Below are 72,089 nucleotides of genomic sequence, written 5' to 3' on the forward strand. Positions count from 1 at the left end.
TAATGGGGACAAACATAAACATTCCCACAGGCCTCCTTTTTTTTTCCCCTTTCTGAAACTAGAGATATTGAGCCCAAGATTAATTCCGTTTGCCATTAACTATAAATTCCTAGGTTGCATTCCTGCCTCATAACCAGTTTTCCCAGGATCCACTGCAACCATGACCAGGATAAAGCAGTCACTGGAAATAAATTACTAAATGATAAATCCTAAAATTACATAAAACAGATTTCCTAATTGTATCCTTGCCCTCTAATTGCTTGTTTAACTTTTTTTTTTTATACATAGAAAATCTCAGACCTATTTGGAACAGTTTATAGATACTCAATCTGTGTTAGTGATCTTATTTGGAATCTTGTATTTTGCCATTGCAGTGCATATTTCAGGGAGATATGATTAAAAGATGGGAGCTGTTACAGGAGAAAACGTCAAATTGCATCAACCGAGAGGCTCCTCTGGGAATCTGGCTGTATTTACTGCATGTCTAATAGATCCATGGAGTAAGTCTGGTCTAGTTTCAGAGTTACACTGAATTGTTATTAGTTAAGATTTCAATTACTAGGGCACTTATTTACAGTATGTTTATAATATACAGGAGTGGCCAAATCATTCATTAGCAAGCTCATTACTCAAAACCTACACCTATTAGAAGCTTTATTTGGGTCAATTTGGTTTAAATTAGTTATTTGTTTTTTTTAAACAATAAGTTCATTAGAAAATAACTGCAGTACAACAGAAGTGTAGAACACCTCTGCTCAAGTGATAATGTTCCATTAAAGCAACAAAATAAAAATAAAAATAAAGTACAGTTAACTGTAGACTGTGGTAGTAGTCTACAGTGGTGACTACAGAAGGTTCTAGTTGAATAGAAGAATAAATGTATATATTTATTTATTTTATTCTTGTATACATTCATTTACTCAGTAAACAGGCGGGTAATTTAGGATGACACGATTAATTAAAGTCAATTAGTGAACCAGATGGTCGATTCGTTGGTAGGGAGTGAGGGAGTTTATCATTAATTGTTGTGATGCTTAGTCAGTAATTACAGCAGCCTGTGGAGGCACAAAGGGGACCAGATAGGGAGGAACATCGCAGAGAACTTTTTAAAAACAGCTTGATCGGTTTGAATCTATGCTGTTACATCGCTTTGCTAAATCAAGTTAATTAGCAAGCAGTATTTTTTTTCTTTACTGGGTGTGTGTGTGTGTTAGATAAAGTTAATTACCAGACATTTTCTTTTAGAGTGTGTATACATGTTTGCGTTTCTATGTGTTTGTTTATTCTCAAAAATGTATATGGTGAAAATGAACTCCCAAACTTAAAGCAATCTTATGAAAACTTTATCAGTTGGAAATTTAGTTGGCGTTGTTCAAACTGCGCATAATTGTATATAGGAATACATTGCAGATAGCTTTGTTAAAATCTATATGCTACGCCTTAATCTAGTTATTGAATCACGGTGATATGATTTCCCTCCTGCCTCACAGTCCTTTCTGTCAGAGATGAGATGTTATTCTCCTGCAAATGCTTTTTTTTTTTTTCATTTCCTCACATGTTTAATTTCAATTCTGGCTTGTGCAGGCCTGTTTGTGACAAAGCCCTGGGTTTGCAATAACGGTGAAATACTGGCATATCCAAATTTGAAGTTTATTAGCAAGACATCAGTGTCATTATAGATACTTCATCCTGTCAGAAATGAGAAGACTGACTCTCACAAGGAGGGCAGGCTTTGAGGTATATTCATCCACTGCAAAACACAGTCATTTCCAAGATAAGAACATTTCTGAACATAAGTTCAGAGAAAATTCACGGACAGAAGCATATAGAACTATTCACATTTTAGTATAGTAGTAACATTGGAGGAATTCTTGCATTTTCTCTGTAGCTAGAAACAATGATTTGTGATCATCAAAGAATCTATACTTTCACTAGCATAACTGAAACATACAAGGTTAACACCATAAAGAAACATGTTCTCTTTGTTCTGCCCTTAATCTTCTATATTTAAAGATAAAATGCAGGTATTATAAGCTGGGAAAGACAAAATGCTGTTTCTAAGCGCTGTAATTTTTTTAATATTTTGGTTAAATTCATATTTTAAATAGCAAATAGGTGTGCTTAGTGCTTAGCATGATTACCTCGCACTTCCACGGTTGGAGGTTCGATTTCTGCCTCCACTCTGTGTGCATTGCATTTGCATGTTCTCCCCATGCTTTGGGGGTTCCCTCTAGGTACTCCGGTTTCCTCCCCCAATCAAAAGAGATGCATTGTATGCATCTCTAAATTGTCCATAGTGTGTGAATGTGTGTTAGTGTGTGTGCGATTGTGCCCTGTGATGGGTTGGCACTCCATCCAGGGTGACCCACACCTTGTGTCCCAAGTCCCCTGGGATAGATTCCAGGCTCCCCCATGACCCTGTGTGGGATAAGTGGTAAATGGATGGAAATGGATGAATGGAAATAGCAAACAGGTTGTTGTGAAGAGCCTTTACTTTACAGAGATACAATATTTATAAATGTAATATTAGTGGGACATAAACAGCATGCCAATCATGGAACTCTCCAATAAGACACTGATTCTCTGTACATCCTGCAACACTGTTTAAATAAATAATTATAGATATTATTTTTGCATTTTCACAGTGGCTGTCCAATCTGTTTATGAAACATAATTAAAAATTAATCACACACAACTGTACTTTTATGCCTTTCCTCCATGGTCTTTTCCCTTCCAAGCTAACCCTAACTGTAATATTAATGTATCTATTGTTTCAAATATATTCAAAAAGAATGAAACTTAGCGGCATTACTGATTTTTTATTTCTCTGCAGAGTGGAGCGAGAAAAGTTGTTTGCGCAAATCCATAACCGTCAGACCTGCAGGACTGTTCTTTGATGCAGCCATATATTACGGTGACTTGCCTTGCTATCCTGCTGAAAGTAGGTCATATTAAGCCTGTGGTCTCTCTCTCTCTCTCTCTCTCTCTCTCTCTCTTTCTCTCTCTCTCTCTCTCTCTCTCAAACACACACACACACACACACACACCGAATACTGTTTCATACAGGTTTCTTTTCTCCATTATGCAAAAGAATATTACAAGACTGTTGGACATAAATCAGTAGTGTGGAAATTTTGAAAAATGTAACTGCAGGGCTGACTTTTCGTCTCCTCATCTTGTTTGAGTTGCACAGTCATTTCTATATGGCCCATAAGTGCAAAACACATTAACAAACAAAAAGTGCAACAGCAAAGCCAAATACAGAGCAGCAAATTAAAAATCACATCAAGGTTAACTCTAAACATAAAGGGTAGGACCTTATTGAACGTGCTTGTTGCTGATTGGACACAGCATATGACTATCACATGGGAAAAGAATTGCACTTGTTCATTCTGTTATCTAATTAGTCTAGAGAAAGAGATTTAATGTGAAGCCTCTTATTTATGTTATTATGCTTAGGAGTAATTCTTTCTTCCTTTCCTTTCCTTCCTAATCCTCCAGGATTTTAGTGTTTGTATGATGGTGGGCAAAGTTGACAGCATATCTAAAATAATATCATATGAATGTATTTGATGAACATAACCACAAATAATGCATTTAGGCTCATATTTCATTTAGCCTCATATTTCCTCCAACTGTAAACGTCCTCCAGCTCTCTGCATTCTTCTGCCGCTATTTTTTCTGTTGTTTATTTTCTGTTGTTCTGTTATTTTTTTGCTGTTGTGTTTTTAGTTTTACTGTTTTGATGTTTTTAGAAGAAGAAAGAAGAGCCGGCTACTATATTGCATGTATGGGTGCTGAGGATGGTGGTGTTTGTAGCTTGTCCTTGCAACAGTTTCTTAGAATTGTATACTTGTCATCTAGATGGCTGCTTTTAATCTGGATTGTTGTGAACATTCACATCTGGGGAATCAGCTGTTGTCAAAACCAAGAAACCTTGAATTGCATGGAGCCTGCAGTCAAAAAGGGAAAGCAATAGAGCCTTTGCTAAAACAAGAATAAATACCGGCATGGCTTTTGAGAGGTGGCGAAAACTCCGATATCTGAAATGATTGAATACTGACGCAGAGATGGCCTTTTTTCTGCTAAAAAGGAAAGACATTTCAGTGGCTCAATAGGTAGGTAGGTAACATTATAACACGTGTTTACTTCGTTCAGCTAGGTATCGATTTACCTACGTTGTTGTTTTGTTTGTTTGTTTTGCTATAGTCAGGGTGGTAAACTGCATTTATTTTCTGTTAGCTATGAGCAAACAATTCACCTCTACTCCAAGAAATCCCTATCCGCCACCACCTCTGTTGTCAAGTATCGGAGTTAATATACAACCCATACGAATGCCTCAAAGGATCACATTCATCCGTGCAGGGGAGCAGTGCTGAAGCACAACCCACATAAAAATAAAAATAAAAATTAAAAAATTAAAAAAAAAAACTCTGCAAGAAGCTTGCAATTTTATGTTTCAAGCAGAGATGGCGATAGAGAGGCAAAAGTTCAGTACTGCAGCTTTAAATATCAGGAATATTAGGTTCATGCCATCTTGCCATCTATTTAAGGATGCCTCAGATCACTCTCTTGTGAAAAAAAAAGAAAGAAAAAAAAGAAAGTATTGTTATAATGTAGTATTACTGCTTACTAAGGATTTTTTTTCAAATACAATAAGTGCTGCCATATTGCAAAATAAGATATTAAAGGGGTAAACTAATGTTTAACAATGAAACACCAATTGCAGTTTTAAATTGTTTATGGCCATGTTTTGTTTTGGTCTACTGCTCAGAACAGTTTCTCCTTGGATGGGCAGGCATAGGTTTTGTTTTGTTCAGCGCAAATGACATCCCCTGAGCAAATTAGATGAAAATTACATTTCTCTAAGGGGGAATACCATCTGTGCCAGTGTTGTTTTTCATGAGAAATATCTGCATTGATTGTCATGTGTACTGTATCTCCATTGCCTTTAGACACCAGGACAATGTTTTAACGAAAACAATCATGAAAAGAATCATGAAAGTTTCTGCATCCGGAGTTTATCCCAACAACAAATGGCCACATCCTGATTGGGAATCCAATCCATCACAGGATTTAAACAAATAAAATAAAATAAGAAAAATATATATTTACAGTAAAAATTAGTCCACAAACAAATTGTTTGGAAATTTGGAAATTGTTTTTGCCATTGATCCACATTTGTGTATAAGTGGGTATGAGTGTGTTTATTCCCTTGTTAACTCCACAAGAAAATAAGCACCCACATATAAACTGGGAAAGATATCCAAGATACTCGGATATCTTTCTCAATTTACATGTGGGTACTTATTTTCTTGTGGATATACAATTTTAGCACTTTTCCGAAGTGTAACTTCTCCATAGCAGCCCTACTCAATACAAGTTAGCTAACAACTAGCTAATGCACTTAATTTAAAGTCACCTACCTAACATAAATAAAGTGCCTAGTGTGTACAGTATACTGGCTGCTATTTAAATAGGGGAAACATAAACAGAGAGTTTATGTTCAATGACAACCCCCTCCCTTTTTTTATTACTCATTCTGGTATCAGAATCATTATCTGTACTGATGAGTACCAAAGAAAAATGTACGCATACTTGGTCTTAAATCTGCAGCAGTGAACTTTTGCCTCTCTATTGCCATCTCTGTTTGAAACATAAAACTGCAAGTTGCTTGCTGAGGTATTTTTTTCTTTTATGAGGGTTGTACTTCAGCACTGCTCCTCTGTGCAGATGAATCTGATGGTTTGAGGTATTCGTATGGGATATATATTATTATTTCAAGGGCTGTCTTAATCGTTGTCTCAAATCCTTCCAGTGCACTGGGACGTCCACTCCATAAAAAAATCCCATAATGCATAACAAAAGCCAGGAAGCATCGATGCTCTCTTACTGGAAATTATATCATGTTTTATGAAGCTTCTCAGGTAAAAAAACATGGTGGATGAACTCTCAACCAGCTTCCGTCTACACATGTAAGTAGCTTGTTTTCATTGGTGTAGCTCTTTATTTGATGTTCTACAATATATACAGTTTGTTTAAGTCTAACAACTTTTATTTATTTTATTTTCTATAAATCCACTAGCTAGCCTATGATCCTATTTGATGTACCATGACAGATATAAAACATATAAAACTTTTATGGTGATGTTTAACAACACGAGTAATGAATGCGGACATTTTGCCAGAAATTGAGATGTCAGTGTCTGATTGCGTAGTGAGCCACGGTCCTTACCAGTGCCCGAACTCGTTTACATAATATACTGATTCATGACCTACTGAACTAAGGAGCTGATCAAGACATATCCTCAGTGTCTTTATTTGGAGTCTGTTAGAAGAAAGAGAAAGTAAAACATGCGATCCTGCACGTTTTAACTGCCCATTATAATGAACTACAGCAAGTATCTTTTATACAATAATCTGATCGCATCACCGTGTGTGAAGCCAACATGAAACAATGGGGGGAAAAACAATTCACTCATGTTGTTTATTAATACTAGCTGTTCAGTGAGAGAGTTTTATAACAGAGAAGAAATCTTATTAAAGACACCCTTCTGAGAAACTAACAGTGTGATTATGTCTAAACTGAGATTTACAAAGCATTTGTCATCTGTTTCTGTTGCAAGCTGTTTTGTATAAGATTTTTTTTTTTTTTATGGACTACACTTTAAGAAAGCAGTTGGAGCATGAGCACATCTATAGAAGATGGAAAGTACTGGATGCAATGTAAGAAAATGTAATCATTTATTTTTTTGGCATTTTACTGTTTATATATCATTTTAAACAATATTAATTTAATTCAAATTTGATTGATTAAACCCACAGAAGAAATGACAAAACTTCTCAACAAAGTGTTTCCAGGTATGCAAACGGACACACCTTTCCACCAATCAATCAGTGCCGCAGATGTGTACAATGCATAGTTAGCTCATAGGAGGACTGAGCCCTAGCATGTCTCTGCATCTCTGGGTGACATGTCCCCACTTGTTGTTTTTTTTACCCATTGCCCCTCTCTCTGCATGCCCATGCAATTAGACAGTAACACAGAAGTATAAGGCATACTCGACCCTGCGTGGGTAGCCTATAAAAGGTCACCACTGCATCAGATTTTATAATTATATTGCAATCCGGATCCCTGCTTTGCACCTAACTCTGCTGCTTTTCCTCTGAATTATTCAGTGACATACATGGTTTCTTACACAGTAGTTGCTTGTACAGTAGCTTATACACTATGTTGAATATCCACTCATAAATGAAGGTCAATTGAACTGTACATAAGCCAGAGTTGGCTTTGTTGAACTGTAGAAAATGGAGGGTCTTGATTTCTGATTTCTTTTTTTTCTTTCTCTCTCTGAGCTATTTTTACTGTAGTCCATGTAGAAGCATTAGCATTCGAGTGTTTTGATTTGATTTGATTTTGTTTCTCTACCAGGTCAGAAGCGTCACAGAAAATTTCACATCAAACATCAGAATGGGGGAAGAAAATCTGATCTCAGTGACTTGGCATGGTTGTTAGTGCCAGAAGAGCTAGTTAGAGTATTTCATAAACTGCTGATCTCCTGGGATTTTCATGCACAGCAGTCTTTAGAGTTTAAAGAAAACATATCCAATGAGCAAAAGTTTTGTGGATGGAAATGCCTTGTTGATGGAAGTGGTCAGAGGTGAATGGATAGATTGGTTCAAACTGACAGGAAGGATATGGTAACTCAAATAACCACTCTTTACAACCATGGTGAGCAGAAAAGCCTCTCAGAAGAGACAACACACTGAACCGTGAGACGGATGAGCTTCAACAACAAAAGACTTTCAGGTTCCACTCTAGTCAGACAAGAACAGAAATCTGAGTACAATGAACATGGGTCACCATAACTGGACAGTTGAAGATCGGAAAAAGACCAGGTGATTTTATTTTTCCCCCAATGTGAACAGTAACTGAAGCTCTTGATCTGCTATATATCTGAATAATGTTATGCATTACTCTTCTCCCACATGATTGGTTGATGGGATATTTTCATGATAAGCACAGGCATATAGTTGTTCCTAAGAAAAGTGGACAATGAGTGTGTACCTTGCTTTATGATGAAACACAGCTCATAGAAAAAATGGAGTACCATAGATGGCTCCCAAAGGACTCCTTCAACTGCACCTTTGCCTTTTGGTGCATTTAATTTAACTAAATGACCTACAAAGGACATCAAGCACGTATCCATTAGTTAGATTTTACTAATGTACTGTCCAAAACCACTCTAGATTTTCCTCCTCATCCTTACGGGTAGTTTTAAGGCATAAATTGTAAAGTAATGTTAGCATGCTTTATTGCTTCTGTTACTGATATAGTGTTGATATTTATCAAATGTGGTTATTTAGTAATATAAGGAAGTCAATTGAGAGGAGGAAATTGAGAAATAGAGAAAAGGTAATATTTTGAATGTTATGAAAAATGCATGAGAACAGGGTTAACCCAGATGGCCAAGGCCTCATCCAATTTATTGTGTCTGCTGCACTCTCACTTTTTTTTCTACCAAAGTTCCCTTATGAAACGAGAACGGAATTTAAGGGTTTCAAATTGGGAAGTCTAAAAAGACTTCTTGATTGAACTTTTTCAGTCCTCAATCATAAACCCTGCCAACCTGAGAATACTGATCAAGACTGCAGAAGCATTCTGTCTGAATTCATTTGGCTGAGGTGAGGTTTTCATAATAATAAATTAATGCATATAGTAATCCTTAGCGCATCAGGAAATAATGATGCATATACATTAACAGCCAACCGAGCAATATATGAATAGGCATTAATAATGATAATAGGCATAATGATGATCTTGCAGGAGGTTGAAAACTTTTCAATTTAAACTCACACTAAGTGCTGTGGCACATGTTAATAATAATTAAAAATAAAAGAGTTCATCAAAAATTCATCAAAAATAGCTTTTTGTCCTTGTCCCTGCTATGGAGATCAATGTGATTAAAGAAATAAATAATACAGTTTCAGAAATATTCTTGTTTTAATTGTATAGGTCAAATATAGATCAAAATTATTTTATGATTCATCACTCATCACAACTTGTAATCATGCAGGGATCTCTTTAGAACCATATACTGTGTACTCCACCCCAGAAGTGAATGTTGCTCTACAGTAGTAGCTCATTTGCAGTAAACATGGTTTGTCAATTTAGATTTGGCTATGCATATTCACTATTCACTTTCATATCCATTGTACAAGGTTGTGGTTATAGGACAGGCACCTCAGGAGGAGTGTTTAACCAGTGTCAGGCTCTTCAGTGCTGGAATACAGTGTGTTAATTTCTCAGACTGAGGGAGAACATGATTGTGTCTTTTGGTTGTTCTCCATATTTTGCTAGCTCTCTAAGCTACTGATAGATAAGCTACTGTAGGGATGTGGTGCATCACAAACACTTCTGGCTGTTGTATACAGTAAATGGGTCAAACAGTTCAACAGGATGCCATTCTGATTTCATGTTTCAGAAGGAAATATGTCAACATATGGGATCCAATCACAGCTAAGAAGCCATTTCATGGGGACTTTAAGGAGAGTTGGGTGTGAGGTGATTTTATTTACTGTATTATAGACTGTATGATTCATAGCACAGATGAAGATTTTAACAATACAGTTAATAACAATAATGTATATTTATGTTTATTTGTAATATATCATGTGTTAAGATTTGGTTTACAATTGGCACTGCTGGAAAAAAAAAAAAAAAAAAAAAACATTCCAAAGTTCTCAAACTTTGAGAAAATCATGGGTTGTGGGTTGCAGTTTTTTTGGGCTTGCTTGTTAGGAAAATCTGACAAGCGACTTAGTCATTTATTATTATTATTATTATTATTATTATTATTATTATTATTATTATTATTATTTTTGTACACTATTTTCCTGTCTGCTCACAGCCTCACAATAATATCAGTGTTATTACAGGTTATAACAGAAAAATCAAGCATAACATATTCATATATACTAATAGTAGTTATGGTTCTAATGTAATCTCCTTTTCCATCTCTCCAATTATATTCTGCTCACATGTGATCAGAGATGAGTGGATATTGCCTGTCCTCCCTATAATCTGTTTTTGCTTTTCAAACTGCGCGTGGTTTCAGTTTAATATGTTGCAGGTTCAACATATAATATGTTGAGTCTGTTTACATTTCGGCCATAACAGGCTATAATAATATTGGGCTTGTTTTTGAATCTGAGGTATTTGTATGAGTTGTATATTAGCTCCAATTCTTGACTATGGAGGTGGCAGTGGATACGGTTTTCTTGGAGTAGAGCTGAGTTTCTCTCTGTCATAGCTAGCAGAAAATAAGTGGAATTTACCATACTGACCATAACAAACAAAAGAAAAACATAGGAAACTCAACAAGTGCACTCATGTTAGCTAGCTACATACTGAGCCACTGAAATGTCTTACCTTTTCAGCAGAAAAAAAAAAAAACATCTCTGTGTCACTCTTCAATCTCTTCAGATTTCAGAGTTTTTGCCACTATACAGGCCTCTCTTGCATCAATAAGGGTCACTGTTCATGGCTATACTATCAGAAAGACACTGGGAAAAAATGGCACCCATGGAAGAGGGCGAGGTGAATACCACTGCTAACCCAGAAGAACATTAAGGCTCATCTGAATTTTGCCAAAAACACACCATGATGATCCTCAAACATTTTGGGAGAATGTTCTGTGGACTGATGAGTTGAAAGTGGAACTGTTTGGAAGACAGGGGTGCGGTTACATCTGGCGTAAACCAAACTCCAAATTCACCAAAAAGAACATCACACCTATGGTCAAGCATGGTGGTGGGAATGTGATGGTGTGGGGATGCTTTGCTGCTGGATTATGCAGCAAGACATTGATCCAAAGCATAGTAGTAAGTCCTAGTCCTAGAACAAAGTGAAAGACTGATATCCAGTTATCGGAAGCGTTCGGTTGAAGTTATTGCTGCTAAAGGTGGCACGACCAGATTTTAAGTTTAAACAGTTCGTTTTTTACATGGGTGATAGATGTTGGATAACTTTTTTTTTGCTTCAATAATAATAATAAAAAATAATATAAAAAAAATAAAAACTGTATTGTGTGTTTACTCAGGCTGCCTTTGTTTTTTGTTGTATTTCGTTTGAAGATCTAAAACTATTTAGTATGCACAAAAACAAAATAAATCAGGTTTAAAATAGTTTTCACAGCACTGTAAAACTAAAGTTTATGTTGCTGCTGGAACTACTTTCAGATCTGTACCGTTACAGAAAATAAATAAAAAAAACACCTTCTGATATGAGAATTCAACTTATATTTGGACCTTATAGTAAAGTGTTTAATTTAGCTGTAAGTGCTAACATTATTATTAGTCTTGACATGTCATTTCAATACATAAAACTACATGGGTCATTTTACTTAAACACTCTGTTTGAGTTTTTAGTTCCTCAGCATATTGCCTATAAAAGCCCTGCTGGCTTTATGTCATTTTAATGTTTCATACTAAATCTGACATGTCAGATCCCCTGGTCATTTCAACCTGACATGAAATGTTGATCAAATTCACAAGTTATGCTGCTGCAGTAAGCACAGCTGACACATTGCCATGCTTAAATCAAACACAGGTTTGACTAAGGGAAAGAAAAGTAATTCCTATTAAGTATGGAGGCCCTAGCGGCGATGATACGTTCCACACTGACGTGAGTCGAGGGGACGGCAACATCTCGCCTCTGAAACAAGGGACCTGATGAGAGAGCAGAGGGAAATGAAAACACGCCACAAATTGCTGTGAGCGTCAGTTTTTAGCCGTGCTCATTTGTGCCCTTACACACTTCAGTTCCTACTTTTCCCAGCACTTGTTAATTATGCCAAGCCTAATGTGTTCTGCTGCATGCCTCATTTGCTATGCAGTGCAGCATACTGCTTCATCCAGGCAGAAACAGAAGCGCCCTTTTGCGATACCACCACACATTCACAGAGACAGTAACTGGCCCAAAATGAATGCTTTCAGCAAAAGTAATGGTGGCGGATGGGTGGGAAAAGTGAAGTATCCTCTCCAAAGCCATGTTCAATAAAATAATAAAATCTCTTCGATAGAGAACTTGGATTGTGGAAGAGATGAGGACAGAGTCCTTGTCAAGAACAGAATTCTGGGCCATTTCAGCTGACCCATTTCTCTGGGGAAGAGAGACCTTCAACTGTCAAGTGTCACTGCTGCACCATGATATATTGGTCATTCTGGGCTATCGAACCTCAAAAGGAGATTTTCATCTCATCTCGTAGAGAAGAAAAACTGCTAGAAAACAGAGATATCCAAGAAGTCTGACAAGCAGGGAAGCTTAATACGGTCAAGTAACAGCAATGGACTTCTCTAAGTGGCTGAATTAATAGTCAAACAATTCATTTTTCATCAACTTTTATTTGGATACTAATGAATCATTGTTATGCCAAGTGAGCCCTCAAGATTAATCACAGCATGTCAAATACACTGTTGGAAACTGATTGTATGTTAGTTGACTGAATTAAAACACACTCATGCCTCATGCTTAAAGCAAAAGAAAAAAAAAAGGTTTCCAGCTCAGCCTTGCAAGATGAATGTGGTGTGTAACAGCTTGTGATCAGCTGGTGTATTGGTTTTTGGTATAGCCAAAGGCCATTTGTGTCGAAAATTGTCTGTCTGGTGATACAGAAAAACGACCATTCCATTCTTCATTCCTTCCTTGCATAGAGAAAACAGATAAATGAAACATGTAATGAAATAACCCATGGAGTCCTTCTACTTCTCGAGGAATGCTGCATGGGCTTTTAGACCGAGAGCTCAGTTTAAGCGGATTAATTACAAGGTGGCACCTGAGGGTTGTGTAACAGGTGTGCTGGTGTATCAAATAAAATAGTAAATGAAAAATCCACACTGAATGACTTGCATATTAATAATTATAATCAATTATTTATTTTATTATTAACTTCTGAGCTGGCTTTTTTATGATTTTAAACATCTTTATTCACAAGTTGGTTGATTTTCACTTAGGTTAATGGCTTCCTACATTACCCAAAATCTCATTTAACTACCTCCTGATAATGAAACCTGATAATGGATAATGTTTAGATTTAACTGGGACTTTAAACCTAAAGTTTGCACCAACACCACCAGTACATCTATGGTGAACGTCTCATTAATATGACTAGCTGGAAAATGGTGGGTGAGATAATAAGCTATTTTTTTCTTTTGTTTCTAGGAGCTAACCGAAAAACCTGTTTCATGCTAAAAGCAATATAAAATATTAAAAATATCGGCACATAAAAAGTTTCGTTATGTGTCACTTTCTCTGGGGCGCAACTGTATTAAGTATTTCAGAAAATAAGTGTGGGTGCTCTAAATTCAGGCAGGTTTATCATAAATCATTATTCATAAAGTGTCGGCCAGGAAACCATGGCTCCAACCCCCCCAACAACAAAAAAAAGACAGCAACTTTTCTCACCCGCTTGCTGTTGTCCAAAAGGCTTGGGAGGCTGGCTGCCTTCCAAGCCTCAGTGGAAAGAAACTATTGATGGGGAGAGAACTCCCACAGTTCCCTGCTTCCTGTGCGCACAATACCCACTGAGACACTCGCCCCCATCTTCAGGAACGTTTGAAAAGACTAAAAGAAACTTTCCTATTCCTCTCCCCATTTTTTGTTGTTATTTCAAAAGAGACGCACAGAGCTGCATGGCGTTTTTGTGGCCCTTTGACCATCCATAAGCCCAGCTCAGGTTAGATTCTGAAAGAGACCAGTGGCAGAATGTCTGGTCTTGGATTCAATCCAGACATGTAGGAGATAAGAAGCAGGAATATCAGCAGCAGACTGTGTAGAGCTTTATAAATTGTACCATCTGTTAAAGCACCAAATGTGGGCAGGTGAACATCTCCTCACCCCTGCCCGCCCTCCCGCCCCCCTCTGTCATAGAGTATATAATAGAGAAATATGCTTTAGCCAGGAGATCACTACAGAATATAAACACATACAAAATGAGTGTTTATTGCCAGCAAATGTGCAGTGTACACCATTTTTAAATTGGACTTGTGCATGACAAGAAATATGATGTGAATGTATATTTAATGTTTTTGCCCATTGCATTATTATATTCAGAATAATGTGCAGGAAATGTATATTAAATTCATTCTATGAAGTAACTCTTTCTTTGAAACCTATATTCATAAATTTGAGAACTCATTCGTGCAGTTCTCCAATCAGCCAATTATGTGGCAGCAGGACCACATATAAAATCATGCAGATGCAGGTCACGAGCTTTAGTTAATGCTCACATCAAACATTAGGAGCAGTTTGGGCAGTGCACTGCAAAGAGTGAATGGTAGTACCTCTTGTGCATAAGTGAATTTAATACAATTTAAGGTTCTGCACTATTTACATGTATGCAGTGTGTGAATGCCATATGAGGAATGGGCAAACACATGCAAATGCAGGTTTATTAACAATCGGTGCAGACAAATCCAAAGCTTAGGCAAAATTCAGAATCAGTACACAGGTAAAAGTTCTGGCGATCAACAAACAGGATATCAGAAGCAGGACAAGATCAGTAAACACTAGGCAAAACAAGGTCAGTAACAGAAATACAAGCAGGCTTGGTATCGTCACAAACGCAAGGAACGAAGCATATACTTCGCCCTGAGTGAGTGCAAAGAGAGTCCCTTTATAGAGTCCCTGTGGCTGTGATGGTGCTGTGAATTGGATGCAGGTGTGCATGATTTGGAAATTGCAGTCCATGCAGGCCATGTTTATAGGCCACAGTACAGGATGGAAAATGGAGTTCGTGGCGTGAGTAGACCTAACAGTGAATAGCCTCTTTCGATCCAAATTTGATAAGACTTGTGTAAGATGTGATGCAGATGTAGGAGATTGAACCCGTGTGTTTTGGTTTGTTGATTGTTTCTAGGTGTACTGTATTTGACACACTGTAAATTTTGTGGCGTACAACTGAAGCTATGTGCTCAAATTGGTATATTCAGTGTGGAGAATTGAACTTGCAACCTTATTGGTTCGCAGGCAGGTTTTATTGCATTGGAAATCTGCAAACCCACCTAAAACAGCACATTGGTCTCATTGAATTGAATTCATCTGGTTCATTCCTGTGCTTGGGTTACTGTCTATATGGAGTTTTGCATGTACTCCTGTGTTCCCGTAGGTTTCCTCCAGGTCCTCTAGTTTCCTCCCAGCTCCTAAAAGTGCCATTTGTTGGACTGGCAACAATAAATTGCCCCTAGATGTGAATGACTGTTTGAATGTGTGTGACCTGTAATCCCATTACAGGCTTGAATAAATGAATGTTGAATGAATGAATATTAGAGCATGTTTGTCTGAATTGATCAAGTTTTTACTATTATACAATTACAATAAACAAAATATAAGATCATTAAACCTATTTCTCTACATTTTTACTAATTTCTGTTCTATTGGCAGATACTATAATTTTGCTTCTTTCTAGAAATAAATACAAATGCAAATAGAACAAGGATATTTCAAACTTAAAATTGGTTAAAAAAATAATTTAGAAAGAAGTTCAATAATCTTACATTTATTTTATCGTAATCAAATAATAGGAAATGCTAGCTAAATCTGACTATATTCAAGATATTTCCACTTGCTAAGATCCAACATAATTATATTTTAAAGTTGCCAAATCAGTGATAGGTTTTGCCATTTCAGCTCATTAGCATGCTAAAAATGCACATTCAGCACTAAATTTAAACATGACAAAGGCACATCTGAAGTCAACATCTAATAGAGCTCATTCTTTCTTCACAACGAACATTACTCTCCCTCTACAGCACTGATTTGACACTGATCCATGGTGTATAATTACGGGTGAAGCCATGCAATGTGCAAGTGAGACAGTGCCAGGCTGAGGCTGAGCTGCTTTGTCCCTGTCCTTATGCTCCACTCCAGGCCTATCGTTCAATTCCAGTTCTCCAACAGACAGGGCTGGATAAAGACAGGAGCTGTGATAAGTTGTCCATGGAAAATGGAGCCAGCTTCAGAGCTCATGTGTCCTGCCATGACAGCAGAAGGTCCACTGGCATCACGGGTCAGTCAGATGGTCTGGTGAAAAGAGAAAATGGAGGGTAGAGAGGAGTGCTGTTGGTAGATTGGAGAAGCAGAAGAGCAGAGCTGTCAATTTGTAACAAAGGTCCAATTTAAGCTTTTAACAGGCTACAAAAATGTGTCTACAGTGCTACAGTCAAAAGATGAATAATCTTTTCAAGTAAACTTTTTGAAGATTTGATGCTGATCCTATGGAATCTCACATCATGTGATATTCCCAAGCTCTTGATTTATTAAGATTTCTAATAATATGTTCAATTGCAAGAGCAGTTAATTGCAAGAGGAGTTGGCTATGCTAAACGTTCTCTTTAGCTGTGATGTGATGTGCTGTTTTCAAAGAAAGACTCCTGGTTAAGTGAAACTCAAACCTTCCACATTAGTGGGGCATCGAACATAGAAAAACAGTAATATTAAGCCATAATTTTGAGAAATATTCCTGCTGTTCTGTAATACTGAGACATATTTTTGAGAAACTTTGATAAGTTTATGATTTTAAACTCCAAAACATTTGAACAAATTTGATATTTGGTCTTAAGTCATATTAATTTGCACATTATCACTGTTACTGAGGTGATTTTCAGGCTTAGTAAAACAGCCTGTGAGTGTTAAAGTAATGTATTTGTAAATGAAAATACACCAGTGTTTTTATGCTTTTAGATAGAAGTTCTGTAAAGTTCACACTTCAAACATCCAAGAAAAGTCTACATTGTGCAATTTTGCTAATCTTAAAGGTGCAATCCTCTATAGTCCTTGTTTGTAAATCAGCTTGCAGATTTTTTGCTTGTGCTATGAACATTGAAAAATACTTAAAGTGAATAAAAATAAATATTTACAAAATAGACATTCATTAACTACAGTGGCAAGAAAAAGTATGTGAACGTTTTGGAATTTCATGGTTTTCTGAATAAATTTTTCATAAAATGTGATCTGATCTTCATCTAAGTCAAGGGTATTGACAAATATAATGTGCCTAAAATCCATCCATCCATCCATCCATCCATCTTCAACCACTTACTCCTTTTCAGTGTCGCAGGGGAGCCTGGAGCCTATCCCGGGGAGCACAAGGCGGGGTACACCCTGGACAGGGTGCCAGTCCATCGCAGGGATGTGCCTAAAATAATAACACAAAATAAATTCTGATCCCTCATGTCTTTATTGAACACACTCATTCAACATTCAAAATGGCAGTGGAAAAAGTAAGTGAACTCTTACAATTAATAACAGGTTGACCCCACATTGGCAGCAATAGTCTCAACCAGGCACTTCCTGTAGCTGTGGATCAGACCTGTACATTGTTCAGGAGGAATTTTAGCCCATTCTCCCTGGCAGAACTGCTTTAGCTTTGTCATATTCTTTGGACGTCTCATGTGTATGGCTTTCTTCAAGTTATTCCATAGCATCTCTATTGGGATGAGGTCTGGGCTCTGACTTGGCCACTCCAAACGGTGGATTTTGTTTTTCTGAAGCCATTCTGTTGTGGACTTGCTCCGGTGTTTTGGGTCGTTGTCCTGTTGCATCACCCAACGTCTACACAGTTTCAGCTGACGTTCAGACATTCTCACATTATCCTGAAGAATTGTAACCAGTTCCAATGATGCCTTCAAATCTTTGGCTGTCATTCGGGGTTGTTTCTTTACCTCATTGATGAGTCTTTGTTGTGCTCTTGGTGTCATTTTGACTGAGCGCCCACTTCTTGATAGAGTAGCAACAGTCCCAAAGTGTCTCCATTTGTAGAATGTTTGCCTAACTGTAGACTGGTGAGTTTCTAAAGTCTTTGAAATCACTTTGTAACCCTTGCCAGCTTTATGTAAATCAACAATTCTTGATCATAGATCCTCTGAAAGCTAGGCGAGGCATGGCTCACATAAGCGTGTGCTTCTTGTGCAGAGTAAACTCCAAAAGTTTGAGGGGCTTTTATCAGTCAAAGTAGCTGTAGTCCACACCTCCAAACTCATTTTCTTAACGAGACTCCAATTAGCTTTTTTGAGGTCATTAACTCAAGGGTTCACATACTTTTTCCTCAAGCACTATGAGGTTTTTTTGTTGTTCTCAATAAAGACATGAGGGATCAGAATTTTTTTTGTGCTATTATTTTAGACACATTATATTTGTCAATACCCTTGACTTAGATGAAGATCAGATCACATTTTATAACAAATTTATTTAGAAACCATAAAATTCCAAAAGGTTCACATACTTTTTCTTGCCAATGTATGTATCTATTTTATATATTATTTCAATTAGTCAATTTAATAAAAAATAAAAACAACTTAAGTATTGCTCCTCTCTAAGAACCAATTATAACTTTAATAGACATCACCATTACTCTATTAAAATAATACATTTAACACTGATTAATGCACCAATTATATCTCAAAGGATAATATGTAACATTAGCGGGGATTTCAATTCTAAAAAGTCCACAAAAATAGTAATTAAAGAAAAATAAAAGCAAAATGAAACAAATTCCCTCCTCCCTCTGCCATTTATGGACCAGTCCACTGAGGTGTGAAACTGGCACTTTGAAACTAGCTCTTTCTCAGGATCCCAAACTGAGAATTTTACAGTAGCGATATGCTTGAATTAAAACTTATGTTCAAATGACTGGTTTGAAGCAATATGGACATTCAGATGTGTGTTCATTGCAATATTTCAAAGCCAGTAACAGAGTGTTAATGTGAATATACAGAGTGTGGCACACAGACCATGACGGCTTGTCAGCATTTCAGTATTTTTTTTTTCCAGCCCTGAAAATTACCTGGATATAAGAAACTCATCATTTTACAACAACAAATCCAGCACAAATAAATGGCTATCCTGCATTCTCTTTTCCCCTCATCCCTAAATCGCCAGCTCCTCAAGATTGATTCCAAGATAAACCTCTTAAGCAGATCCCATGGCAGATTGAATGAATAAATAAACTATTTGTTCCATTCAACCACTTATATGTGTATATTCTGAAGAGAAAGAAAGAAAGTGACACTCAAGAAGAGCCTCAGTCAAACATACACCATATGATCATGGAGAGACTGGAATATACACATTTTATTGATAGTTTTCCACTTCATCGACCAATAATCGTGTGATTTCTTTTCTCCTTTTCAGCATCAGGAGGATCCAGCCATTTCTCTCTACAGAGACCATGCAGGTGCTTGTTCAGATGATGCAGTAGTGTTTGCCAGAAATATGAAAACTTTTGGCTGGTGTACTGTATGTGTGGGATCCCTGATGATACTTCTTTCCTTCTTCTCACAATGTTTCTCAATGATGTCAAGGATGAAGGAGTGAGGTGGCCCAGTGATACATCGGTCTGATCTCACCATCCTCCGGGGGGCTTTGAGACTGCTTCCTCTGTACCTCAGAAGATTTTTATGCAGTTGTCATTTCCAACACTGTCTCTTGACTGAAATTTCTACGAATTCACATGAACCACAACTCACTGCTGGTAAGTCAATTCTTGCGTGTCATCCAACTTGTGCAACTGATTCAGGATGCATGACTTGTTCTTCCACAGGTTCTCCCACATCACCCCTCTCCACAATACCTTCCCTTTGTGCCTCTAGCACAGCTTGATTTGACTCACCATCCCTCAAGGTACAAGGAAGACATACATCAAGTCCCTTCTCTATACAGGCACCCTGGTAGTGTAATGAACTTCTCATGGCTGCATTAACTCATATTGTTTAACAGGGTTTTAGCTCTAATGATTCTTAGACCCTGCGATGGACTGGCACCCTGTCCAGGGTGTACCCCGCCTTGTGCCCGATGCTCCCTGGGATAGGCTCCAGGTTCCCCCGCGACCCTGAAGAAGGAGTAAGCGGTAGAAGATGGATGGATGATTCTTACACCTTGACTTATTTTGTAAATAGCATAAGAGTATGTTTTTATAGATACTATCAATGGCAGCTGGTGTAAATCGGCTAGCAGGGCTAACAACACCAGTTTAAGAAAGACATCAATATAAGGCTTCATTTTTAGATAGATAGACAGACAGACAGACAGACAGACAGAATTGAATCCCAAGGTGAAATTTGGCAAAGCAAAAGACACTGATGTACAAGACAAAGGTATAACATTCACCACATATTAACAATTAACACACTACAAAGAGAAATCAGTTGCTGGGTGCAAAAATACAAGGAACATTAATCCAAGGTGCAGAAGGACAGCATCAGAATAACACTATAGATACAAAACTACAAGAAGTTGTGGAACAGAAACAGCAGACATTCACAGCAATCAAGTGGTGCTGATCCGTGTATTAATAGTATTTTTGTATGTGTGTATACATTATGAATATATTCTGTCCAGTTATTCCCATTCAGTTTTGGCATCCACATCAGATTATTTGCTGTTCAGTCTTTTTGGCTTTTGTGTTATGAAGTACATAGTGACCAAAAGTCTCCATACATGCCAGTTCCACATCGGCTGTGCCTTCATCAGTGGCTATTTATGGACGTCCCCTTCCAGTCTTTTTGAAATTGTTAATAAGTTTGTTACCAGTGTTGTGTGTGATATGCTTGCCTGTTTCCTGTAGAGTCCATAGCAACCATGTGATAGCGATCCATCCAAGAGATCCCGATCCAGCCATGAGAATGATTTCAATATGTTCTTCTTTTGTCAAACACATTCAAAAATGCTATCTGAAAAAAATATATATAATAATAAAAACTAAGTATTAAACATTTTGGAAGACATTTTGTTAAAAATTGTTATTTTCTCCTATGTATGGAGACTTTTTGGACACCCTGTAGAGGCTGGGGCTGATTTCTTTATAGCCTTTTTCTCCAAAATGCATTTGCTGGAAAATACTAAAAGTAAATATATTTTTAGATAAGCACAAATAGTCCATTCAAAGAAGAAATTACACAAAAGGACAGATGACATACTCATAAATTTACTTGTTTTGGACTGTATGAAATCCTGTTTGGTATTTGGAGGAAACATGGCATCATTCCAGTAGAGCAGTACTTAGACTTAGATCCTCCAATGCTAAGTAGCATATCAGGTGGCAGTTTCTCTCCAGCATTTTCAGTCTTTGGCGAGTGTTTCCGCTTCATCACATGCGATATTGAGTACCTTCGGATCTTGTATGAAAGTTCTTCTCCAGGTGTTCCTGGGATGTCCTCGTTGCTGTTTGGTGCCCTGGGGTATCCATCTCATTGTGGTCTTTGGAATCTGATTGTTCTCCATGCGAAGGACGTGGCCAGCCAGTCGGAGTCTTCTTCATGCAATGATGTTGTGGAGTTTGCATGTGCCACTACTGTGGAGCATCTCTTCTTTGGTGATATGGTTGTAGTATCAGATCTTTAGGATGCGGTGTAGGCTCCTCTGCTGGAAGACAGAGGTACAAGTGTACCTTGCAGGTACAAGTCCCTGTAGATGGTGATGAAGGCTGTTGGTATGCCATAAGAGTGAAGGATACGCCAAAGAGACTCTCGTGGATGCTGTCAAATATCTTCTTGAAGTTCATAAAGTTGATGGCCAGCTTTTGCTGATACTCGACGCATTGTTCTATTATGTTCTGGAGGGAGAAGATTTGCTTGCTGCATGATCTCCAACTGCGGAATCCGGTCTGCTCCTCCCTCAGGTGTTGGTCAAGAGAGTTCCACGGCCGCCTCAGTAGGACTGATAGGAGGGAAATGCCCTGCCAGCTGGTGCAGTCTGCAATGTTTCTTTTCTTTTGGCTCCAGTCATCCGAGACTGTTCTGTGTTGCCAGCATTTGTTAAACAGCTTTGCCAGCTTCTCCACCATGGTCTGATCTCCATGCTTCAGGATCTCTGCTTTTATCTCATCCAACCAAGCTGCCTTGTTGTTCTTGAGGCTCTTTGATGGTACCTCTTCGATGGTAATCTCATCAGTGCTCACTGGGAGCTCGTCCTGCAGTTCCTCTGCATCAAAGTCATAAGTGGTGGTCGGGTCTGGGTGGTTGAGGGTTTTCCAGAAGTGTTCAATCGACTTCTTTTCCTGCTCTTGGGTGATCAGGAGCTTCCCATTCTTATCTTTGATTGAGATGTTGGAATTGTTGTTTGAACCAGTCAGCTTGTTGATGATACAGTAGAGTGTCTTGGTGTCATTGTAGTCGGCCACTTCTTGCACCTCAGTGCCCTTCCATTCAGGCCAGTCTTTTTTGTCCTTCCAGCAGCTTTTCTTCACAAGTTGATCCAGCTCTGCATATCTGTTGCTCCTCTCTTGCATTTCATCCACATCTTTGGCTTGATCCCAAGCAAGTTTCCATTGTTCCCTTCTTCGTCCTCAGCGTCTCCCGATTATGTTTTTGGCGCACTCTCTGGCGGTGTCCTTGAGATTATTCCACATTTCCTCCATGTCCACTGCCTCTCCAAGAAGGTCAAAGCAGTTGCACAATTCCAGGGCAAAGGTGCCGGCGATAGCAGAGTCCTTGAGTTTCTCTGTTGCGATTGGTCTCTTTGGTATCGGCTGCCTTTAGTTTCTGAGCTTGAGCTTGATTTTGGCCCTGTCTAGATGGTGATCTGATCCAACGTCTGCTTTTCTAAAGACCTTTACATCGTGCATAGATGACCTCCATTTCTGGCTGATGCAAATATAGTTAGTCTCGTTAAAGCTTCACCCTTCCGGTGAACATCATGTCTTCTTGTGGATTCTCCGATGCCGGAAGTAATTGTTTCCAACATATAGCCCATTATGTTCACAGAACGATGTAGGCCACTCACCATTGTCACTCAATGGCAATCAGAAGACGCATATACTCCAATCACACTTTTGAGTCCTCGTCTGTCTCCTTACAATTGAGCGTTGAAATCTCCTGTGGACTTTCAAGTTGTGAACTTTCGAGTTATGATTTGGGACATCATCGAAGACGTCCTGGAGCTGCTCATAGAAATTGTCCTTAGCAGAGAAGATCGTTTATGATATCGAGCACCGAACCCCAGCGATGATTTGCTCTGGCACCGTCATAACACTCGACACAAAGCTCCCGCCTAGATGACCAGAAATACTTGAGATTCTTCTTGCCGTTTCTGTGGCAGTTCAAGGTTTTATGGGATAGGTTGCTAGTCCAACACCTAACCCTCATCGTTCCACATCTGGACTTGAGACCCGCAATGGCAGAGTAGAGCATTATGCACTTAAAACGTGATAAATCATGCATGAAGCTGCCAGTCTGCCTTTACGTGTGTGTGTGTGTGTGTGGGGGTGGGTGTGTGTAATAGTTTGCCCCCAATCATTCATAAAATGCATATTACCAGCACTTTGCTAAGTCACTCTGGATAAGGGTGTCTGCCAAACGTTATAAATGTAAATGTTTCACTATTTCTTCAGATTTCCATTCTGACATTCTTTTGCGTATAAAATCAGGTGTATGGAAACAACACTATAGAGTAGGTGGTTTATTCTGGTGTCAAAACACCACTTCTATTAGTCATGTCTGAGCAGGAAGGTGTCTGTTGCTGTCTCCAGGGATCAACCTCCCATAGCTGCTAGACCTCAGCTATACACTGATATCCTACCACTGGAGAAAATTAGTTCTCGAAAACCTGTCCCTGCTGCCTGCCTCTCAGTGATGGATGATGACATCCAGCTACTTTAATCACCCTAATAGTGAAAGCATCTCTACACTACAGCAAGATAACACCTCACTCAGAAGCAGGGACAAGAGGAGTAAGGAGATATCATTGGCTGTTGAAAGCCATAGTTAACTTTGAATCCTGAGCTGATTTCGAATTGCATCCTGCCAAAGGTGTGGTGCTGAAATGTAAAAACATGCAGGCACCCAAAATATATTTTAATCATTTATTTATTTATTTTGCACATGTGCTTCTTTTGCCAGCTATATTGTTGTGAGAAAGCTGAGCTGGTGAAAAGAAAAACGAAAAAAAAATTACAGTGCAGTCTATGCACGCCATAAAATATTATGAGTGTGCTGTATAGTAGACATTTTTAAATGTTATATGAGTTCTGCTTTATAAAGAATTTATTCAGTAGAACTATAGCAGGCTTGAGGAATGACAAGTCACCTTTTCATGGGACATTCTTTATGAGAAAAGCCAGAGTGTCACTTTCTTTTCAGCTAGGCTTTCAGCTCATTGTGTGATCTTGCCTGCTTGATCAGCACAAGGCTTTTATTCTGAGCTGCTGTGAATTTGCACCTTAAAGTCCTGCACTCACTCTTTTCCTGGTCTTTTGTACGGGAATGTAATGATGTGCTCTGTTGAGAGACCACCACATTCATTTAAAGGGGATTTTGGTGGAATCACGATATGTAAGCCTCAGCACTTCATTGGCAGTTTTTTTTTCTTCTTCTTTCACAGCTTGTGCTTTGAAGGTTTATGTGTGCTTGATGGAGACAGTGGAAGGTTCAGTGTAAGAAATGATAAGATGAATCATGTTGGGCAGACAGAAGCTGATTATACAGCCAGGAGTGACTCCATTATTCTGGATTAAAGTCGATTTCACTTCATTTGCAAATTCCACTCCAGTTTCTTCAAAAATTTTGGATGGGCTAGTCTATACAACATAGATTTGCAAGTGATGTTCCTGTTTGTACAACTGAGACAGAAAGACGTAGAGAGAGCTGGTCAGGGGTTTTTCCTTTATCATACCACATCCACACGCTACCATCTGAGGACTACAGAGGGTTACCAAGCACTTTGATGCATAAATGCCTTTTCATCCTTGACCCTGGCATCTCCGAGGCTTGTATTAGAACTTTTTTTAACTTAAAGGGCATCGTTAGATCCTTTAAATGTCAGGAAAGCTGTGTCAAGCAGTGCAGTATTCTGTAGGATATCAGTGTATCCTTATGAGAAGAATGTACACAATGGTAGCTTTATCACTGGATGAGGCTTTTAATAAAAGGCTACACTGAAGGAGAATTCTACACTGAATAACTAACATATTAATCTTTATAATTAACAATGGTGCCCAATATTTTATTTTGTAATGGAATTCAGAGATGACCTTTTAAATTTACACTTCTTTCATCGACATGTTCACCTACTTCCATTTGAATTCAATCCAATTTTATTTGTATATTGCTTTTAACAAGGAATTGTCACAAAGCAGCTTTACTGAACTATATAAATTCCTGTAAAAGAATTTAAAGGAAATTCATTTAAATTATATAAATTGTACACATATAAATGTTTACCCCTAATGAGCAAACCAGTTGTAACTGTGGCAAGGAAAAACTCCCTGAGACAACATGAGGAAGAAACCTTGAAAGGAATTAGTCTCAAAAGGAAATCCATCCTCACCTGGGTGACAACAGATGTGCATTTATAAATAATTTATCTTCGATAACTGTATACTATATAGTCAAAAAGTTCTACTTGTGTAAACAAGAACTTATGAGCTCATGAACAACTAGTGAGAATGAGCATAATTTCAGTCATTTCTGAAGTCATTATAGTTTTAACCTATTTAGTCTATTGTAACTAAGTCTATTGTGTCGAACGGATGCTATTAACTGTTCATTGATGGAGACTTGAGTGCAAACAGTTCTTAGCAATTGTAGTACTAAGGGTATCCAATGAAGAACATCCACAGCCGTCCTTATGGTTTCTATGTGGTACCATCCACAGTAATCTCATGGTGATCTTTAGGCTCTGCCAGCCCAATGAGATGCATTGTAGGCTGATTGGCATTTCCAAATTGTCCGTAGTGTGTGAATGGTTGTGTGAATGTGTCCTGCAATGGGTTGGCACCCCATCCATGGTGTCCCCCACCTGGTGCCCCGAAATCCTTGGTATAGATTCCGGGCTCCCCGGGACCCTGTGTAGGATAAAATATATGGTTCCTCCCCCACAAAAAAAAAAACAACAACAACAAAAAAAACTGCACTAGTCAATTGGAAATTAAATTATGCCCTAATTAATGTAAAAATAAGTTGAATGGTTTTGTGCTAGGCTTCATAATAGCTTTGTTGGTAGATTGGCAAAGCAAGTTAACTGCCCTGGTTATTATGTACACTTGTCATAAACACCAACGATCTTTGCTACTTCCTTCCAAACTTTATTTTTCTTCCTACAGTCTCTGTTTCTATCTATTAATGAGAGGTTGTATATGCCCAGTTAAGATGAAAACACATTTATGGGTTTTCTTCCATTTTTGATTGTCAAACAGTAAGTAGGAACTTATTGCAGATATTAACTAAAGTTATGAGTGGAGAATAGAAAATATATGGGACCACACACACACTATTGCCCTCATAACTGTGAAAAGAGATCACAGCTATTTAAACATTATAGACTTGCATAACATGGAAGTTATGCAAGAAGGCAAGGCATGGATTTTTTGACTGTGTGCATTGTTGCATTTTAAATTTAAATAAAACAGAAAAAAAAATGTTATCAAGTACACATTACTTATTTTTTTTAAGGCAACCACTTTCCTAAAATGTTTTAAAGTAAATTGAACTTATCTGGATTTACAGTGCATAGGATTGGTCTGAGGAATCATTCCGTTTAATTATTTGGATTTGTCTCTTACTGCATCATATCTAATTTGCATAGAATTAAGAAAACCTCAATTTAAATGTTTCTTTCCATTGTTGCTGAAATTGTGACTCCATGTTACACATGCACATATAAAATGAATATATTTAATCTGCCAGCTTTCTCACTTTATCATCTGTAAACTCTGCTCAACTAGTTACAAAGCTTTAACTTTCATGCTAATGCCACCATCAACACCATTACACTTGTCATCTTGTACATCAGTAACGAGCGATGCAAAGTCTCAATAAAACTCTGTTGTGTAACTTTGAGTCAAGCATTTGCTGTCCACTACTTCTACACTGGATTTTTCATTAATATGAGTGAGAAAATAAGCTCTTGTTTTTATCAGCTAATAGTTACTGGATAACTACTCATTTCTGACAGGAATAACAAAAATACAGCATGAAGCAATGCATTGGTATCAGAATCACTAAATAAATCACAAATATTCCAATAAAAACACATAGAATAAGTTTCAGGGTGGAGTTTTCCTTTTTGAAACACATTAAGAGAAGTACACTCAGGACATTTTTTCTACCATGCCTGAAGTCCAGATTGCCCAGAAATATAATTGAACATGGTCACGTGTACAGCTCTAGCTGAATTTTGTTAACTAAACTAATAAAGTGCTATTGTGCAGGGGTTCCATTACTGTAGACTATTTTTGGATTGTGACTGAGAAAATGGATTCAAGAAGTGAACTGCATCTAAGCATCTAACCATTTAACCCTTTGCCTGAACTCTGCTTTCCATTTCCATTAAGAAGTGCTAAAAATAGAGAGTAATATTTACTTTCCTTTAATAGCAGTATTTTCTGTCTTTAATTCATTGATGCATATTAACAAGAAAGAGAAATACATAACTATGTACAGTGAAGTAGGGGGGTATGAATCAAAAGAAGGCAATGTTGTTTAACAATGAATATTGTCAGAAATTTCCCCTTGTGCTGAGCGCTGGGGCAAGGCCACCTGTAGCACAATAACATGAGCTTCTGATTTGTCAAACTTTGTTTACTTTAGACACGTGTATTTTGTTATGGTTTGTCTTGTCGCTGCCTCTGTCTTGTTATTAGTTATCTTCTCCACGTGTCCTCATAATTAACAGCTGTTTATGTTTTACCTTTGATTACACTGTATATTTAAACCCTGTGTGTCTTTGTTCAGGGCGAAGTATTGCGTGTTTCTGTGTTTTTCGCCAGACCCGTAGCAAGCCTTTGATCTTTGGCCCTCGTTTCATAGTTTCTTGATCCTGCTATTGTCCTTGCATTTCTGATTCTTGTTTTAGATTTGTCTGCCTGTATCTTTAATAAAAGCTTAAAATGCACTTGCATCCATCTCCAAGCCCATTACATGACAAATACAGTGTCCATGAAAGTATTAACATTGCCTGGAGCTTGTCTTCTTGGATACAGATGATATTATGCATATATTCCCAGCAGGCATACTCTAGTATTACTGGTAATGTAATTGCTGAGTAATTGCATGTTAGTCCATCCATGCATCCATTTTTTATGCTACTGTTCCTACAGGGTCACAGGGAACCTGGAGCCTATCCCAGGGAGCATTGGGCACAAGGCGGGGTACACCCTGGAAAGGGTGCCAGTCCATCGCAGGTTACATACACATTCACACACCCATTCCTACACTAAAGGCACTTTGGACATGCCAATCAGCCTACCATGCATGTCTTTGGACTGGGGGAGGAAACCGGAGTACCCAGAGGAAATCCCCGCAGCATGGGGAGAACATGCAAACTCCACACACACAAGGCAGTGGCAGGAATCGAACCCCCAACCCTGGAGGTGTGAACATGGTGACCATGCTAACCACTAAGCCACTGTGTACCCTGCATGTTAGTCATTTTTCATAATTCTCTATTCTCTCTTAAACATCTATTATGTCTGTTTTTTCTGATTTTTTTTTTTCTCCCAGAATGAAGGGAGCAAGGGGTGATTGATATTGATGTTACTGATTCCCTACCGAGTATTCCCTACAGTGGCCCACAAGTGCAAAACACATTAACAAATAAAGAATGCAACAAAAAATCACACACCTGTGAGTTCAGAAACACAAAACAGAAAGGTGCTTATTAAACATCATATGCCCGTTGCTGATTGGACAAGGCATATGGCAATCAAGGAAAAAGAATTATATTTCTTCAGTGTGTTATCTAGTTAGCCTGTACTATAAAAGATTTAAACTGCAGTTACTTATGTTATTATAGTGAGGAATCTTCCATTCAGTGCATTTTTAGCATACCTATAATAACATATGAATGCAATTGATAAAAATAAGCAAGAATAAAAGCAACAGTAGACTCATTTCTCTTACTCTAAAAATCCTCCAACTCTCCAATTTGTACAGTCTTTCAGATTGACTTGTGCTCTACCCAATCAGCAATGAGTATCTGATGTTCAGTAAGGACCCTTCCGTTCCATTTCAATTTAATGTTGTGGGGTTTTTGGTTTGTTAATGTGTTTTGCACTTACGGGCCACCATATTTCCCAGTGTTATTTCTTTCTTTTACTTTCCATAATCATATGCTTATATTCCAGTGCAGTATTCATTTATTCATTCACTCTTTCATATTCAGTAACTACTTTGTCCAGGTCAAGGTTGTGGTGGATCCGGAGCCTATCCCTGGAATGCTGGATGTGAGCCAGAATTCATCCTGGACCATGGAGCTGTGAGGTGGCATCACTACCCACGGCATCACTTGTGGAACCAGTTTCCAACGTAAGTTTCTTAATTAATACCAAATTTAATAAGAGGAGTTGCTAGTTTCTGGTCTACATCTATTTAGTAACTAATAACCAGTGTTGGGTAAGCTACTCAAAAAAAGTAATCCACTACAGATTACTAATTACTACTTTAAAATTGTAATCTGATTACATTACTGATTACTGCATGTAAAAAGTAATCAGATTACTAATTACTTTACTTTCATGATCCTTTCAAAACCTATCAAACCTACAAAAATACACTACAAAGTGAAACTCATAGTTCTTACAGTAATTTTAACACACGTCAATGTATGACATGATCAAAAAAAGTTGGATTTATCGTAAAACTTGCCTCAGGTGTTGTCACTGTTTGTAGGACTACCAGACTGATAAAATATAAAACTTTTCTAACTAGGTTAGTTTGGTGTCCCTAGCCAAGGGGCGGCACAGCTAAGCTATCATTCTATGGGTCTAGCTGCAGTGCCCTGCAAAGTTCATTATCTTACCATATGCTCTGCTCAGATCATGTACATGTAAACTTCAACTCATATAGACATTTACACACCATGTTTTCCTGTGCAGCATCAAAGAGTGTTAGTGTTTCTATATCAACCCATTTACTGGTTAAAGAAAAAAAAATGTGTATATCCATTTTTCCATCACACTGACTGTGTGGGCTATCGTTGGGCAGAATTGAGAGCTGTCAGCCAATAAGACACGAGTGCTTCCACATATTTTCCTGTAAACCCTGTCTGATTGGTCTCACCTCTGTTCACTGAAGATATCAAATTACAGACGGTCTTCTATTACTGATGTTCAATTACGTAGTGACAAACCGCCCCAAGTGGAGAATTATTCAGGACTAAAGAAACGTGATTTATTTTAGAAATGCATTTTACTTAATATTGTTTTGTTAACAATAAATGTAACGGAAGTAATGTAATTTTATTGACATCGGTAACTGTAATCAAATTACATCAATTTAAAATGTAATGTGTTACATTACTGCGTTATCAGAAAAAGTAATTAGATTACAGTGTCATGTTACTTTGAAACGTATTACACACAACTCTGCTAATAAACCAGCAACTCGCTGCAAGTGTATGTCATTCCACACACCATTTAATGACTCTATAAATTCATTGAGTATCACTAATCCCAGAGAGCAGCCTAGAATAATTATTTCCAGTAAAGCTTTAAAGTTGCACAATTTTATTCAATTTTATAAAACTCTTCATGCAGGCTACAGAGCAGTTTAAATATCTATAAAAATACAGCCATTTAATTGTGTATTAGGAAGATTGAAGAGATATGTCACCATATTAATTCTGGAATAATGGTGATTGTTTATCATTATCAGGTAACAATAAGAAGCTGCTGTCACTTTAATTGATGAATGACAACTTATAAATCTAATCAGACCAGGTTCTTTTGGCACAAATAAACATGAATATCAAAATAGGCACACTATTTGTATTTTTATTAGTTTTCTTGGACAGAAAGGTTCACATGATATCTAACTAGATGTTTGGGGGATGACTGTGAAGTTTTTATTTACTGTATATATGGACAATTGGTCATAGAAATAGGTAGGGAATAAAAAGCAATGACCACAAATGCCATTTCCTGCTCCAAACTACACTTCCCAGAAATGAAGGCAGCTAACTTGCTCCCACTCACTGGACTTTTGATCACACACCTGTTTTCAATCACACACTCATGTTATTCTGGTTTTGGAATATTTTCCCTCTCTCATCTCTTGATTCATGTGTTGTTGTTTTTTTTTTGTTTTTTTTGCCTAGACAATAAAAATGTATGAAAGTGTTTGAACTGTACTTGTTTCCATCGCTACACACCATTCCTGATACTGTTCATTAACGTGAACAAGAACAATGCATTCGATAATTTATTCATCCCTAGTAACCACTTGGTCAAGGTCACAGTGCTTCAAATTAGATGACTATGTTGCTTATATTTTGGGAAATAAAACCAACTTACTATATTAGAAAATGTCACAGTCACATGCAAAGAATAATAATAATGTCATGAAATCGGAGAGGGAACTCAAAACTACAGTTCCCAGCAGCCACGGCACCATAGTCACATGACCGCCTTCACCTGAGTCACGTTTCTGAGCACTCTTGTGTATAGTCACAGTTTGCACTGAACTCTTTCTCACGTTTGTCTTTCTTTACCTTTGTCCCTGTTACCGTGTTTTATTTCTTTAGTTCATGTTTAATCTTTGTCACAGTGTTTTGTATCATAGTCATAGTGTCTTTTGTAGTTGCTTTGTTCCTTATTAAATGTTTGAAATTCTGCACCTGCATCCGTCTCAACTCCCAATTGTGACAAATAACTACATAAGGGTAATTCAATGCAGCTTCAGGTTTAGGCCTCTCCCATTATGGGTTTAAATCCAAATATACATACTAGTATACAAATTTGGAGCTCTAAACAAGTAGAGTACAATTAAGTACAATTAAAATTCACCCAGATGAAACACACTGAAATGCATTACTGGAATAAATAGCACATGTTATTTACAGAACATTGAAAACACTAATTTCTGTGCATTGACTACATTGTTTGCATGTTCTTAGAAGAAGCAGTCAGGTGTCATTTATTATAAAATCAGACTCTGTGAGGAAGTTAATGAACTTTTTCACTGCACTCATGAGAGTCCCTCCAAAAGCAACGGTGCTGAGAGTTGCTATTACATTTACAGTATGCAGCTCTTGTAGAGTATGTGGCCATCATTTTCATCTCAAGAGCCATTTTCAAAGACTATATGTGTAATTATACTCTGTGGGGTGCTTACAATCAACACATCAGTCTTTGACATCTGGAATAGCATGAATCTTGAGCTTGTAAACTGCTTGAACACAAACAAAATGATCACCTATGTAGTTAAGGGTATCATTTTGATTTTTTTTTTTTCTTCAGTGTAATATGTATAGCTCTAGTGGTTGCATATTTTATACTGGCTTATTATTGTAATTAATAATACTCCTACACATGCTGTATGGATTCCCAGCAGTGAAATTAAATATTTTTTTCTGAACTTAGACTGAAAACTTTTACATAGCTGCACTGTTGAAAAGTTCACACTGATCATATAGCATTTGAGAGATTTATTGGTATAACAGACATAGCCAAATTATTTCTTTTACTCTGTGGTGTGCTCTAATGCCCAGCTACTGCAAAGATTTTTTTTTTTTTTTTTTTTTTTTCCAGAAATCAATCATTTACCAGATTTTTGGTTAGTGACATTCACACTGTATCCCCTTGGTCTTGTCTTTCCTGTGCCTTAGCATGCGCGTGATAACCTGTGATACCACATGAATCCCTTTTCCTTTGATGCGCATTTTCAATGGCCACATCTGTAACCCATTAGTTAGTTTTAAAAGAGCCAACTCTGTGCTATGATGCACCCTAAAACCTGACTGATTTTTTTTCAGAATGTCATATTCACATATGTGTGAAGACAGCTGGAATAGACCACTTTCTCTAAGATTTTTTATTTTATATTTTTAAACAAAAGGCATTTTCATGATTGGTCCATACTTATTAAAATTGGTCTGGTCCAGATTGGGCTTTATGATAAGTGTCTGAATCACAGAATGTTGCATAGTCAGGACAGTAGTACCAACAGTATCCCAAACTTTTTTAAGGAGACATGAAAGAACAACATCTAAAGAGGAAGCGGCAGGCTTTATATGAGTTACAAAATCAGTTAACAGCAAAAGTGGCACAGGAGTAAACGGAGTCGGAGAAGCAGAGTCTCTGGGGGGGTTTAAAACTGCATTAATAGTACTTAAAATGGCCTTGGGGCTATGGGAATATTTAGAGAATGACTCTGAAAAATATTTAGCTCTTGCTGCTTTAACTGAGTGCTGATATTTTGTTAGACAATCTTTTAATACTTCATATAAGACTTGGAGTTGATCTTTTTCCCATTAATTCTCTGCTTTACTGCACTCCTGCCTAAGAGCACCAGTTTCTTTAATGAACCAAGGCTGAGTTTTAACTTTAGGTTTTCTGATTCTCAGTGGCGGGATGGAGTCATGAATATCTGTACAAGTGGAATTAAATATAACTAATTCCTTCGGATTCTTAAAATCACATTCCAATGAGGGCTGAAATGAAATCTCGGCCAAAGATTCTGATGATTAATCCCCCCGCTGTGGATGCACAGTCTCACTGGAAGTACGCAGGGAGCTGGCAAGGAGTCCAGGAATGTATGGAGGAGTCCTGAATATCTGAGCTCCAGAGAATGGCGAAAAATAAAACGGCCAATTTCCAGGTTGTAATCAGGGAACACACTGTTAAATGCTGTGGAAGTCCCCAAAACTCTCCTAATTCTTGCCTGAATGCTTCCTCGCTTACTGCGTTTCCCGCAGTGGAGAGGCAGCGCCATAGTCTACAAACAGCAGCAGGTAACAGCAGAATGAACCAGGGATTGAAGAGACCCAGACCCCTAAAGTTCAGGCTGTACACATCTGCAACAAAGGTCCATACATCATTTCTCCGTATATCAAGTTTTCTGGTCATAATTTATGATAGACGAGGTGGTAGGTGCAAAAAAAACATACAAATAGATATGCAAGTATCACAATCATACTGATTACCATCAGGAAGTGACAGCCTGCTGAGCACACGGACACCATCTTTATAATTTTTTATAATCAAAGTAAGGACACATTTCCTATGGTAAATTTGGCAGCAATGTCATGTTGCTATAAGTAGATTAGGTCTCACTGCTCGCTGACAAGTGAAAACTGAAAACTCGGGATGACATTGACTAGGGGAGCCCTACGGTAATACTGGGGGCTAACTGCCCTAAAACCTCTTGTCCCCTGATACCTCCCTCCGCTGTCCCTCAGGACCGCTTTTTTTGCCTCTTCGGCACTGATTGTCTTTTTTTAAATCAGGCCTAATAACAGGCTGCAACTGTGGCTGCCCCCTGGTTTTCTGCAGGGGTAGGTGGGTTGCCACACTTGCCTTCTGTGCCTGCCTCACAATTCAGCAGGTCTGCCTGCTAGGTCTGCAACCCTGCCATTGCATGCCCAGAAGCAAGACCCACTGCCACATAAGCTTCACCAACCAACGCAGAGGTGGTCTTACACAGCCTGGATGGCAAAGCAGACCCCCTTGATTTTGCTGTTGTCGATGGAGAGAGGTGGCTCGCAAGTGCCTCCCCCACGTTCGTTATAGCAAAATAGCCATACTGTCTATCCCCCACGATGGTCAAATAATCAGACACTGTAGGGTTATAAGCACAGCTTTCCCCAGAAGCGTGATACTTCATGGTGCACTTCCAGGTGAAAAAAGGTGAGATTTCGGCAGTGTGAGGGAGCGCGCTCCTTCTCACTGGCTCCCCCCTCTGGCTCCACAGAGTCAGAGAGGGTAGGTTGACTCTCCATAATGGAGCTTAAGAGTCTTTAGATGCCTAAAGAGTTTTAGACATGTTCGCACAGACAACCAAAATACGGCCGCGCTGAAGACAAAAAGAGCTGATGACGTGGTTTACAGGTGCCGTTTTATAGTCACACAATGCGATATGCGATGTCATCTGACCATAGCAGGCCTATAAATAGGCATGATTTTACACCAGATACCGGTAACATGCAAGGGTGCTTCCTACAGCGTTGAGTCCCCTTCTCCGGGAACTGTAGCTTTTAGAACTTTATATAGATATATATTATAGATCAATATATATATATATATATATATATATATATATATATATATATATATATATATATATATATATATATATAGATCATGAGAAGGGTTTTGCTAGGCCAAATTATAATGATTTATAATGGGGACATTACCTGCTTCATATATAATGAATATTTATGACAACAGCTACGAGACTATGAAGTTTACTTTTAATGGCATGTCTGATTAATGAAGACAGAATGAGATACTGTATTTTCTCATTTTAATTTAATAACACATTCCTTGATGTTCTTAAATTTTGATGAATGCAATGAGGCACTCTGTTTTTAATGAAGCGTTTCTTATTTTGAGTAGGTTGACGTATGTCTCTCATCATGGGACTTGGAGACATAGCCGCCAGGTTAGCAAGGTTATTCTTCCATACCACTCGCAGTCCATGCATCAGTCTTTTGACTGGCATAATTTCTACCCTCACAAAAGTGTGTCTCAGCAAGAATCTTGAGCTTGTAAACTGCTTGAACATAAAGAAACTGGTATAATCACATATGTAGTTCATGTAGTAATGTTATGTAGGAATCATTTTTATAAGTGGAAAAAGTATAACGCTAAGTTTTATACTTAGGGCAAGTATAAAACTGGGGGCAAGTTTTATACTGAAGGTTTTTGTCATTTTGTCATTGGTGGGGCAGTGGTGGCTTGGTGGGTAAGGCTCTGGGTTACTGATTGGAAGGGCGGGGGTTCAAGTCTCAGAGCTGCCAAGCTGTCACGGCTCGGTCCTTGACCCTCTCTGCTCCAGGGGTGCTGTATCAAGGTTGACCCCAGCGTCCTGCCATGCTGGGGTATGCGACAAAAAGAATTTCACTGTGTATATGTGATTAATAAAGACTCATTATTAAGTGTCTTTCAAAATTAAACCTTTTAATGATTTAATCCATTTAAAAATTTTATTTTGAGTAGGTTGATGCATTGTTTGTCTTTCATACTGCTGACAATAGTGTACAAAGCACGTACCAAGAAAGCCACAGAAAATACAAAATGAACCAAATGTAGCCCAATTAGAATTTATACTGGATTTGACTGTTGTGTATGTATACTCAACAAAGTAGCAACCCAGAGGCCAATGGTAATGCTCAACATGATGCTAACACCACCATGCTTCACTTTAGTGATGGTATTCTTAGAGTGATAAGCAGTGTTGGGTTTCTGCCACCCTTAGCACTTTGTGCCAACTTTAAAAGGTTAAATTTTGGTCTGAGCAGACTAGAGAACATTTTTCCCATGTTTACTGAGTCTCCCACATACCTTCTGTCAAACCTTTGTCAAAACAATTCACACCTATTCCGTAAAGCTCAGCTTTCTTGCTATGGTTGTTCTATTAACACGTTCCCATTTTGAGATGTATATTGTACAGCTCCATTAGAGTTACCCTTCATTTCATGATTGCTTTGATTAATGCCCTCCTTAGCCTCCTCTAGGCAGAGTTCCATTTGGATTTACCACTGCCCTGCGGGATATTTAAAGCTTTCCTTGACTTTTTTGCTAGATCATTGGTCTTCATGATTCTGTTTGTTTAGGTATGTTCTGTAACAAACTCTGGAGTCTTCCAGGACTTTAATTGCACACAGGTAGATATTGTTCAACTAATTATTCAACTTGCATGGCATAATTGGCAACTGGTTTCACCAGAACTAATTCAGGGGTTCCTAGAAATAGGGGTGAATATGTATGTAATAACAACTTTTACGTCTTTTGTTTGTAAATATTTTTGCAAACTATTTTGACAACCCACTCTACCACCACTCCAATTCTATTGGCTATTTTGTGTAAATACGTGACCATAAGTATGTCAACAGAGTTGGAAGTACACAATTGCCTATAATGCCTTTGTATGCTGTAGTGTGAAGATTTGCTTTCACTGAAACTAAAGGGCCCCAGACCTGTTCCAGCATGACAATGCCCCTGTGCACAAAGCAAGCTCCATGAAGACATGGTTTGCCAAGGCTGGTGTGAAAGAACTCAAGTGGCTTGCACAGAGGCTCGACCTCAATCCCAGTGAACATTTTTGGCATAAATTGAAGCAATGACTGCACTCCAGGCCTTCCCGCCTGACATCAGTGCTCAACTTCAATAATGCTCTTGTAGCTGAATGAGCATAAATCTCCACAGGCACACTCACACAGAAGAGTGGAGGTTATTATGGTAGCAAAGGGTGACCAACTCTGGAATGGGAAGTTCAGCAGACTGATTTTACCCTGTAAGAAACTTTGTCTAAAGTCCAAGGATACAAATATTCAAACAGGAGGTCAATGTGAATGCTATTGTCTACACGTTTGTTGGACAAGCCATCTGTGTCATTGTCTGTCTGCCAATATCATCTCATCAAGTGGCATTAGAATGCAACACTTTCACTCAAGGGCACAAAGAGAGGTGCCTCACAGCATGATACCAGAGCTATCAATCGGGTAAAAATGGCTGGATGGCAACTGAGTGCATCGATCAATGGCACCATCATCTACTGCAGTTGGTCTGTGAGAGTGTAGCAGCCACTGTAGCAGTGAAAATGACAGGTTAGATTCTGCTCCTGTACGTACATAATGCTTTAGGCTTCAGGCTGTGCCAGGAAATATTATGACTGGACTTCTGTCAATCCTTATTTATGCCAATGTCTGGCTTACTATGACGGTATGTGTTTCATTTTGCACTCTGGATGATGGTGTAAATATATTTTAAAATTTCACCGTAATAAATCAATAAATGCCTAATTAAATGCATTAAATACACTTTGGTCTAGATGCCTGAGTCACAACCAAAAACTTTTTAATCCATCAGTTAGGAAGCACTAATACAATTTTGGAAAAATTATATTACCCAAGCAAGATTGTAAAATTATGTCTCTCAAGCAGTGCACTGTGTATTGATTGAAAGCTTTAGGGATAAGTAAGGAATAAATCACATTTATGTAGGTGCTACAGGAAGATAATCAATAGTAATCTATACCAGCATTTCTTGAAGTGTTTTATTTGTTCCACAGCAATTTGCCAATGATTACAATTTTTAATTTATTAATGAATGACATGTCATACTTAAGCAATAAACAGTGACCATTAAACCCAAATGTGCTTGTTTGAACCTCCCATTCTGATGAAGTCCCCACTTTGCTGTTATAATAAATCTACTCTTCTGTGAAGGCTTTCCACTAGATTTTTGAGTGTGGCTGAGGGGATTTGTGCTCATTCAATCACAAGAACATTAGAGGGGTCAGGTACTGATGTCAGTCAAAGAGGTCTGGGGCTTAGTAATCATTCCAGTTCATCCCAAAGATGTTTAGTGGGGTTGAGGTCAGAGTTTTGTGCAGTTCTTCCACTCCAACCTTGGCAAACCACATCTACATGGACTTTTTGCTTTGAACAGGGGCATTGTCATGCTGGAACAGATTTGGACATCTTATTTCCAGTGAAGGAAAATTGTAATGCTCCAGCCGATACAGTTGTGTGCATACAATTTGTGGCAACAGTTTGGGGAAGAACCATATGTGGGTGTGATGGCCAGGTGTCCACAAACCTTTGGTAACAACTTTAATTTCTTTAACATACAGCTTGAGTGGAACACTCACATACTGTATATACAGTATGTATGTTGTTCTGGAATAATTTCATTTTGCTAAACTGTTTAAGCAGCTGGCATTCCTGTGGTAGTTTGCTCTTTTTTTGTTTGACACTGGCACTTGTATCTAAGTTTTTAAGTATGTATGTACTGGTGCCTTTCCAGAATGATTGCATAAAATGGACATTTCCATATACTGTTTCGTAAGTATTCTACATAATATAGTATTATTACACAAGAAGGAGTTGCAGACAGTTGATACTTGGGTTTAAACAATTACCTCCACTGTTGCTCTTTCAGTAAGGGAACTTACTTGTAAAATAAGCATTAAGATCCAAGGCTCCCTTGTGGGGTATAAATTTAAAAAGCCTTTCTTTAAACTGATTCTAAAAACCACAGCCTAAATGTTTCAACCGAATAATCCTTCATCAGATTTAGAGATTTAGAGGTCCAAGAGCATATGTCTTTATAAGATGTGGCCATAATAGCAAAATAGTTTATAAGTATGTAGCACATAATTAATGTTTGTCCGAAAAAATCACTAGAAATTTGATACTGGAGACCAGCTTGTTTGTTAAACAGTAGATAGCACAATTAATTTGTCCCAGCTGATTGTGTATACAGTATTCTTAAAGTAATTTTGTTTATGTGTATGCAAATGGTGCTTTGTCTAATTGAACATGCAAAAATCTGCATACTTAATCAAACAAAAAAAAATAAAAAATCAAGTTGGTTTTATGTTAATTTGTGAAGACACACATCAGAGAAAGACTTTCACACAAGTTTGTTGGAATATAATTTCATGAAATCAAGAAAAAAACATGCACTGTTTAATTGTTATGCATATATCTGACAAGTATCAAGATATCTAGACCTTCCTTTGAAAAATGCTTCTAATTAGGGATAGGAATGAGCATGTAAAATTGTATGAATGCAGGTCATCTAGTAACTGGAAATTTAGGTTCTGAACATATAAGAAAAACAGATTTTGTGGAAAAAAAATTTAAAAATAAGCATGATTTTTACCAAGTGTAGTTTATAAGGTTTATAATGCAAAATGACACATATATCATAATGACACATAATTTTGTATTTATATCAGGAAACACATAATGAGGTGGTCATAAGTGGACAAAAACCTTTACAGTGGGGGAAATAAGTATTGGACGTGTCAACATTTTTTTCAGTAAATATATTTCCAATAAGGCTATTCACATGAAATTTTCACCAGACACCAGTATTAACTCAAGAAATCTAGAAATATAAATAATTCACAACCTTAAACTACATAAATAAAGTTATGTGTAATAAAGTGGAATGACACAGGAAAAGGTATTGAACAAGGTAACTGAAATTTATTTAATACTTAGTTTAGAAGTAATACTTAGTGGACTTTGTTTGTAATGACAGCTTCAAGACACTTCTTGTATGAAGAAATTAATGGGCCGCAGTATTCAGGTGTGATTTTGGCCCATTCTTCTAAACATATTGTCTTTAAATCTTGTTCAATTGGATTCAAGTCAAGTGATTGACTGGGCCAGTCTAGCACTTTGATTTTTTTTTTTTTTTCTGAAACCAATTGAGAGTTTAATTTGCTGTACGTATTGGATTGTTGTCCTGCTGGAAGGTCCACCCATGTCTCATCTTCATCAACCTGGTGGATGGCAGCAGATTCTTCTCAAGAATCTTGTGGTAAAGGGCTCCATTCATCGTTCCTGATGTCTGATGTCTGGTGAAAATTTCATGTGAATAGCCTCATTGGAAATATATTTACTGAAAAATGTTGACAAGTCCAATACTTATTTCCCCCACAGTAATTACCATATTATTTATAATCTAACACAACCAGAATACTTGACAATTGGACAGCTGCTCAGGGGGATGCTGAGAAATAATTAAAGAGTAAAATAAAATAAAATAAAGAGTTCACTGTTCATAATTGCACAGTTTAGTTGATTCTTGTGGTTGTCAAGTTTCAAAATCAAGTGCTCGATTGGGTTACGCAAAAAATTAAGCCATTTTTGAGATTATTTCACAAAATGCAGTGCCTTAGCTTCAGCAAGAGGAAATTATCGTGTGTGTTGTGGTTAGGTGAGAGCAAAATGAAACCTTTTGGCCATGCAAAACATTGATATGGTTTTGTGTAAAACAAATTGATGACATCATTAATATTGCTAATTACCAGGATAGTTCAGGTTAAAGTCTAGTAGGTTGGTGAGATTTGGTTGTAGATGGATCATTCAATTAGATAATGAACCCAAAAATAGTACATGCAAATCAACACAAAAATGATCACACAGCTTCTGGATGTGAACCTGTGGTCTGAAAAAAAAGACAGTCTACATGTGTAAAGTTAAGAATATAAATATTAAGAATTAAATTAATTATCCAGCAGTTTTAAGCACACAATTATTTCCATTTTCTTTATTCACTTTGCCTGATTTTCTTGAAGGGTTCCAAAAATCTAGAGCTGACTCAATATCAAGTTATTATGTATTTTCCTGTCTTTAGGATATAGCCTTTTAACATCAGTTTAATCCCAAAGCTTCACTTAGGGCTCAGGTTAATCCTCTTCTGTATCTCCACCTTGAATTGCAGTTTATTCTCTTCAAACTGAACATTTACTCTGCAGGTGGAGGTTAAGGAGCTTTGCAACTGAGGAGTTTTACACACTGTGAGGCCTGACAAAAAAGAAAAGTCCACACTGAAACATATATGTTTTGATTGAAATATCGCTGATGTGTATCTCTGATTTAAATATCTTTGATGTGTCCATCAATGTTCAATATTAATGAGAAACTCAAGTCCAGTGTTAGCATGAAGTTGAATCTTTGCAACCTTATCTGTTTTAGTAGATGTACAGATGTGGAGGTGAGCAAGCTGGACAGACTATAGGACTAAAGTGCTGCAGCATCAAGTTCCTTGGGTTGAGATGAAGTCTTAGACCAAGATTTGATGAAAGTGATGTTTAAACTAAAATGTCAACTAATAATTTTACAATTTTGGACATCACTAAGTCACTAAGGATCAAATGTTAATTATAAAGGTGATATATTCTTTTAAGTGCACTGCCACATCTCTTTTCTTTTCTTTTTTCTTTTTTTTTTTGGGGGGGGGGGGGGTGTCAGTCAGTTTTGGTCAGTCACTGAGTGTTGGATAATAATGAATGCAGTTTAATTCACTCCCACTAGCCTTTCAGCCTGTAATTGAATGTAAAAACGAATACAACAATAGTACCACACATAATGATACAATTACTGGCATTACATACCCATTTATTCTCTCACTGCCCTATCTTCAGGTATCCAGGCTGTACGTCTCATTAAATAAAACACATTGTGATTTATAACCTGGTAATTGTCACATATTACCTCCATTTGCTGCGTTAATTTACCATAGGCCTTTCCTTGGAGGAAGAATTGACATTATATTAAAAATGGTAAGTGGGTGGGTGGGTGGGTTACTGGCTATCTAGGATATCACAGACAAGACAACTAATCCAGCCCAGGTTATAAAGGTTAATAGGTTTCATGACACTGGTTTTAAACTTTCTCAGTCAACCCTGAAGCAATGTTTACTCATCATGTGTGTGCACATAAAAGCCAGGCATTTGCAAAAAACAGCCAATGGCATTCAACATGGAAAAAAAGCAGGTATGCACACTTCTGGTTGAAGAGCAAGAAATTATTTTGCAGAAATATGAGGAATTTAAACTTACACTAACCACAAAAAAACAACATAGTTGTGGCTGCCAAAGCTCGGGAAAATTGTTGGTGGAACATTGCTGATTGTGTAAATGTGTAAGTTTGCTTTTATAGGCTCACGATGAGAAGAAAACGTATAACCCCAACATATTTTATGTAATTTAATTTAATATAAATTTAAATGTATTAAATAAGTATTAATAAATAAATATCAATTTGTGAAAATATATTAGGACAGGAATAATGCCACCATGTGCAAATATTTTCCACTCGCAAAGAACCGCAAAGGAATACATACAGTTTGTGGTACAGTAAGAGCGTGGCTTTTGGAGAGTCGGATTTTTAATGTTTGGCTCAAGAAGCCAGCATGATAAACTACACCATCTGCCAAAAATCCATATCTTTCAGGGGATTCTTTCCCTTCAACTTTCTCTTCTTCATATTTGCGCTCCGAGCTCCACAGGATTCTCCACAAACTTCTACAAACACTAAAGGGTTAACTTTGATGCATCAGATTTTTCTCACTCTGCTTGATCCAATGATTGGTCCAATTTGGGTTTGCGATCTCTTACCCAGAATGAACAGTGCTCTGGAGCAGGTTAGCCATGTAGTGTAAGTTATGAGGGCAGTGAAAAATGCTACAAAATAACCAACCTTGTTGAGGCTGAAAAAACTGAGTTTGTTAAAACTAAACGCAAACTTACCTGGATAGCCACTGAAACTGGCTTCATGCAGCAGGCCTCCCATCATGTTTCTTTTTCCTTACTTAATGCTTAACTTTTGGCTTGTTTAAAAACAATGTCTTGGTTAGAAACAAAGTCTTGCCAATTAAGTGAGTAACATGAATCCACTTTCTTGTATTGCACTGTTTGGTCATTAATTACCCATGCTGACTAATTCGTCTATGTAAAACAAAAAACAAAACACAGCAACAATGCCAAGCATTTGAACAATTAAATATTCCATCACAAATAGTAGAAGCAGTCATACTATGTTCTGCCAGACCAACTTCCATTATTTGTTTGAGAGGAAAGATTTTATTATTGTAAGTACATTTATTAAGCCAACTTTGAGTTCGTATTTCACTGCTTTTATGGTAAATAAATGATTACTAAAGAGACATGACTACTTACTGTATCTTAATAACTCAATTTTCTCTACAGACAATGCTTTTCTTCTGGCACACATAAGCATTCAGCCATTAATATATCTTGTTTAGTGGGATAATTGTGATACAAAGCCTTTTCCTCTGCAGTCATTATTGAACCAAAAAAATGTTTCATTCGCTGTTTGGTCCAATTTACTACATATGTCTCAAGGAACTTAAGCCAGCATCTGTCATGGTATAGGGGTGTGTCAGTGTCCATGGCATGGGTAACTTGCACATCTGTGAGGGCAGCATTAATGCAGAAAGATATGTAAATATTTTTGAGCAACATATGCTGCCATCCAGACATCGTCTTTTCCAGGGAAATCCCATCATTTTCCAGGAGGATAACACCTAACCACATTCTGCCTGGATTACAAGTGCATGGTTCCGTGAGCACAGAGTGCGGGTGCTAGCATGGCCTGCCTGCAGTCCTGACCTGTCTCCAACTGAGAATGTGTGGTGTATTATGAAGTGCAAAATAAGGCAACGAAGATAACCATACAGTTGTGCAGCTGAAGAAATGCATAATGGATGAATGGGGGAAAATTCTGCTTGCTGAACTTAATCACCTGGTATCTTCAGTGCCAAAATGCTTAATAATTGTTAATAAAAGAAAAGTTGATGTTACACAGTGGTAAACAGTTTGTCCCGAATGTTTGGAGTGTGTTGCAGTCATCAGATTTGAAATGAGTGTATATTTTCAAAATAAAGTAAATTCTCAAAGTAAAACATCAAATACTTTGTTAATAATGTGTTTTCAATATAGTACAGGTTGATTTTCAAATTACTCTTTTTGTTTGTTTGTTTTTTGCATTTTCCATACTGTCCCAACTTTTTCAGAATTGTGGTTGTAAAATGGATACACATGAACTGATAAAGCTATATCTGGTTGTTTAGGAAGCTCACATACAGTTGATTGCAAAAGTCTGCAGCATCCAATACTTTTAAATGGGAAAAGTTAAATGTATATTGTACAGTTTATCTGCAGAATATTAGATTTCCAAGGTCTTAAAAATTTAATGTTGGCATAGACTGCAACAACACAGCAATTCAAAACATAAGGTAGAATCAATATTTATATTTATCAATATATTTTGAAAAAATTTTTTGCCACAGGCTCATAAAAACTGGGAAGATAAGATAAGCTCTGCACTTACAGCTCATCTGCCTTAAGGTTCGATGTGTTGTGTTCTGAGATGCTTTTCTGCTCAACATGGTTATACAAATTGGTTATTTAAGTTCCTGTACTGGAAACTCAACAGCACTTATTTGAGTTACTGCCACTCACTAGATGTTTTGTTGTTTTTATTTTTTATTTTTTTCCATTTTGTAAACTCTATGCATTGTTGTGCATAAAAATCCCAGGAAAGCAGCAGTTTCTGAGATACTCAAGCCTGTCTGACACCATCTACCATGACACGGTCAAAGTCACAGAGATCACATTTCTTTTTTCCTCCCATTCTGATGATTAATGTGACCAGTAAATAGAGCTCTTAACCTGTATCTTTATGATTTTATGCATTGTGTGTTGCCATGTGATTGACTGATTAGATAACTGCATGAATGAACATGCATGTGGCACTATGAGAAAACCTATCAGGGTTTGAGATGATGCAAATATATGGGTTAGGGTCAGAAAATAACATGAAAATTGTTTTTTTTTTTTTTTTCTTTACCTTGCCAATAGAAACATTCATAGAATTTGTAATGGTTTTAATGGTTATAATGGGAATTGTATTGCTTTTAATGGAAACTCTAATGGTCCCTGTGGGTCTCTACTGGCAATTGTTGCCTTCTATACGTGGTATGTTAAGTCATGGGGATGTAATGGATACCATTAAAGACCAATATTGGTAATGTTAATGATGTTAATGGTTAGCTTTTGTAATGGTATTTGTAGTGGAAATCATTAGAATTTCTGTGTTGGGTTCTATTGTGGTTTTAGGGTTTTTTTCAGCAGAAGTGCTTATAATAGGTAGTCAGTCTACATAAAGATGTCTAGTACTTTGCTAACTATGTGTACTTTTCTTACAAACTGTCATGCCTCGATCATGTATAGTTGCATGCCTTAGCAAAATGGACAGAAGCCTAATAAATTCAGTTCGTAAACAGATCTCAGCCATCAAATTGTCAGCGTTGCTCCTGCACAGTCACTTCATTGTCAAAACAGAGAAGAGTTCTTACAAAGACAAGACATTTAGGAAACAGAACAGAATAAACTGAATAAATCAGTGATTCTTTTCACATGATCTTAATTTGAACAGATCAGTCGAGTGAAGAGATAGCGATGAGACTTTTATTTAAAATCAGCAAGTGACTTTTACCTCAGGTAATGAAACAGAGTCTGGATGAACCTGATAATAAAGTGTATGATAATGTGGATGATCCTGATTATAAAGTCAGAACACATTTCCCATTGTAAACAATTCAGTAGTTTTCATTTCATAGGTACTTTTCATAAGTAGAGTAGGATATAAATATAGAGGTACATTTGTTACCACCTACGCCAGTGGCCAAAAATATGCATTGCCTTGTTATGCCTTTTTGTTTTTTTTTGTGTGTGTGTGCCAAAATGACCACAAAAATAGATTCCATAAGTGCCTATAAATTACATGCCTTTGTTTTCTTGCATTTATCCCAAGAGTAGTTAAACTTTTACTCTCAAAATATATGATATTTAAAGATATCTAATTAGCTTATTGCATATTCTTTGACTTAAAGTTATTTTTCACTCATAAAATGAAAAATGGTTGGGCAAAATTGAGCTTTCCAAACTTTTCAGGTACTGCATGAAAATGAGAATGCATTGGACTGGCAGAGACAATTTCATACTCACTGTAGATGCAGACCTGTGATCAGGGTGATAAAGCATATGCCGTTTTGATACTGCAGGCTATCTTTATGATAGGTTTTCCCCTATGAACTATAAGGCCACGCTTATAGAAGCAGTGAGAATTGGGCAGACATATTCATCTCCCTCCACCTACACCCCTTCACAGTTTTTCCCCATATGATGTGAGTGATGTGAGTTTACAAGAAGCTTCACAATCAGGAGATTTGGATGTTTTTTTAAGGATTTGGATCAAGCAGATTGGTGCGCCATGTGCCAAAATCTTTCTAGGCTTAGGCTATGAGCAAAATGTTTAGTACATTACTAAAATCTGCTAAATGTTCTGTGCCCCCAGATTGTGAAATATTACTCAGCTCTGATGTCTGGGATGTATTTAAAATGCAAAGCCTCGTGAATTCAATCTTTCATTTTGCATTAATTTTATTCTGTACACTTTTTATGCATATCTTCTTGCCTAGTTGACTATTATTGCTGTTATTTTAAATGGCATTTTAGTGAGCAATATATATATATATATATATATATATATATATATATATATTTATATATATATATATATATATATATTACCACATATTTTTCTATTCTTCACAGCCATACTCCTCATAATAGAAGTGAGTTCTACTAATACTTAAACAATATTAAACCTACGTAGAGTAAGCTGGAGGTGAAATCTGTATGTATGTGGATATATTCACTCTGTATCAGCAGGGTAAGGAAGAAAACACAATGAGGTTTGCTGTTATTGGAAAATAATCAATGAAGAAGTGGTGTGATGTGGCCTAACGTGAAGCAGAGATACTGTTACTATCCAGGAGTTGATTATTTTCCAATAACAGCATGTCCTAAAGTGTTTTATTCTTCATACCACTTACATATGCCAATAATTGCATTTTTAACATTTGTTAATGAATGACACATTGTACTTTTAACGGTTTTAGTAGTTATGTTTAATGTTGTGGAACGTATGTGAGACAAGTTTTAGATATCACTTAATTTATAATAACTAAAAACAGCCGTTTATCTCACCAATGTCTCTTTTCATCTGACAGAGAACTAAAAGTGCAAAGTCCTCTGTCCTGGAGACTTCCCCATGATGTAAAATGTACTGACCATTACAAAGCTCTCACACTGGAGACTCCTTCCAGAAATGTTAAAAAAGTATATACTCATCAAAGGTTTTACCCTATTAACACATTAATTTTTTTATAATTTATTTTTTTTTTAAAAACACAGGGGCATAGTGGCTTAATGGTTAGCACATTTGCCTCGCACCTCTGGGGTTGAAGGTTCAGTTCCTGCCTCTTCCCTGTGTGTCTGGAGTTTGCATGTTCCCCCCAGGGGTTTCCTCCAGGTACTCCAGTTTTGTCCCCTATCCAAAGACATACATTGTAGGCTGATTAGCACATCCAAATTGTCTGTATTGTGTGAATGGGTGTGTGAATTTATGTGCAATTGTTCCCTGCAATGGCTTGGTACCCCATCTAGGATGTCCCCCTGCCTTGTGCCCAGAGTTCCCTCTGATAGGCTCCAGGCTCCCTCACAATCCTGTGTAGGATAAGCGGTATGGAAAATGGATGGAAGGATGGAAATAACAACACATTTGTCTCGATTTATCATTAGCCTTAGATTACATGTAGCGTCGGCCATGCAAATCCCTGTGAATTAGTTGTTTCTATAGAAACAATAATATATTAGAACAAACCCATGAAATGCACTAAGCCAAATGGATGATTGAATAAATGATTTACCTTACAGCCAGCACTAATGTCAGAGCTGCTGTTACAAAGAATTAATCAACACCTTCTAGCCAATTTGAGAACAGCTTTGTGGGATGAATTCTGGATATTGCACAAATTACAGACATATAATATATACTTGGAAATTCAGAAGGACCCTCTCACAGGTTAAGAATAAATTATTCCAAAAATCATTAGGAGGAAGATGAACATGACAGATGATTTACAAACGTGAACTCCTGATGTTACAGACTATATTTCCCATGATCCTCAGCCCTTGGATTTATCAAAAGTCAAGATCCTATCCTTATTCCCAGGGGTGTCAAATTTAATAGGGACACTAGGGACATGTTCCTCTCACAATATCCAGCGACTACTGAATTGACCCTAGCAATAATTTGATCAAACAATTAAAATACATTTATATATAACCACTGTTGTCCATCAGTGTCTTGTGGTTTTATTACATTTATTTATTTAATCTTTATTTAACCAAGAAAAGTCTCATTGAGATTAAGAATCTCTTTTACAAGAGTGTCCTGGGCCAGTGTGGCTCGGGTGGTAGAGCGGGTTGTCCACTAATCATAGGGTTGGTGGTTCGATTCCCGGCCCACATGACTCTACATGCTGAAGTGTCCTTGGGCAAGCCACTGAACCCCAAGTTGCTCCCGATGGCAAGTTATCACCTTGCATGGCAGCTCTGCTACCATTGGTGTGTGAGTGAATGGGTGAATGAGACACAGTGTAATGCGCTTTGGATAAAATCACTATATAAGTGCAGACCATTTACCATTTAAGACAGGTAGCAGAACAATTTTTGGTACACAAATGGTTAACAGATCTTGTTCTCTACTACAAATCCCGCCACCCTAACCCATATCGCTAAGGATTGGTTTTGCCGTTTCTTGCTAACGTGTGAGAGGCTATAGCCACATCCGGTTGTACAAAATGCCAAAGCTCTGTCAACTAGATGCTCATCATGCAGGCTACAGGTATGTGAGGAAGACACCATCCTTATACCAACAGTTTTGTTCTGTGCACGAAAATACTGGACAAATCAATCACGTCTCATATTGATTCACACACAGTGCATTTTTTCAATATGTGACAATCCCGTGTTGAGTGCCAAGCCTAAACGTTAGTTTGTGTGTGTGTGTATACTTTGACTTGAAAGTACTTTAGCTCCTAATGCCCACCATCCTGACTCAGCATATCACCAAATTAGCCTAACTGCTAAACACACACACACACACACACACACACACACACACACACGAGTGGACATTAGGAGCTACTTTACAACAAGTGAAAGTGTAAATCACTTAAAATATTTTCTCAGTTTCTAATGTGTAGAGTCAATAATAATGGTAATAATAATACTTAACTAAGCCATAAATGTTTTTCCTCAATCTTCATGTGGCATGCATGCTTCAATGTGTTATTTTGTCAGGTCAGGTGACAGAAGCAGTCCTGTCAGTTAATATCTTGGATAGAGCAGGAAGAGAGACAGTGGAGAGACAGGGCCACAGGTGAGGTCGAACAATGACACAGTGATAATGTTAGTAGTGAGATTCAGTATTGTGACAAATGTTAGGCTGATGTACTGTATGGTTCATCCATGTGTGTGCGGATTGCTTTTATGTCCCCACCAATGTCAAAATAAAACCTATCACTTGCTTATTCCCTTTAAATAACCCAGACTGACAAAGACACTTTGCAAGTCTTGCAAGTCCTGCTCCATTATTGTGTTTGGGGCGATTCTAAGCCTTTGTTCTCTGCCTGTTTTGATTAGCGTTTTTACCATAGCCTTCTTACTGTTTGCTTCTGTAGCTTTGTCTAGTTTCTACCTGCTTGCCAATTACAATACCTGATTTGCTTGCCTTATGTTTCGGAGTATTGTGTAGCCCTATTGTTTGTCTCTTGGTTGCATTTGCATCCTTTTACCTACAGCATGACAGAACTGATCATGCACTCTGATCACAATGTACACCCTTCTAAACCGCTGTCGTATAAAATCACATATATTCTGTTCTTTCTCTTTGTTGAACTGTACATCTGCTCCTGTGATGTCAGTTCCTGATTCTGACAAACTTCTATGGCTGTGGCTGCTCACGCCCTATGGACCTGCCAGAATTAATTCTGATACTTGTTATGCTTAGAGCTTCTGTGTTTCTGATTCACCGTCTGCTGCTGTGCATGGTCCTGCATGGATAACCTAAAGAGTTCCCAAAAAAACAGTTTATGCTTGAGTTTCACCTTTGTTTCAGTGGATAAGCTCATAAACAGAGATACTGTAGATTTGTACCTAAGAACTTCTGCTGTAATAATAAAGACTGCCCTGTCCTCATCATAGGACTCTTATTCACAAGACACTCATACTGAACATTCTTTAAACATACTTAGTACTGGTTTACTTCCTATACTTCACCCATATAACATAATGATTAATAATCCAGCTATCTGGTGTCGCCCAGAAGAGGATATGTCTTATTCCTCACCAAGATTTCTTCATGACACTACTGTTGCCTCTGTCTTGCACATTAGAGAGATAAATTACTGTTACATTACTGTAAAGCTGCTTTGTGATAATGTCCATCATTAAAAGTGCTATTATTAATCATGTTGATCACTATGATCTTTGTTGATAGCGGGTTATTTTTTATTCCAATTTCAAAATGTATCCGAGGGTAAAATGACGTGATAGAATTATTATTGATTTGGCATGGAAAATGTTTTTTTTTTTTTTTTTTTTTTTTTAAGGCAGTATTTACATTTTGTTGATCTGAATCATGGTAAGACAGTTGTATAACATGTCTGTTTACTGAAATGTATTTAATGATCAAATTTACCTGCTCAACCAGCAATTTTTAATGAAAGAGTAGAATAGTTAACTGAGACCAAAGTCTTTGAGAGTTAAATGCCTTGAGCTTTAAAGTCTATTAAAATCCTGATCCTGCAAAATGATCAACCTGAGCTAAATTGTATTTTAATTAAGATAGCTGGGGATTCTCCTTATGAATATAAAGATACTAATCAGTCCAAAGACTTCACATAGTTATAGATAATAATGAAGTAAAACCCTGTAGATCTAAACTTAAGCTGTTTCTTATCACCAACAGTACTGTTGAAATTTGGAAATTGATAGGTCAGAAGGTGTTGATTAATTTTCTATAACAACAAATCAGAAACAAAACAGAAATCAACAAACTCAAAACGCAAAGTGATGCTCATTTAATTTAAGCTTAATAGTAAACTGGTTCATTAATAATAATAAAAAATAATAAATAAATATAAATAAATAAATGTATTCATTAATAATAATTAATAAATTTGTAACTGATGGCAAATTCCTATGTTATAATAGAAATAAAATACATCAGGACATTGTTATTGGAAAATAATCATCGTCTCAATAGTCCACATCAGACCACCCCATCTTTAGTTATTTCCCTACATTCCATCATGCTTTCTTCTTTTCACGGCAAATCATTTACATCAGGTTTATTTTACAGTTGTATTCATTCTATTTATATGTACAGAAGAACAGTAATATACTGTAGACTCTCAGCTATGGTGGCACATGAAGCATAGGCAATACTTTTGCAGTAAAAGATTGTAAACACTGACATTTAACATTAATTCAACTAATTTAACCAATTCAACTATTACTGAGACATTTAACAAAAATCAGCACAAAACAACTTTAATTTTGAGGTCAATAGAAGATAAACAGCACAAATGGCTCATTGAAAAGTGAAATAATGAAATGATGACAGTTGAAAATGTCTTTAAGCTAACCATGCAAAAAGTACATTTGGAGAAGGATTATGGCCTGGGGGTAGATACTGTTCCTTGGGCAGCTGATACTAGACCACATGCTGCAGTAGTCTTTGCCAAAAATGTGAAAGCTTTCAGCTGGTGTGTGTGTTTGGGGCAGTGTGGGGGGTCCCTGATGATACAGCTTGCCCTCCTTTCACAATGTTTCTTATGGATGTCAAATATGAAGGAGTATGGTGACCCAGTGATACATTAGTCTGATCACATCATCCTCTGGAGTGTTTTGAGACTGAACCGCAGAAGATGTTTGTGGAGTTGCCATTACCAACATCGTCTCTCTCTGCAAATGCTTCTCAACTGAGAATTCATATGAACCAACCTTTGTGCAAAGTTACAACAGTTATGAAAAGTTACAAACATTGTGGCAATCCACATAGCCTTGTAGTTCTGGACAACTTGCAATGCTTTTCTGCTCCTATTGCTAACCTATCTTGGTCACGCAGATTTCTTCTTTACAACATCACAAGGATTTGGACATGTCTCTCCATGGAGGTCACTCCTTGTTCAGTTATTTCTCATCTCAAGATTGGATTACTGCAACTTGCTCCTGGCTGTCCGTCCTCTGTGCACCATCCAACCCTTCCAACTGATCCAAAATGCACTTGCGTGACTTCTCAACTTCTGCAAGTTCTCCCACATCACCCTATTGCAGTGTTCCCTCCACTGTCTTCCTGTAACTTCTGCATCAAATTTAGAACACTGATGCATATGATACACTTATCAAAAACCCACTTACGAAACCCATTATGGGGTTTTGCACCTATCCTTCAAGCATCTAGCATGCCTTGACTTGACCCACCATCCTTAAAGAAGCAAAGAAGATATGCATCAAGATACTTCCCTGTCCTGACAACCAGGTGGTGGAATCATCTTCCATTAGATGCCCAAACAGCTGAATCACAGGCTCAGGCATGGCTTGACTTAACCCACCATGCATGAAGTTACACGGAATGCCTGCATCAAGACTCTTCATTGAACTGCATTAACAAAGTCAAAGACCTACCTCTTCACCAAGCACAAGAAGGCACAAATTGCAAATATGTCATTTTTGTTGCTGTACGACCTCCTTTCCAACAGGGCTTTAGTTTGGTACTATTTGTAGACCCTGACTGATTTGGACCAATGGACACTTTAAAGTACTTCAAACTCTCTGGATACATCAGTCTAATCAAATGCTGTAAATGTTCATGTTAGGGTGACTGGCAGGGTTAGTGGTTATATATTTTCCATGACTTAATTTACAAGAAATCCAACATTTTCTGTCATTCGCAGAATCTGTGGTTTGCACAAGCATCAAGGTTTCCAAAAGGGTTTCTGCAAACCTCAAGGGCTCTGTGAAGGTACTAGTAGGTTGGGAGTCTGTAGCCCAATCATCAAATATGCACTTTTATAAATGTAATAATAAATAATAATTATAATAATAATTCTTTAGATTTATATAGCACTTTTCTAGACACTCAAAGCGCTTTACATTGTATGGGGTGAAATCTCCTCAAACCACCACCAATGTATACCATCCATCTGGTTGATGCAACGGCAGCCACAGTGCATGAAAACGGCCACAACACACCAGCTATTGGTGGAGAGGAGAGTGATGTAGCCAATTCAGGGATGGAAATTATTAGTAGGGGACCATGGTAGATAAGGGCCTATAGATAATGGGGGAATTTTGCCAGGACACAAGGGTTATACCCCTAGTCTTTTACGAGAAGTGTCCTGGGATTTTTAATGACCCGAGAGAGTCAGGACCTCAGTTTAATGTCTCATCCGAAGTACGGTGCTGTTTTTACAATATAGTGTCCCTGTCATTATGCTGGGGCATTAGGACCCACACAGACCACAGGGTGAGCATCACCAATTGTTGAACATCTAACTGCTTAACAGCTCTGAATATGATGTTAAAACACGCTTCACTCTGAAACACAAATTACTTGGTTATAAGCAGATAATGACATGAAACCGTATATTTGTATCATCATACATCCAAGAATAGACTGATTCTTTGCAACGTCTCTATTATATACTGCATTCTTCATATCAGCTCTTGAGGCTACAAGGGTCACAGCAAATCAGGGTAAGGCATTCTGTCCAAGCAAATTTATTTCTGTATCTTTTGCAGTCAACAATATATACAGTCCACTCTGAAACTATTGGAAGGGCAAGGTCAATTAATTTGTTTATGCTATACACTGAAAACATGTGGGTTTGAGATCAAAAGGTGGATATGACAGGATTTATGACAGGCTGTGAATACTTATGTACATGTGCTTTTTTGTTTTTTATTTTTAATAAATTTGCAAAGATTTCAAACAAACTTCTTTCATGTTGTCATTATGGGGTATTGTTTGTTGTATTTTGAGGAAAATAATGAATTTAATCCATTTTGGAATAAGGCTATAACATAACAAAATGTGGAAAAAGTGAATTGCTGTGAATTCTTTCTGGATGCACTGTATGTATTATATGCAATATCCACCTTGATTGTTCTTGTAGAAGCAAGCTTTCAATAGATATTTGGACATTGTAGTCTAGAATGCAAAGATATGCTGTTAATCTGTGTTTGATAAAGTTAAAAACTTTTTATTAGTAGTGGATTTGGGGCAGAAAATGGCCATGAGCATTAGTCTGTTCAGAAAGTGTTTAGTTTCCTGCATTGATGTAATCTCTAATTTGTGTCAGTTCTAGGCTTGGTCAAAGCATTTTGTTTCAGCTAAACTGTTCTCAGTCTGGTGGATTACAATGTCGTTCAACACACACACACACACACACACACACACACACATACACACACACTGATCCAATTTGCAGCATTTCCTTCCATCTCTACATCAATGTGATCAATTTGCATTTAATTTGATGTTCAAGAGGGAAATGGTGAATAAACTCTGAGAGGCCACGACAAAATGTCTGCACACCACCGCCTGAATTTCTGCAGGATACAGATATCTGGATGATAAAATGGAGATGAGTGTATAAATAGAGTAGAATAAAAGAGAGTGGATTTGCTGAGTGAGAACATTGAGGAGAAAAATACACCGTCAGGTTTACACTTTCACCTGCTACATATCTAACATGTTTTACTTAGCTCATTTTGTGTTTCTGAAGACAAAAATGTTGCAGGGAGTTTACAAAATTGCTGATTATTTATCTTAATCATACTTCTATGATTTATTCAGCACAGTTATCATTAAAAGATTATGCATATGACTTCAAGATATTAAAAGAGCATCTCTGGTTAGTATTCATTATTTGGTATGGTCATATTTACATCTTTCAAATATTTTCTATTGATCACAGGAATGAGTCACACAGTTATTGGACCTCATTCACCGATCTTTGAGTAAAGCTGTGTGTAAATGTTTATGTAACCTAAACTGAACTAAAAAGGTACACCGGATTTACATCTATTTATCCATTTTCTGTACTGCTTCTCCTACAAGGGATTGCAGGGAACCTGGAGTCTGTCCCAGGGGACTTGGGGTACAAATCATGGACAGAGTGCTACCCCATCACATGACACAATTGCTCACAAACTCATTTACACACTACAGAAAATTTGGAAATGCCAATCAACCTACAATTCATGTCTTTGGACTGAAGGAGGAAACCAAATCCCCAAACCTGAAGGTGCAAGGCAAATGTGCTATCAACTAAGCCACCATGCCCCCCACTGGATTGAACATAATTTACCGGGTGCATGCACACCACAGCTGATTTGTATTTGGTGATGTCCACAAAACTCCATAAAAAGGCCAAGTTCACAGGGTGGAAAGCAAAAAATGGCTAATAAATGTCCAAAAAGAAGCATTTCTCTAAGCCAGAATTTGACGTACTTTTGATTCATGTCTTTGAGAACAAAAAAAAATATTCAGCACCATATCCAGTGTATAACAGCACCTGAAATGACCACAATATGGAGAGAAACGATGGAGATTAATTTGATGTTGTCCACCCAGCGCAATAAGCGAGGTCAACAGAAAATGGTTTAACACAAAGAAATCATTACGGCTATTTGACAGAGATTCTCTCCTATTGGGGGGAAAACAACCTATGACATAGCTTTTTAAAACTGACCAGAAGCCGTGGCAAACAAAAATGACCTATAAGTCAGCTTTCATTCAACGTAAAAAAAAAATCATACCGGACTAAATACCCGTAGCTTCAAGGCCATCATGTGCTAACTCTTCCAGTAATATTACTTCTGCCATTTGCACTGCATTATATATATATATATATATATATATATATATATATATATATATATATATATATATATATACACTATCTATAGCTTTGGAGTCAAGTTAATTCTAATCAAAATGTACACAAATAAGATGTTATCGTGTTTATCAAAAAATGAGAAATAAGAAAAACACTCAATGGCAAAAATTTAACATGGTCTTCAAATAAACAGCGTTCTTTGTTGATAGTTTTCTAAGCTTCCTTGTCAATGATCATGATTCATGAATGCTCTGCCAGAGTTTTCATTTACGCTCCACAAGTTTACCATTCTGTTACAAATCTCACTTGTGGGTGGGGCTTAATAGCGATTTACTCTAATTGGTTAGTGAGATATGGATAGACAGCTCCCTGACCGGGAAGTAAAAACTTCAGTGTCGCAAATTTTGGAGAGCGTTCTCGATGCGGTTCTCTGTATAGTTATAGTGTTTTTACTTTGGAGTGGAAATTACTTGCTTACTTAATCAGTGCATTAGTTTGTAATTAATAATTGAGGTAGTCTCATACAGCATAGAGTGGTGGCAGTGTCATCATCATCCTCCTCTTCCTCGGCTAGACACTCAGGCTGTCGATCCAAATCTCACTAGCCAATAAGAATAAATCACTGTTAAAACAACCCACATGAAATGTTTGTGCCAGAATGGTGAATGTAACAAGCATAAACGGAAACTTTGAAAGAATAAGTGAAAACTTTCGCAGCACATTCATAAAATATGATTAGCAAAAAGGAAGCTTAGAAAACTGTTAACAAAGATTGCTGTGTATTTGAAGACCATGTAACATTTTTGCCAGATTTTCAGTTTCAGATTATTATTTTTTTTCCCCTCATTGTATGTTTTTGTTAGTTTCTTGAAAAGTTAAGTTCAACACTTTTGGCACAAATGTAATTTCATAGAGAAGCTAATTTTGTGGAAAAAAGTCGACATGCACACTCCAACCATAACTACTTGATGTGTACAGCCTTAGCAATGTAGACATCTTAATTACAAGTTAGAGTACATATAACATATTAGGTATGCATGAACCTACTGTATATATTGCTCAAAGAATCCACTTTAGAATCAATAAATTATTTTTGTTTTTATTAAATAAGATGTTATTTTCTCACAGGATGAATGTCATTTCTAGTGTTTGAATAATGTGAATTATGCCCTGCAGTGGAATGATGAAGAAAGTCTGGAAATAAAACAAGCATTCAGTTTCACTAATGCATTTAGCTTCCTGATGGTACATAATATTTATATTTAGCTTCCTCCTGCATTACTAGCACCTATACACCTATCATAGGAAACATCACTGCTATAAGATGTATCAGGAATGTATAATGTATTTTTTTTTTTAATGTATTTGTTTGTTTGTTTTTGTTTCACTGCTATGTTTCAAGTGAATTGGTGAATGAATGAATTATGCTCTTTAGTAGAAATTGAGCAGGAACTTCAGGACACTGCAGAGAGAAAACATACACAGCCTATATGGTTATGTGTGGTGTCCCATGTCTACATTGCATGTCTCGCACACAGACAGAAAATGGAAGAGACAAGCTGCGACTATTGAAAAAAAGGTAGTGGCATAAGGGGGCAAACCACTGATGATATATATATATATATATATATATATATATATATATATATATATATATATATATATATATATATTAAACACAAAATAAAAGCACATGGTCACATTTGGAAATGGAAATGGCTGATGGAGAAATTGGGACTTTGCCTCAATTCTTTGCCTCAGTCAAATGCACTTGACTGCCTTGTTCCCACCGGGCCAATGTAATTCATCTGAGGCAGGATTTCAGTGCCATTGTATCTATCTGTCAACACTAGTCCATTTTGGCCTGGTGCCTAGCAAGAGTTCATACTCCTCTTGGGAGTAAATTATCTTAGAAAACAAGAGGAGGAACCATACTATAATTTCTTTAAACATTCTCTCCCACAAATCAAATTAATGTCCCTGTTTCAGTAATGGAACTAATGAAAACTAACGAAACAGATCCATACATATTGAATGGTTGACATACTTAACATTTGGTTTTATATATATATATATATATATATATATATATATATATATATATATATATATATATATATTAGTGCCCTCCACTAATATTGGCATCCTTGGTAAATATGAGCAAAGAAGGTGGTGAAAAATTGCCTTTATTGTTTAACCTTTTGATCTTTTGTTAAAAAAAATTCACAACTGAATTTGCAAACAATTGCAGACAAAACACAGGTTTATCCAAAAAAATATCTTTGTTAAATATAAGTGTGCAACAATTATTGGCATCCTTGTGCTACCTCCCTCTGCCGAGATAACAGCTCTGAGTATTCTCCTATAATGCCTCCATACAGAATCTCTCCAAATAATAAAAATTTCAAGGTCCATGCTGGTGGACTTTCCTCTTCATTTGACCCCACAGCTTTTCTATGGGTCTCAAGTCTTGGGACTGGGATGGCCATGACAGGACCTTGATTTTGTTGTCAGTAAACCATTTTTGTGTTGATTTTGATGCATGTTTTGGATAAGTGTCCTGCTGGAAGATCCAACCATGGCCCATTTTAATCTTTCTCGAAGAGGAAGTCAGGTATTCATTTAATATTTACTCATTTATTCATTTCTTGAAGATATTCATTCAATATCTGTTGATATTTGATAGACTCCATGATGCCATTTATCCTAACAAAATGTCCAGGTCCTCTGGCAGAAAAACATCCCCAAAACATTAAAGAGCCACCACCATATTTAACCATGGGCATGAAACACGTTTCCATATGACTACCTCTCTGAGTGCACCAAAATCACCTTCGGTGTTTTGTGCCAAAAATCTCTATTTTGTTTTCGTCTGACCATAGAACCCGATTCCATTTGAAGTTCCAGTCGTGTGTGGCAAACTGAAGACACTTGAGTTTGTTTTTGGATGAGAGTAGAGGATGTAGGTGACTTCGAATTGTAGTTTTGGAGACTTTCTGACCCCAAGACGCAACTACCTTCTGCAATTCTCCAGCTGTGATCCTGGGAGATTTTTTGGCCATCCGAGCCATCCTCTTCACAGTGCGTTGAGACAATATAGACACACGTCCAATTCCAGGTTGATTCTGTAAGGCTGATACCAAGATGTCTGAAGCTAGAGAGAACTACTCTCTGACGACAAAGGACTGTTACAAGAATGAACACTCAATCTCTCGCTCACAGAATTAGCATCTCCATCTGAATTAGCACATCATGCTGAGTGGAGACTAGGAGATCCTCACTACATTGTTTCCTTCCTCCTCTCTCCTCACACCCTCCTATCTCTGTGTCGAGATCACCTTAAACACATCCAAGGTCTATATGCATTACCTAACATGTTTTGATGTGAATTAGATGTTGACTTTACATGTTTTATATCATACAAAAGGTCCCAGTGTGTCTGGAAAATATGGTCTCATTCCCTCAACAGCAGTTCAAATAAAAATAGTGCATGCGGTTAAAGGCATACCCTCCCAGGGTCTCCTCACTCTTCACCCTCCTCACTCTTACCTCCTGTTTGTAAATAAGGTACATCCTTCCACTGACATCAAATTTTAATCACAAACAACACCATTTGGTTGACCCACAGAGCATCTGGGTATTTAGGGGAGAGCTGGCCAAAGATTCAGGGAATCTGTAGAGAGATCTCCTGCACGATCACTGTGTGTAGTTTTTCTCTACCAGGTATGCAAGTTTTGACTTTCTTATGTTGTATCATTATGTTTTGAAATTGATTGGTAATGTAATGCTGAATGTAATTCTTTCTTTTTATTATTAATAGTAGTATTGGATTTGGATGGGTTCATACCTGGTTAAATAAATTATTAGACTTGATTATATTCTGATTTATTCTGAAATTATTGTCTCTAGTAGATTACAGTACATTTAGTCCTTGTTACTGCAAATCTGCAACCAGGTTAGTACAGTCTAAAATCCAGGTTTAGGTGGAGCATTGGGGAACGCCAACTGAGATTTTAGAGTCCAGGCTACTAACTTGGCTTTAAGTTAAATGTACTTAGTGTGTACAGGCTCAGTATGAAATTTCAGTTTAAGACAACGTAAAGTTGATCTACCAAGTCTAAATAGGGTGAAGTCTAAACCTCTGCTTATTGTAATATTTTTCTAGTTAAGCGCACATAGGAAACTGTGGCATGATTATATAAACCTAATTTTACCTCAGATATTATTGGTCTAGCTCTGTAAAATTTAGTGGTAATGACCTCTGGCTAGAAATAAACTTACTATAATTAAGTGTTACTATCTAAGGGGACTAAACAAAGTACTTTTTAGAAAAGGGCAAGCATGAGCTGACATCTAAATAGTATTAGTCAATTACCTCTGGCTAATGACCAAGACTGGCGAGTTTGTGACCTTGAGATCCGCGTACACGACCGGTGCGAGACTCTGAGCGACATGGAATTCAAATGAACGCGCACAATTTAAATATAGAATAAACTAGAATTAATCAAATGTAAAAGATCAAAAGTATTTACAGATCTGTGATCTACAAATAACTAGGAAACAAATACAACATTGAGGTTTTTACAGTTGGAGTCAGATTTAATTTAAGAGAGAGTCAAACAGAATTGGAATGACAAATTTAATAATCTAAATGTATTCACATCACTTTGAAAAGACAGAAACACACAAGAATCCTTCTTCCACGTTATTGGATACCGTCGTCGGATCAGTGAGTGAACCCTTACAATTCATAACATTTCCAGTTGACTGAAACTTCTTAATTATTGTCCCGATGGTGGAAATGGGCATTTTCAATGTTTGTGCTATTTTCTTATAGCCAGTTCCCGTTTTGTGAAGCTCAACAACAACAACAGCTATATTCCTTGGTCTTCCCTATTGTTATGAATGACTAAGGGAATTTGACCTATGTATTACCTCATATTTATACCCCTGTGAAACAGGAAGTGATGGTTGAACAATTTTTTGTTCCTAGTTACCCAGATGTACTAAAAAAAATGTAAAACATCAATAGGAATATAGTTCAAATATATTTTTCTCATATGAATTCATAGGGGTGCATGTGTTTTATTTGCAATTGTTTGATATCCATGAAAGCAGAGTATTTTTGTTTTATTTTGTTGAACAAAAGATCAAAAGGTTCAACAATTAAGACAATATAAAATATACATTCCCCTTTTGCAAATAAAGTTATATCATTTGAAAATTTGATTAAACTTAAGGAAATTAAGTTAATTAAGTTCTGATTATTGGTAATGATCTGATTATTGGCAATGACCACTTATCATATAACCCAGGTGTACTTATATAACCTGTGTATTTGTGCTGACTGTGTTGTTGTGCAAGGACCTAACACCCACCACGGTCATGAGGTTTAAGTAAGAAAAAAGAGATAACAGAACATAAACGTATGGCATTTGTGGTTATACTGTGAGGGTTGTGTTTCCTGTGAAAGAACAATAGCAAGAAATATAGGGTTCTGTTAATGATGGAGGATCATATGGAAGTTATGCATATGTTCAAATATAGAAATGCTGCATAGTAACCCATGATAGCATATTCCTTTATTTAAGCTGCCCAATAAAACTGAAGCTCGAAGCACTCTCCTAGGCTCATGATTTCAAGCTTGAATAAATAATATTTCAATTGAGCAATTTTATTCCAGTGTGATTTGTCCCTTGCAAGTCTTTTTGTTGTAGAGCTTACCCCAGAAGTGAAAAAGGATAAAATTGCATTGAGATTTTATTCCAATGACATTAAAAGGTTCTCTCAACTGATCTCTATTCATGCTAATGTCTGTGTTAAAATCACTGATGTGACTATGCAAGAACATCCCACACACTTTAACAGCTTGTATTTGATAATAAACTGAATTGATTACACTTATGTCCATTTCGTTATGGTATGTCACTATCAAATACATACGTAGCTACAAGAATGCCATAAATCTTTAGGTCGAATGACTGCATTTACTGCTATGCTTGTTGAATTAGCTCCTTACAGAACATGTTCTTTGCAGACAGATATCTAAGGCCAAAGAAGAGATGTGAAAGTATGTTATTGACAGGAAAATGCAATTGTGGTCAAAATCTGATTTTTCATCCCTTTTGGCTATTCCCATGAATTTAGCTATAGCAACATCCAAAGGGCTTTCTCAAAAGGGCTTTCTCTTTTTTAAAATCCTCATTTTCTGCATACAGTTTGCTCATTTCTATACACGCTTGAGCAATTCCCAAAATCAAAGAGGTCACATGCTGTATATTGATTTTGAGGCCAGGCATTTCCTATCAGCATTTTTTCCCTGTGCAGTTCTATCATCTAGGCAGATGGTAAAGAAATAATAATAATAAAAAAGCAGATTTAACTATGGATATCCTGGCCTCTATTGATCTGCCCCTCTTGTCTAATGACACATGTCTTTTGAGTTATGGTGCAGCTGGCACTTACCCTGGCATGTAGAGCCACCACAAACTTTGAGGCAAACAGCGATTTACTCATGACAGAGCTTGTGGTCGCCACCAGATTACCTGTGTGATTTACAGGCTGGGAAATGGTGCTGAGGGAGCTCTCCATCTCAAACGCTCTATCATCAGTCAGTCAGTTATCCACCTGAATCAAGTGGCACTCGGCACAGAAAAATAAGAGCCATTACTCTGCAGGGAGAGTCATTGCTGAGTCTATGCCCTCATCACTTATGCTTCAACGGGAAACAGACATATTTAGAGATATGCACTGATAATATCAGTTAAAAAATGGAAATAGTACCAAATGGTACACCTTTGTGCTATAATGGATGACAGGAACAGGAGGAATGTAAAAGTCATATTCATGCATTTACTCATTCATTTATCTTTAGTAACTGCTTTATGCTGGTCAAGGTCACAGCAGATCCAGAACTTATCCCAGGAACATTGGGGATGCATCAGGAATATATACTGGTGTGGCTTTCAAAACTGGAGCAGGCTGAACACAGACATGGTGAGACAGGATTGAGGCAAAAAAAAAAAAGTGCTCTTTTATTTACACTGAGGGAAAAAAGTATTTGATCCCCTGCTGATTTTGTACGTTTGCCCACTGACAAAGAAATGATCAGTCTATAATTTTAATGGTAGATTTATTTGAACAGTGAGAGACAGAATAACAACAAAAAAAAAATATCCAGAAAAACGCATGTCAAAAATGTTATAAATTGATTTGCATTTTAATGAGGGAAATAAGTATTTGACCTCCTCTCAATCAGAAAGATTTCTGGCTCCCAGGTGTCTTTTATATAGGTAACGAGCTGAGATTAGGAGCACACTCTTAAAGGGAGTGCTCCTAATCTCAGCTTGTTACCTGTATAAAAGACACCTGTCCACAGAAGCAATCAATCAATCAGATTCCAAACTCTCCACCATGGCCAAGACCAAAGAGCTCTCCAAGGATGTCAGGGACAAGATTGTAGACCTACACAAGTCTGGAATGGGCTACAAGACCATTGCCAAGCAGCTTGGTGAGAAGGTGACAACAGTTGGTGCGATTATTTGCAAATGGAAGAAACACAAAAGAACTGTCAATCTCCCTTGGCCTGGGGCTCCATGCAAGATCTCACCTCGTGGAGTTGCAATGATCATGAGAACAGTGAGGAATCAGCCCAGAACTACACGGGAGGATCTTGTCAATGATCTCAAGGCAGCTGGGACCATAGTCACCAAGAAAACAATTGGGAACACACTACGCCGTGAAGGACTGAAATCCTGCAGCGCCCGCAAGGTCCCCCTGCTCAAGAAAGCACATATACATGCCCGTCTGATGTTTGCCAATGAACATCTGAATGATTCAGAGGACAACTGGGTGAAAGTGTTGTGGTCAGATGAGACCAAAATGGAGCTCTTTGGCATCAACTCAACTCGCCGTGTTTGGAGGAGGAGGAATGCTGCCTATGACCCCAAGAACACCATCCCCACCATCAAACATGGAGGTGGAAACATTATGCTTTGGGGGTGTTTTTCTGCTAAGGGGACAGGACAACTTCACCGCATCAAAGGGACGATGGACGGGGCCATGTACCGTCAAATCTTGGGTGAGAACCTCATTCCCTCAGCCAGGGCACTGAAAATGGGTCGTGGATATGTATTCCAGCATGACAATGACCCAAAACACACGGCCAAGGCAACAAAGGAGTGGCTCAAGAAGAAGCACATTAAGGTCCTGGAGTGGCCTAGCCAGTCTCCAGACCTTAATCCCATAGAAAATCTGTGGAGGGAGCTAAAGGTTCGAGTTGCCAAACGTCAGCCTCGAAACCTTAATGAATGAAGAAGATCTGCAAAGAGGAGTGGGACAAAATCCCTCCTGAGATGTGTGCAAACCTGGTGGCCAACTACAAGAAACGTCTGACCTCTGTGATTGCCAACAAGGGTTTTGCCACCAAGTCATGTTTTGCAGAGGGGTCAAATACATATTTCCCTCATTAAAATGCAAATCAATTTATAACATTGTTGACATGCGTTTTTCTGGATTTTTTTTTGTTGTTATTCTGTCTCTCACTGTTCAAATAAATCTACCATTAAAATTATAGAATGATCATTTCTTTGTCAGTGGGCAAACGTACAAAATCAGCAGGGGATCAAATACTTTTTTCTCTCACTGTATAGAATTGTGGTTGGGTGTGGGGAGTGGGGAGTGCAGTGCTCTGGTGTAGCGGCAGATCAGCATCGGCCTCTGGGGTTGGAGCGTGAGGAGTAGGCCGCTGGAGGTGAGAGAGGGGAACATAAGGAACCCAGTTGAAAACCTCAGAGGCATTGATCTGAACCAACGTGTTACTCTGTCGTTGGTGTCCTTCACTTTTGCCATCCATTGCATTGGTGTGTGGTTGGTCACCAGAGTGAAGTACCAGCCTGCCAGGTAGTAGTGGAGCTTCTCAATGGCCCACTTTATCACAAGGGCTTCTCTTTCTACAGCGCCACACTTCCTCTATGCAGGGGTCAGCGTTCGGCTGATGTACAGGACTGGATGTTCTTCTCCATTATCTGTTTATGAGAGAATGGTGCCCAGCCCTGTTTCTGATGTGTCTGTGCGGACTGAGAATGGGACGTTAAAGTTAGGATTGCATAGTACTGGGGAGCTGATGAGTGCCAATTTCAGGTCCTGGAAAGCCTCCTCTGCTTGCTCTGACTGTGGATTTCCTGGCCTCTATTGATCTGCCCCTCTTGTCTAATGACACATGTCTTTTGAGTTATGGTGCAGCTGGTGGTTCCTCTGGCATGTAGAGCCACCACAAACTTTGAGGCAAACAGCGATATACTCATGAGCTTGTGGTCACCATCGGCTTACCTGTGTGATTTACAGGCTGGGAAATGAGTGGTCCAAAAGCTCCATCAACTCATGGCTTTGTGTGGGGGTGAGCTCTTCTCCTTGGTGGTCTGTGGAGAGGGTAGCAAACGCAGACACCACTGCAGCTATATCAACCCATTTTTATAGCAGGTTTATGTGATATGTTTGTGTGTCTGCACGCTTACCGAGATGTCACAGTTGGTAGTTGACTGGACTCACTTCATGAGGACTATATAAAGGTCTTGCCATTGTGCCAGGAATTTACAGGAGGTGTTGGGGAGCAGGAGGAGCACCTGGTAACCTAGATGAACTCCTGTGGTTGCACCACTTGGTTATACACTCTTGTTGTTCTCATAGAGCGGCCTCCATATGTTCTCTGATTATCGGTGCTAGTTGGTCAATCCACTCCTGCATGTCTTGGATTAAGTCAATGTCTGAGCAGAATGGTGAGGGCTGCTCCTTCCATGCCTCCCATGCCACATCTACCAGTCCACGAGGACACCGTCCAAAAAGCAGCTCGAATGCTGTGAAGCCAGGGAATGACTGGGGGCTCTCTCATACGGTGAAGAGGCTGTACCATGGGAGGAGGTCCCAGTTCCTCATCCACTGCCCATTTCAGCATACGTTTTAGGGCCTGGTTGAAGCACTCCACCAATCCATCTGTCTGTGGGTGGTAGAGGGATGTCCTCAGATGCTTCCTCTGCAACAGCCTGTACAGATCAACCATTAGTTTGGACATGAATGGTGTACTTTGGTTGGTCAAGATGTCCTTATGGATCCCCACATGGCTAAACAAGAGCATGAGTTCCTTGGTGATGTTGCAGGAGGTGGCTTTCTGAAGTGGTACTGCCTCTGGGTATCTGGTGGTATAGTCAACAATCATGACAATATACTCATGACCACTGGTCGACTTTGGCAACAGCCTCACAAGGTCCATGCCAATTCTTTCAAAGGGGATGCTAATGATGGGAAGGAGAATCAGGAGGGTGGGTACTGGCTTCCAGGGAGCAGTGGGGGGCAGTCTCTGGCACTGGGGGCAATGCTGACAGAAGATCAGGACCTCCTCATCCATGTCAGGCCACAGGAAGCATTTCTTCAGCTTCTCTAGTGTGTTCTTCACTCCCAAGTGATGGCCAAGTGGGTTTGTGTGGGCCAGGTGCATGAGGATCTGCATCCTGGGTTTGGGAACTACTAGGAGGTCACAGAGGTGGCCACATTGCCCCGTGCGGTAAAATAGCAGTCCTCCTTGTACCAGGAACTAGGCTGCTGGATGTCTTTGCTCTGACTCTTGGTTGATTCCTGTGATCATCTGCACCTGGGCCCAACAGTGTTTTCGGTGGTCATCCCTCTTCTGCTCTCATCCAAAGTTCACTTCCCTAGTAATCTGTTGGAGCACACTAGAGACAGGGTTAGGGTGTATGTGTTTCTCACCTTCTGTGGAGAATGTGGCATCCCCTTCTTCCTGGGCCATGCAGGCCTGCCGAGCCCATGCCATAGTGGATGGTTTCCTGTCATCGTCTTTCTCTGGTGGCTGTGTGGCTTGGGATATGGAGGAAGTCTGGCCAGTATCTCCCAAGGAGCAGTCGGACTAGTAGTTTGGGGATTAGGCCTATAGGAAGGATTCCGCTGATTGGCTTTGGATTCTGACTTTTGCTGTCTGTACCTCTCTAACATCCCCATTGATCCAGGAGACTGCCAGTGTCCCTGTCTTCTTAACTTTTTGGGGTACGGAGGTGGGTTGGACCAAGGTCACTGTGCTTCCTGAGTGGGCAGTGACTGGCATCCATTTACTCTCACTGTTATTTTGGGTGTTTTGGGTGGGTTTGTCGCATGGAGTGTGCAGCCAGGGTTTGTTAGCCATCCAGGGCCGGAGGGGTTCGGGTCTGGCTTGGTGTGCATGGTCACATCCCGGGGTGATCTGTAGGTGGGGCAGATTATCTTATCATCTCATTTTTTTTCCAGGATGACGATTTGGGAAGCTTTGGTGGGGAGCTGTGCTGTTATATCGCTGGCCTTTCCTGATAGGATCTAAGGTAGTTAAGGCACATTCTAGGGCCTCTGTCATCTGTTGGGGGTTTTGGGTGGGCCCTCATACCCACAACCTTACACTCCTCTGGCGGCAGTGCTCCCAATAATCGGTCTATGGCTACCCTCTTGACAACCTCTGTGGCAGTATGTTGGTCAGGTTGCAGCCATCTTTTGGTGGTCAGCAGCGGGCTGTCCATCTGCGACCAAGGTGTGGCTTCAGGCCAGTAGGCCCATTGATGGAAGTCGGGGAGAGTGAGGAGTAGGCCGCTGGAGGTGAGAGGTGGGAACCAAGGAAATGAGTTGAAGACTTCAGAGGCATCAATCTGATAGCAACTGCCTGGGGGTGTCCTTGTCATCATCGGAGCTGTCTCTGCTTCCTGCAGCAGAGGGAGGAAAAGAAATCAGCCAATGTGTGTGGAGGAACATTGCTCACCTGGCTGTTGCTCTGATGCCCTTTTATACTCTCCCCTCTGCTCCAGGAGGGTAGAGAGAATCTGCTGTCAACAGTGGCTGCCAGCTGACCCCAACACCCCCCCCACCCCGCCTTGCAGCCATGTGCTTTCGTGCTGTCCAAAACAATCAATGTGCTGAAGTGGCGCTGTCCTTTCAGCACCCCGCCACTTGCGTGAGGAGCACTATATCTTTCTGCAGCATGGGCTGTCTGTCAGGCCGCCATCACACCTGGATAGGACACCAGTCCATCTCAGGCCACCATGCACATAGCTGTACACACTCCTTCACACCTGGGGACAATTTATCATAGCTAATCCACCTATAGGCATGTTTTTGGGAGGTAGGAGGAAACCCATACAGAAACAAGGAGACCATGTGAACATCACATAGACAGTAACTCAAGCTCAAATTCAAATAAAGAAATGCTCATCTAATCATATAGAAAAAAAAGTCTAGCATTTGAACATCAATGTGACTGAAATTAAAGTGACCTTGATGACTGAAAACCTTCACAGACACATTGAGAGGACACTTTTCTCACTGCCTAAAAGTAAAAGCAAAAGCTTGTATCATCAGTTTGTGTCATACTAACACTGTAGTGTGAAACCACATGAAAGCTAATAAGTTTCAAAGCACTTAAATCAGGCTTAGACAAGTGTTATTAACTGCATCTTTTCATATTGGTGGCATTCCTTTAATTTAGAGATTTTGGTTATGTCTTATCATAAATCAAATGAATGGCTATGTAATGTCTTCATTCAGTGCATGTGCAGAAAAAAAAGATGTGTATTACATTTAATTTTAATTACACATCTGTTTTCAGGCATTCTATTCTAGCTGTGTAACAAGCAAATAAAAAGAGAGCTGTGCATTAAAAACCATTTCTGTCAGCTTGGGTCAATGGCAATTTGCTGTTCCCATTTCTCTCCAAAGACTGCGATTCAGCTTTTTCCTCCTAAAATTAATTTCGGCACTTTGTGGGTCTTAGGGGTGGATAAAGGGGCAGCCATATAATTTCCAATGCCCAGTGTCCTTTGTGATTTCAGTGCCTAATGCCATGAAGAAGCATGTTTGCTTCTCAGTCGTTATGGCAGAAAGCTTTTAAATATCGCTTGGACTTTGACAGCTTAGGTTGGATGTTCTATTAGTGGTGCCAAAGGTGGTTGAAAAATATATTTATTGCATAGTAGTATCTCCTCTGTACCACTGAAAAGCAGGTCATTAAATGGACATTGCCATCTGTTCTCACAATGTCCCTCTGGTTCCAATGCTGTGTGTTTAACTATAGAATATCAGTGCTGAGAAATTGCTGGAGGAACAATCCATCAGTCAAACTATGATGATATTTTTTTCTCTGTTCTGTGATTTCAGGTTAGATTTAAGCAACTACAGCAAATTTGGAAATGCTATCCATAGAGGTTGCATATACTAGACGACTAAAACACTAATACATTCAGATGGTAAAGAAATGCAATAGTTATTAATATTTATTATAATATATGCATTATTATACATTATTATAATACATGTAACATTTCTTACATTATAATAAGTATGTAAATATTTCAGAATAGATTGAGCCAGTTCTGTAGCCAATAAAACTTTGTATAAAACTATGCTGGGAAACCTTTTTTCTTTCTTTTTTATCCTTTAGTGGAACATTATTGCATATACCATGATCACTCCCACTCCTTTAGTTATGTTTGAAGTTAAAATAAAATCTTTCCACTATGGCACCATAGAGAATTCCATCTTAAACATGTGTGCATTCCATGCTGCAGGTTGCACATCACTATCCAACCCCACTCAGCTAGTTTAGCACCCATCCGTCACACATGCCAGCTGACAGAAGCCAATCCAGACTTGTTTCAGTTGTGTCTCATGCCAGAGTGGAACATGGTGAAAAAAGGGCTCTGAAGATGAGCTTCCATGCTGCTCTCCCTCAATTCCAGAATCTTTGATTTCAGCTCAGCCAAGTACAGCACATCTGCCACTATGACATACACAATAGTGCATTTTAAGAATTGAAATGTCATTAAATAGTGTAATATGATATACAGTTTTATTAGTACACATTTGTTGCAGTGATTTGTTTATTTTCATTGATAACAGTGTAGCATAAAAAAACCCTGAAGCTTGAAACATGATTTGTAGCCTGTTGTTTATCAGCATGTATCTGCACTAATGAAATAGACTAAAATAGCAATTGCCTGAATTAATTTTTGCTTTAGGTATGGAAAAGATGACTAGTTTTTCTGGTTGAAAACTTATGCAACCCCAAAGCATCCAAACTCCTGTCCAAAGCTTATTACTTTGAAGCAAAAGTTATATCTCTGGTCTATCCTGTAGACATAAAACATGATTCTTTCTTTAGATATAAGATTAGGATCAGTTTGTTCAAGTAAATGCTTTCTATAAAGCCCCCATTGTTTGTCCTTGCTCCTTAATAATAAAAGCTTGACGTCAGCAACTATAGTGTTTTTATTTGGTTCTTTAGTGAAAGGAAGTAGAAAAAGAAATTCTGTATGTGAGTTTTATTGGCTGAAACAGCCAGTGTTGTATGTCAGGAGAAGTATTAAATCAATAACTGATTAATTTTGATTTAATTAATTTTTACAAAGATTACTTTGTACATTTTGATGCATATGAATACATCATCAGTAATTTTCAACCTAGTCAAGGTTAATCAGATAAACTAGTTCACATATCACACCTCTTGATTCAAAGTCTACTAAGCCCTTCTCTGGCCTCTGTGAAGTTTGTAAAAGATTTCCTGTAGCGCAGTACTGTGATTGCTTGGAGCCTGATCTCTGTAGATCAATTGGCCTGCAAAGCCTCTGCAGCACACCTTGACAGAATCCCACTTTGTGCACAAAAACTGCAACCAACCCCATTCGTCCACCAGGTCCTCATATTTGGCACTCGTCCTCTCATGTCTGTTCCCAGGAAATGGCTACCTCTGTTTCATTTTAAACAAACTTGGAATAAAAAGTTGGAATTGTCTGTCAAATAACAGGGAAACATATTAACTTTATAATTCTTATGATGTATTTATGGTTAATATTTATCATAAATCGAAATGTTATTTTACTGTCCCAGTTTCTTCTATGAAAGTTCTCCATTTTAACATTCAGTAAGGAATATAACACTTGGAGACATGCTGGTATTGATAAATAATCAACAAGTATAATGTAACCTTTGATTTTTATTTTAGCCATGACTACTTCTGTTACAGCTGCTGTTATAGAAAATTAATCAACACCATTTGACCAATCAGATTTGAGAATTCAAAATGGATAAATTAAAAATTTATATCCGGAATATATATTTATGCTTTGTGACAATGTCCACTGTTAAACGCTATACAAATAAAATTGAATTGAACTGAACTGAATTAAATTGAATTTAACTGAATTGAACAGCACTGCGATAGAATACTGTATAATTCAGACATCACTTTAACTTAATCTGAGCTCACTACTACTTTAAATACCAAGTATTTCAAACAGAATCTGATATATATGTAGTCTGACTAAATATTAGTATTGAGTTCAAGTCAAGACCAACTCCTTAACCAATCAAGTCCGAGTCTGAGTCCAAAAGGGGTCAAGTTGGACTTAAGCTCGAGTCCTTAATGGCTGAGTCCGAGTCGAGTCCAGCCAAGTCAAGAAAGTAATTAAATTGAAAAATAGATTTGAAATTGCAATTGCAAACTCAACACTGAGCTGTTAAATTTATATTTTAACCTTCACAAACCAATGGCAAAATACATGTAACAAAAAATACCACTCTTACATCTTGCCATTACCAATGAATATTTTTCTTCCATATCATCAGCACCTCAACTAGTTTCCCAGCAAAAAATAGTTTAAATGAAAATAAGGGACATAGAGGTAAATGTAGAACTATATGTATAACTATATGTAGAACTATGTAGATCTTTTATTCTATTAGAAGTGTATTAAAATACATATTAACCTGTTTTTTTTTTTATTGCATCACGCTATATTGTGTCCTCCAGTTCAACTTGACATTTCAATTATTTGATGACTCTCCCCCACAGTTATATAGTCTGAGAGAATAATTTTAATTCCTAAAATGAAAAAAAAAAAATCCCTATCATCAGGGTTTATGATATTTACTACATTAAGAAGTACATTTCAAATTTTACGTGAAAATCAAGACTGGAATCACCAAATGCTATTG

Source organism: Ictalurus furcatus, chromosome 8 (genome assembly GCF_023375685.1).
Source record: "Ictalurus furcatus strain D&B chromosome 8, Billie_1.0, whole genome shotgun sequence".
In the NCBI taxonomy this organism is placed as follows: Eukaryota; Metazoa; Chordata; class Actinopteri; order Siluriformes; family Ictaluridae; genus Ictalurus; species Ictalurus furcatus.